We start from the raw sequence: 50,735 nt of genomic DNA on the forward strand, positions 1-50,735 counted from the left end.
GTGGGTGGGGAGGGTGGGGATCTTTTCGATGGTGTTCGATAGTGTGAGCGGAACGGTAGACTCTTCGGAGACAATGGGCTTGTTCGGCAAGGCTTCTCATTCTCGCCCAATCAAAGGGGCGAGAAACGGGTAGATGAGAATCGTGAGAAGCGACTATTTGTTGCTCCATAGAATCCTATTTTTTAGGCAAACTTTTAGAAACGGACCTTTGCGGGTCAACTTGCCGAACGCAATTTTTGAGATATTTTTGCTTTTAAGCATTCTCCACACCTAAAAACCAGGAGAATCCCATAAATAGATGGTTACCGAACAGGCCTGAAGTTTCTTTTGTGGCTTTTTGCCCTTTTCTTGTGGCTTGATTTTTTTTCTCTCTTCTTCTTTTTTCTTCTTCTGTTTCGCCGTTTCCTTTTTTTTCGTTATCCCGATTTTGTTCAAGCCTTCCACAAACCGTCGATATCCTTCCATCATTTCCAAAACGAGTGCTTTGATCTTATGAAGATCTCCACGCATCAAATCCAAAATCTCTGAAGAAGTAGCCATGGCATAGGATCAAACTGCTCTGATATCAATTATTACGAACCCAAATCGATTTATAACATGATTGATCTTCTTAGAGGGAAGATCAGCCTCTTGATCCACTTCGAGGGAAGGATCAATCCTCTATTGTGCACAAAGACACTTTCAGAAACAATTTTCTTCATTCATGCGTACAAGCTATTTAAAGAAGCTCTCTGATCTGGATAATCCTTATCTCTAATTAAGACTCATGCACTTCCCAAACAACTACAAAGCAAATCCTACAATTAATAAAATCTAAACTAATTTATTCCATCATAGTCCATCTAGGCACGTAACACAAGCAGTGAACCATTCTCACAGAAACTGTTGAGGGAGGGGGGATTTTATCGGTTCCGGGGTGGGGGGAGTAGGGGATGGGGTGGGATATCATTTCCCTTAATATATCTATAATCAGTCATGATAAATGCTTCACTACATTGAGGTGACTCCCTATATGGCGTAGTGGGTCCCACCATTGATAGATATCGCCTATGCATTTAAGGAGTCTTACTTTTAGATATCTTTTCGCAAGAAGTTCATGCTAATTGCCGGATCTCACATCCGATAATTTGTTAAATTTTTTATTATTTTTTTGAGAGCCTATAATATGTAATTTTTTCCTCACACTGAATAGTACGTAATTGTTTCTCGTGGAACCAACGGTTCACGCTCAACATAAAAAAAAAACATTATTGGGCCATAGGATTGCCCAAATGGCATTATTTTCGGGCTTATAGGAGATCCAAATTGCAAGGCCTATCAAATGAACGGGTCAGATCAATCAAAGGGGGCACCTGTACTATTTATAGGAACACCCCCCCATGTATGTAATCTGTATAGAAAGGCACTCGTACCATTTATAGGAACACCACTGGTGCAATTTTTAATTGAAAAATGGTATCCCCACTATTGAAGTTTGGAATGTCACCATATCTGCTTGTACACTGTGTATAAAAAATAGAATCAAATCACATAAAAAATAATAATATGTGTGTGTGAAAATCATGTCCTAAGATCTATCCAATCAGAGAACACTCAAATTTACGTGATTCGGCACAATTAACACAAGATTGTGTTAATTCTTTCACTATTGAGAACAGATAACAAGATCACAAAAGTGGGATTAACACAATCCCGTAAACTCATAATCCTCTTTGCTATTCTATGGACATCCTTCTATCTCAAGCCCCATTCTTTGTACAAGAAAACCGCTTTTATCTCTACAAAAGGAAATCACAGAGAGAAAAACAATCTCACATTCTTCTCTTCCTACACCCAAGGAAAGAACACCAAGAGAAAATACTCTCACCCTTTTTCTCGTATCTCCTCTTCTCTACACTAGAGAAAATCCGAAAACACTAGTGTTCTTCTCCACCCTCTCTTTCACTTCTTTTTCTCATTTTTTAAGAAAACCCATGTTGCAAGAGAATAAGTGTGCACCTCTTTCAAATCTTAAATACAAACTCCACTTGTTTTTACCCATGCCTGTACATATCACAACAATATGGTTGGTGCCTGTTTTTTTCTCTCAACTACCAATTTGCAACCACCTCAAAACTTCTGATCTGACGGTTAGAATTACCAGATCAGTATGGCCCATGGCCCATCCATGATTGGGCTCACTGAATTATTGCCGTCTATACTTAACAAGGGAAACAAAAGGCAACCAGATGACTCCCATGTTAAGACATTTCCTTATCTCCTCTGTCGTTCTCCTTACCCAGCCTTAAATTAAATTGAACAACGTCTCCATAAAGGACCGTTACGTTAAAAAATTACAATAATGGGAACCTCTGTAGAACCTTATAAATAAGAAGGCTGGGCCTTCTGGACTATGTGACAGAAGTAATAACATGAAACCAAATTGGGTAGTTGATTATCTATACAAAAAAATGTCACTCTCCCTATCCAAATCAGATCACTTGCCCAGGCACGTAGCATGTCAATCTCACCACCACAATAACAATAAACTACACTAAGAGCAATGAATCCCTTCCAATCTAATCTCTCCCTCTATATAAACTCAGACCACCTTACATTATCACATCATATCATCTACAATCTCAGTACTCCATGGCTTCAACTCACCAATGCTACTTGGTGGCCTTCTTTGTTCTAGGAATTTGGGCTTCTCAAGCCATGTCCCGCACGCTCCCTGAGGCGTCCATGTCCGAGAAGCATGAGCAATGGATGGCACATTACGGTCGCTCGTACAAAGACGCAACAGAGAAGGAGCAACGTTTCAAGATATTCAAGAGCAATGTCGAATTCATAGAATCTTTCAACAATGAAGGGGACAAATCCTACAAGCTAAGTGTTAACGAATTTGCAGACCAAAGTAATGAAGAGTTCAAAGCCTCTCGTAATGGATTTAAGACATCCTCAACTAGGGCAGTGGAAAGGACTTTCAGTTTCAAGTATGAGAATGTTAGTGCAGTGCCATCTAGCATGGACTGGAGAAAGAAAGGCGCTGTAACACCCATCAAAGACCAAGGACAATGCGGTGAGCTTTATTATATATAGTTAGCTACCTACTATTAAGTGTCATAGCTTCTATCTAGTGTTTTTTTTTTTTTGAAAGAAAAAGAAAGATAAAATTTATTAAATAAAAGATGATCACAAGTGCACTTCAGGGGGAGAGATGGCCCCATATACAAGTTAGCTCTAGAAGCTCCCAATTTGGCAAGGCAATCGGCCAAATCGTTGGTTCTTCTAGATACGAGAAAAATTGAGAAAGCATCATGCATACAATGATCTCTAGTCCCATCCAATAGATTGGATCTCCACGGACTGACTTTAATCCCTTTAACCCACAACACGATATTTCTATCTAGTACTTCTTAGCTACAAAAATGGTACCTCACTTTGTTATCTAGTGGTTTTTAACTTCTAATGAAATGTGGAAAATATATAGGAAGTTGTTGGGCATTCTCAGCGGTTGCAGCAATGGAAGGAATTACCCAACTCAGGATGGGTAAATTGATATCTCTATCCGAACAGGAAGTAGTCGACTGTGATACTGGCGGTGTGGATCAAGGATGTGAAGGTGGTCTCATGGACGATGCCTTCAAATTCATTCAACACAACAAAGGCCTTACAACTGAAACAAGTTATCCTTACAAGGGAGTTGATGGGACTTGCAACACCAAGAAGGCAGCTACCCACGCGGCAAAGATCAATGGCTATGAAGATGTGCCGGCCAATAGCGAGAAGGCTCTATTGAAGGCTGTGGCAAACCAACCCATTTCTGTTGCAATTGATGCTGGTGGATCTGCCTTTCAATTCTACTCAAGTGGTGTCTTCACTGGGGATTGTGGAACCCAACTCGACCATGGTGTTACCGCTGTGGGTTATGGAAAAAGTAGTGATGGGACCAAGTACTGGCTAGTAAAGAATTCGTGGGGCAGTGCGTGGGGTGAAAATGGATACATAAGGATGCAAAGGGATGTTGCCGCTAAGGAAGGCCTCTGTGGTATTGCCATGGAATCCTCTTATCCAACTGCGTAGTAGATGATACTTCTTTGTAGTAGATGATACTTCTTTCAGTTCCTTATATCCCTTCTACTTATGTCGTTTCCATGTGACAGCCTTGTTATATATTTTATGTAAAAATTGCCCAGCGGGAAGGCCTTAAAAGTAGTTTTCTCTTGTAATTCTAATAATATATGGTTGTTTATGTCTATCTAATGATGCAATCCAAAATTTAGCACCAAATTTTGAGGATGGTTCTTTTAGGAAGATTCACAAATGGAAGTTTCATAAGTGGAAAATACGAAAGTTTCCGTGAATAAGGAACTATTTTTGGAAGACAAGAAGTTGAGATTGTTTTTCTTTCTTGCGGTTTCGTTTTTTAGAGATAAAAGGGGCTTTCTTTCTTGTACAAAGAAAGGGGTTTGTACAAGAAAGAAAGCCCCTTTCTTTGTACAAGAAAGAAAGCCCGTTTTATCTCTAAAAACGGAGCACCTTTTATCTCTAAAAAAGGAAACCGCAAGAAAAAAAAACAATCTCAACTTCTTGTCTTCCTACACATGAGGAAATAACACCAAGACAAAAAATTCTCATGCTTTTTCCCTTCTCAACTTCTCTGCACAAGAGAAAATCCGAACCACACGTGTGTTCTTCTCCACCCGATCTCTTCCAAGACATAAGCCTTCACTTCTTTTTCACATATTTTAAGAAAACCCATGTTGCAAGAGAATCCCCGAGCACCTTGGTATATAGTATAACCCTATATATGTTCTAATATAATCCGAATAAGATAATGAACGGGTGTAATGTGCCTACATGGGCTAGAATCATTTAACCAGTCAATAACCCTAGTGTATCTCTATATATAGGGGTTGGAGGCAGCAGTCTAGGTGTTCCAAGAAGGCAGCTACCCATGCGGCAAAGATCAATGGCTATGAAGATTTGCCGGCCAATAGGGAGAAGGCTCTATTGAAGGCTGTCGCAAACCAACCCATTTCTGTTGCAATTGATGCTGGTGGATCTGCCTTTCAATTCTAGTGTCTTCACTGGGGATTGTGGTACCCAACTTGACCATGGTGTTACCGCTGTGGGTTATGGAAAAAGTAGTGATGGGACCAAGTACTGGCTAGTAAAGAATTCGTGGGGCAGTGGGGTGAAAATGGATACATAAGGATGAAAAGGGATGTTGCCGCTAAGGAAGGCCTCTGTGGTATTGCCATGGAATCCTCTTATCCAACTTTGTAGTAGATGATACTTCTTTCCGTTCCTTATATCCCTTCTACTTATGTCGTTTCCATGTGAGAGCCTTGTTATATATTTTATGTAAAAATTGCCCAGCGGGAAGGCCTTAAAAGTAGTTTTCTCTTGTAATTCTAATAATAGATGGTTGTTTATGTTTATCCAATCCATCACCTTTTTTGACAGAAAGTGTCGAAAAACTGGCAATAACTGCTAGCAACACGGGAATTCCGTTTGGAGAAAAGCACGATGCCATCTATTGTGACGCGTGTGCAAGAATACAAAAAGGAGAGCATACCTGGGTCCTTTCGAAATGAAAATACTAGTCTGATTCTGATAACGAACTCTTTTCTTTACCCGAAGAAGAAGTTTCGAATAGGGGTCGAATGGCGCCTTACTAATAGGGGAATTGGGCTAGTAGAAACTCAAATCTTTCATCTCCGGGTCGAGACTGCTATTATTGCTTGCGCACAAAAAATGCAAACAAGAAAATAGAGTGAAAACAACCAAATCGTCATCATTTTCGCTCCTGCCTTTGTTTTCAGCATGGGGCCCATTTGAGAAGTGTTTTCTAAAATGCTTTGTAGTCAACCATAACCTGACCCAATTTTGTGGTAAAAGCTCTAGCCAAATTCTGAAAAATCTACCCGAGTTGCACCCCTAAGTAGATTGCCCTCTCTTATTCTAACTTATGATTGTACATTGCCGGTAAATATATATAATGCAGATTCAGAAGGATTATAGGATGATTGCCGAAGAAAATTTTCCTGTAACAGTTACTTACAATATAAAGGACATATGTATACCGGTTTATAAATTTCCTTTTGCCAAGGTTTTTTGGAGTTCGCGAAGAACTTGAGACATTTAGAATGGGAGGCGAAGCAAACCCTTTGCATTTGAAAGATATCCGAACTGATAACAATCCGGATGAATCCAGTTGAAGAGATCCCCTACCTGTAATTCGCTTCAGATTTTTTCTCTGAAAATATGGAATTGGAATTAGACATTGGGATTTTATCGGTGGAATTGAGCGAGTGTGCGTGATAGTTTTTGTGCCAGAGTTAGTTCGGATGCTTTGTTTAAAAGGGTTTCGATCGACGGTTTCCTGGGAGCTATAAATTAGTTTCGGACTGCAGGGAGATAATGTAAAGATGGCAAGGAAGTGTAAATGACTCTTTTTGGGTAATAGTTTGTAGGGATTGGACTTCTTGGGGATTTTTAGTTTTGGTTTCTTTGGTAAAAGAAGTGAATGTTGGGAAGACCTGGATGGTGGTTGAACACTGTATAGACATCCGGATGTACTTGTGTTGTTTATCTCTTCTGCTCTGGTGCTGGCATGTCGGTCCAGTCCACCTTAATATTTTGTATTGCAGGATGAGAGTACTGCCCCAACTGCTATCATAATATTAATGAAATATGTCAATTTTAAAATTAAAAAAAAAATATATATATATATATATATATATATATATATATATATATAATGCAGATTCACTCATGAAACCAACTTGATAGAGGAAGAAGATGAGATTTGATAGAAGGAAATTGTTCTCTTGATGTTGAACACACATAGAATGAAGCCCAAGTTGGTACACTAGTTAAAGTTTAGAGATTTTAAATTTCACTTTAATTCCTTTAAAAGAAGATACAATGCCCAAAACCTAGGCTACAATTCAAATCGAAGAATAACATTTCTTAACTATACTTAGCTTTCCTAAGGTACTACTAACACACTAGCAAATGTAATTATAAATAAAGTAAATGACTTGTACAATTCCAAAACAAAAGAAGAAACTTAAGTCCCAAGAACATTCACTCCTAAAAGAGCAGATTTCAAACATATCAAAGTCAATGTAGTAAGTTCCAATGTAACCAAGTAATATAGCAAGATCCCAATGTAGTTGAGTCAATGTAGCAAAGTTCTCATGTTGGAACATTAAATGGAGAAGGTGCAAGGCATGCTCAATGTATGTAGCAAGTTCCAAGATAGTCAAGTGGTCAAGCTAAGGTTTAAAACATATCACACATTAATTCTTTCTCTATCACCCTTGTTCAGAGTTCTTTAAAAATTCCAAGATTGATATCATCTTTGCTTTCTCCGGTCCGATTGGTTAGCTGATTCAACTGAAGCATGATTGGTGCTCTTCATTTGGGCTTGAGCGTCTATATCCATCATGCTAAGGACATTAGTGATGTCACATGGAGACCGGCTAACTTCTTGTATAAGATGAGAGCTTTGTAGAGGAGGAGAAATTTTCCTCTACTTTTAACCCAACCCGCCCCCCCCCCCCCCCCCCAACCGGCAAGCGTAGCTTCTCAACTTGTCAAATCTGGCTCTTCCATGGATTCATTGTATACTGGGCACATTTGAAATCCTGTTTTCTCTTATTATATCCTATCTTTCTTTAAAAAAAACATTAAAGAATAACAATTGATCAAAATGAGAAATAAATATTTTTCTCTTGTATTCAATAAAAGGATCTCCCTATAATTTGCCTAACTTAAATGCTGCCTTGGGGAAAGAGGAATGTTTAAATGTGTCGGTATCTTGGTCATGAGGAATGCTTCACTACATTGAGGTGACTCCCTATATTGCGTAGTGAGTCCTACCATATGGCCCATCCATTTGATGAGTCTTGCTTTTAGATATCTTGTGGCAAGAAGATCATGCCAATTGCCGGAATCTCACATCCAATAATATGTTTTCTTTTTCTCATTGAACCAATAGTTCAACCTCAACATAAAATATACACATTGTTGGGCCATAGGATTGCACAAATGGCATTATGTTTGGGCTAATAGGAGATCCAAAGCAAGGCCCCTCGAATGAATAGGTCATATCTATCAAAGGTAGGCACTTGTACTATTTATAGGGACACCCTGTCCCATTTCTAGGAACACCACTAGTACAATTTTTAATTGAAAAATGGTATCCCCGCTATTAAACTTAGGAATGTCACCATGTCTGTTTGTCTTCTGTATGTGAAGAGTAGAAGCAAATCACATAAAACAAACGTATGTGTGAGGAAACATCTTGATTGACGAAACATCCGACCAAAGAACACACTCAAGGCAAAATGGAAATAACCACAAGAATCACAAAAAAGCACCAATACAGAAAGCACCCATGAATTTATGTGATTCGGCACAGTGGCCTAAATCCACAGGTGAGATCAAATCATCTACTATTAGAGAAAAGATAACAAGATTACAAAATCGGGATAAACACAATCCCATAAACCGTAACCCTATTTGCTCTTCCATGGAAATACTTCTCTCTCAAAGACTCAACCCCCTTTCTTTGTACAAGAAAGAAAGCCCCTTTTATCTCTAAAAAAGGAAACCGCAAGAAAGAAAAACAATCTCAACTTCTTGTCTTCCTATTTTTTGAAAGGTAATATTATAAATAAAGGAAAAAAAAAAAAAAACAGGAGACCGAAATGGAAGTCCCATAGTTACAATAGAAAACGAGAAGACAAAAGAGTCGAAATATACAATCAACGGCACACCACTCTTCAAGGAGGAAGGTGGTCAAACCACCTAATAGGACCACCAGATACTCCACACTTGGCAAGCACATCCGCCTTATCATTTGCCGATCTTCTGACATGTTGATATCCATAGAAGACCCCGAAGTTATATCACCAATCTCATCAAACATGGAAAGAAATCTCCACGGAGGAGCCGTCCCACCTTTCAGCCAACGAATCACATTTAGCGAATCCCCTTCAATAATGGTCTGATCCAACAGACTTCTATCAATATGCAAAATGCCAAAATGCGCAGCCTTCACTTCAGCTTCAGAGGTATCACAAACACCTATAGAGCCATAGTATGCCCACACTACTCCCCCCTCTTCGTTATGACACACTCCTCCCACCCCAGCCGGACCCGGATTGCCGAAGCTCGCTCCATCAAAATTAACCTTAAGCATATTTTGAGTAGGCGACTCCCACCTTTGCGAGACAAGAGCTCTACGATCAACACTAAAACAAACCTCCCTCCAACCTTCCCAAAGATCATAAGCCGATACAAACCGGAAAGAAGGAAGGCATCTCACGCAAGATATAACCAAGGTGATAATCTTCAAGTAGATTCAATGAGGGTTCTTTGCTTTCACCTCAAATATCCTAGCATTCCTCTCCTTCCAAATAGACCACCACGTAGCAAGTAAACAAAAGTTCCACAAATTTTTTCCTTTTTCCTTCTAAGGAACCCCTCCCCACTGATGCAATAACGACGGAATAGACCTTGGGAAAACCCAACAAATACCAAATCTCATGAAAATGAACCGCCAAATGAGCCGAGTAAAAGAACAATGCATAAACAAATGATCCACAGATTCCCCATCTTGCAGGCATAGGGGTCAATGATCGATAAGCCACATACCACGGTTTCTTAGAAAATTGATAGTTTGTATTTTGTCACGACAAACAGCCCAACCAAAGATACAAACTCTAGGTGGGCAATGAAATTTCCATACCTTTGCCGAATATGAAGGGTTAGAAATGGGCAATAAACTCTTATAGAAAGATTTGATCGAGAAAGACCCAGAAGGTTCCTCAGTCCAAAGCCTTTTATCCTCTCCATTCCTCTTAATATAACATCCCTCAAGAAGGACCCGCAAGCTAGAGGCCAATTCGACCTCCCACTCAAAAAAAGATCTTCTAAACCCCGGATTCCACACAAAGACACCATCATTCAGGTCGAAGCAATCGCAAACAAAGGCCTCCCTATTAGAAGCCATGCTAAATAATCTCGGGAATCTACATTTAAAGGACATGTCCCCGCACCACACATCATGCCAGAACAAAATTTTATCACCCCTGTAGACTCTAAATCTAACTTTAGACTTGAAAAGAGATGTCATTTTTAAGATATCTCTCCATACCGACAGCCCTTTTTTCGCAAACGAGTCCATGGATTCCCATCTCCCCCTATCGCGCCCATACTTGCTACTAATGACCTTAACCCACGACCTATCAAGCTCCTCCCCAAATCTCCATAACCATTTGCCCAAAAGCGCATGGTTGAATTCCTTAACTCTCCTGATGCCCAACCTGCCCATCTTGATGGGGACACAAACATCTTCCCATTTGACCAAAGCAATCCATTTCTTTTCCTTATTCCCGCCCCACAAGAATCTTCGCTGGATCTGTTCAATTCGCAGAGAGACACTCACAGGGCATTTAAATAAAGACATGAAGCAAATAGGTATGTTGGACAATACAGCCTTCACCAACACAAGCCTACCACCACGAGATACTAGATTCCTTTTCCGTGAGCCCAATCTTCTCTCAATCCTCTCAATTATAGGATTTCACAAGTATTTATTCGGTCTGCTCACCCCCAACGGAAGACCCAAATACGGGAAGGGAGCGAATCCGACTGACACCCCAGGATCAAAGCTATCTCCTGAGCCCTCTCCCCAGAAATATTCAAGGCAAATATTTTAGACTTGTGGAAATTAGATTTTTGACCTGAAATGAGCTCATAACATCTCAGAATGGCTTTTAAGTTTCGCACTTGACCAAACTCCGGCTCACAAAACAATAAAGTATCATCAGCAAATTGCAAATGGGAGACCTCCACCTCATCCAGACCGATCCTAAAACCTCTAAAAAGATCAAGACCACTCTCCATCACCAATAACCTACTAAGGATTCCTGCAACTATGACAAATAAGAAAGGGGATAATGGATCTCCCTGTCTAAGTCCTCGAGAGGACTTAAAGAATCACTTAAGAGATCCATTGATGAGGATAGAAAACCAAGCAGAGGAAACACAACTCTTCATCCACGAACGCCATTGACATCCAAAACCCATTCTCCCTAAAGAGAAATCCAGGCATCCCCAATCCACTCTATCATAAGCTTTCTCCATGTCCAATTTACAAAGAATGCCTTTCTTTCGAAGTTTTCTATATGAGTCAATGGCCTCATTCGCAATCAAGGAACAATCTAAAATTTGTCTCTTCTCAACGAATGCGCATTGATAATCCGATATGATTGATGAAAGTACCCTCTTTAAACGCTCAGTTAAAACTTTAGCCAAAACCTTATAGTGGCACCCCACAAGACAAATAGAATCAAATCACATAAAAATAATAATATGTGTGTGTGAAAATCATGTCCCAAGATCTATCCAATCAGAGAACACACAAATTTACGTGATTCGGCACAATTAATGGCCTACCTCCACGGGTGAGATCAATTCTTTCACTATTAGAGAACAGATAACAAGATTACAAAAGTGGGATTAACACAATCCCGTAAACTCATAATCCTCTTTGCTATTCTATGGACATCCTTCTATCTCAAGCCCCATTCTTTGTACAAGAAAACCCCTTTTATCTCTACAAAAGGAAATCACAGAGAGAAAAACAATCTCACATTCTTCTCTTCCTACACCCAAGGAAAGAACACCAAGAGAAAATACTCTCACCCTTTTTCTCGTATCTCCTCTTCTCTACACTAGAGAAAATCTGAACAACACTAGTGTTCTTCTCCACCCTCTCTTTCACTTCTTTTTCTCATTTTTTAAGAAAACCCATGTTGCAAGAGAATAAGTGTGCACCTCTTTCAAATCTTAAATACAAACTCCATTTGTTTTTACGCATGGATGTACATATCACAACAATATGGTTGGTGCCTTTTTTTTTTCTCTCAACTACCAATTTGCAACCACCTCAAAATCTTCTGATCTGACGGCCGGTTAGAATTACCAGATCAGTATGGCCCATGGCCCATCCATGATTGGGCTCACTGAATTATTTCCGTCTATACTTAACAAGGGAAACAAAAGGTAACCACATGACTCCCATGTTAAGACATTTCCTTATCTCCTCTGTCGTTCTCCTTACGCAGCCTTAAATTAAATTGAACAACGTCTCCATAAAGGACCGTTACGTTAAAAAATTACAATAATGGGAACCTCTGTAGAACCTCATAAATAAGAAGGCTGGGCCTTCTGGACTATGTGACAGAAGTAATAACATGAAACCAAATTGGGTGGTTGATTATCTATACAAAAAGTTGTCACTCCCCCTATCCAAATCAGATCACTTGCCCAGGCACGTAGCATGTCAATCTCACCACCACAATAACAATAAACTATACTAAGAGCAATGAATCCCTTCCAATCTAATCTCTCCCTCTATATAAACTCAGACCACCTTACATTATCACATCATATCATCTACAATTTCAGTACCCCATGGCTTCAGCTCACCAATGCTACTTGGTGGCCTTCTTTGTTCTAGGAATTTGGGCTTCTCAAGCCATGTCCCGCACGCTCCCTGAGGCGTCCATGTCCGAGAAGCATGAGCAATGGATGGCACATTACGGTCGCTCGTACAAGGACGCAACAGAGAAGGAGCAACGTTTCAAGATATTCAAGAGCAATGTCGAATTCGTAGAATCTTTCAACAATGAAGGGGACAAATCCTACAAGCTAAGTGTTAACGAATTTGCAGACCAAAGTAATGAAGAGTTCAAAGCCTCTCGTAATGGATTTAAGACATCCTCAACTAGGGCAGTGTAAAAGGCTTTCAGTTTCAAGTATGAGAATGTTAGTGCAGTGCCATCTAGCATGGACTGGAGAAAGAAAGGCGCTGTAACACCCATCAAAGACCAAGGACAATGCGGTGAGCTTTATTATATATAGTTTCTATCTAGTGTTTTCTTTTTCAAAAAAAAAAAAGAAAGATAAAATTGGGGAGTGATAAATCGACTCCCAAATATCTTAAATCGACTCCCCATGTGTCTTTCTCTCTCCTCTGGGTTAGAGAGAGAAAGACACATGGGGAGTCGATTTAAAATATTAGGGAGTCGATTTATGAATCCCCATAAACTTTATTAAATAAAAGATGATCACAAGTGCACTTCAGGGGGAGAGATGGCCCCATATATATAAGTTAGCTCTAGAAGCTCCCAATTTGGCAAGGCAATCGGCCAAATCGTTGGTACTTCTAGGTACGAGAAAAAAATGAGAAAGCATCATGCATACAATGATCTCTAGTCCCATCCAATAGATTGGCTCTCCACGGACTGACTTTAATCCCTTTGACCCACAACATGATATTTCTATCTAGTACTTCTTAGCTACAAAAATGGTACCTCACTTTGTTATCCAGTGGTTTCTAACTTCTAATGAAATGTGGAAAATATATAGGAAGTTGTTGGGCATTCTCAGCGGTTGCGGCCATGGAAGGAATTACCCAACTCAGGATGGGTAAATTGATATCTCTATCCGAACAGGAAGTAGTCGACTGTGATACTGGCGGTGTGGATCAAGGATGTGAAGGTGGTCTCATGGACGATGCCTTCAAATTCATTCAACACAACAAAGGCCTTACAACTGAAACAAGTTATCCTTACAAGGGAGTTGATGGGACTTGCAACACCAAGAAGGCAGCTACCCACGCGGCAAAGATCAATGGCTATGAAGATGTGCCGGCCAATAGCGAGAAGGCTCTATTGAAGGCTGTCGCAAACCAACCCATTTCAGTTGCAATTGATGCTGGTGGATCTGCCTTTCAATTCTACTCAAGTGGTGTCTTCACTGGGGATTGTGGAACCCAACTCGACCATGGTGTTACCGCTGTAGGTTATGGAAAAAGTAGTGATGGGACCAAGTACTGGCTAGTAAAGAATTCGTGGGGCAGTGCGTGGGGTGAAAATGGATACATAAGGATGCAAAGGGATGTTGCCGCTAAGGAAGGCCTCTGTGGTATTGCCATGGAATCCTCTTATCCAACTGCGTAGTAGATGATACTTCTTTGTAGTAGATGATACTTCTTTCAGTTCCTTATATCCCTTCTACTTATGTCGTTTCCATGTGACAGCCTTGTTATATATTTTATGTAAAAATTGCCCAGCGGGAAGGCCTTAAAAGTAGTTTTCTCTTGTATATGTCTATCTAATGATGCAATCCAAAATTTAGCACCAAATTTTGAGGATGGTTCTTTTAGGAAGATTCACAAATGGAAGTTTCATAAGTGGAAAATACGAAAGTTTCCGTGAATAAGGAACTATTTTTGGAAGACAAGAAGTTGAGATTGTTTTTCTTTCTTGCGGTTTCCTTTTTTAGAGATAAAAGGGGCTTTTTTCTTTCTTGTACAAAGAAAGGGGTTTGTACAAGAAAAAAAGCCCCTTTCTTTGTACAAGAAAGAAAGTCCGTTTTATCTCTAAAAAAAGAGCACCTTTTATCTGTAAAAAAGGAAACCGCAAGAAAGAAAAACAATCTCAACTTCTTGTCTTCCTACACATGAGGAAATAACACCAAGAGAAAAAATTCTCATGCTTTTTCCCTTCTCATCTTCTCTGCACAAGAGAAAAATCCGAACCACACGTGTGTTCTTCTCCACCCGATTTCTTCCAAGACATAAGCCTTCACTCCTTTTTCTCATATTTTAAGAAAACCCAGGTTGCAAGAGAATCCCCGAGCACCTTGGTATATACTATAACCCTATATATGTTTTAATATAAGCCCAATAAGATAATGGACCGGTGTAGTGGGCCTACATGGGCTAGAGTCCTTTAACCAGTCAATAACCCTAGTGTATCTCTATATATAGGGGTTGGAGGCAGCAGTCTAGGTGTTCCAAACTAGATACCTAGGGTGTAATGCTTCAAGCAACCTTCGCTTGATTCTACATCTTTCAAATTTGAAATACCTGTACTTGTTTTCATGCATGCAGGTAATACGGATTCAAAACCATTCCCCAAAACATCACAAATTGTTTCTCAACTACCAATTTGCACACACATCAAAATTCTTCAGATCCGACGCTTAGTGTGTATATCACATCCATGATGGGACTCACTGGATGATTGGTCTATATCACATACACACGTGCCATCTATACGTAAGGCAAAGTGTGTATAACCGGGTAACTTAATTACCTGGTAAGACGTTTCCTTATCCCCTCTGTCGTTCTCCTTAAAGCAGCCTTAATTTAAATTGCACAACGTCTCCATAAAGGAACCTGTATTACTGTATAACATTATAAATAATAAGGCTGGGCCTTCTAGACTATGTGACAGAAGTAGTAACATGAAACCAAACTCGGTGGTTGATTATCTATACAAAAAATTGTCACTCTCCCTATCCAAATCAGATCACTTGCCCAGGCACGTAGCAAGTCAATCTCACCACCACAATAACAGTAAACTACTAGAGTAATGAATTCCTTCCAATCTAATCTCTCCCTCTATATAAACTCAGACCACCTTACATTCTCACATCATCTACAATCTCAGTACTCCATGGCTTCAACTTACCAATGCTACTTGGTGGCCTTCGTTGTTTTGGGAGTATGGGCTTCTCAAGCCACATCCTGCACGCTCCCTGAGGTGTCCATGTCGGAGAAGCATGAGCAATGGATGGCACAGTAGGCGCGCTCGTACAACGACGCAACAAAAAAGGAGCTACATTTCAAGATATTCAAGAGCAATGTTGAATTCATAGAATCTTTCAACAATGAAGGGGACAAACCCTACAAGCTGAGTGTTAACGAATTTGCAGACCAAAGTAATGAAGAGTTCAAAGCCTCACGTAATGGATTTAGGACCTCCCCGACAAGTGCATCGGAAAGGACGTCCACCTTCAAGTATGAAAACGTCAGTGCAGTGCCATCTAGTATGGACTGGAGAAAGAGAGGTGCTGTAACACCCATCAAGGACCAAGGCCAATGCGGTAAAGTTTTATTATGTACTTTGCTACCTATTAAGTGTGTCATAGTTTCTATCTGGTTGTTTCTTAGCTATGAAAGAACAAAAAGGGCACCTGACTTTATTATCTAATGGTTTCTTTCTTCTAAGGAAATGTGGAAAATAGGATGTTGTTGAGCTTTCTCAGCAGTTGCAGCCACAGAATGAATTGCCCAACTTAAGACAGGTAAGTTGATATCTCTATCTGAACAGGAGGTAGTTGATTGTGACACTGGTGGTGTGGATCAAGGATGTGAAGGTGGTCTCATGGACGACGCCTTCAAATTCATTCAACACAACAAAGGCCTTACAACTGAAACCAGTTATCCTTATAAGGGAGTTGATGGGACTTGCAACACCAAGAAGGCAGCTACCCATGTGGCAAAGATCAATGGCTATGAAGATGTGCCGGCCAACAGCGAGAAGGCTCTATTGAAGGCTGTGGCAAACCAACCCATTTCTGTTGCAATTGATGCTCTTGGATCTGCCTTTCAATTCTACTCAAGTGGTGTCTTCACAGGGGCTTGTGGTACCGAACTCGACCATGGCGTTACTGCTGTGGGTTGTGGAACAAGTAGCGACGGGAACAAGTACTGGCTAGTGAAGAATTCGTGGGGCAGTGGGTGGGGTGAAAATGGATACATAAGGATGCAAAGGGATGTCGCCGCTAAGGAAGGCCTCTGTGGTATTGCCATGGAATCCTCTTTCCCAACAACGTGATAGATGACACTTCTTCTTTTCCTTCTTTATATCGTATCACCTCTGTGACAACCCTGTTATATATCTCTGTAAAAAGTTGCCTACACAGAAGCCCTTATAAGTAATTTTGTCTTGTAATTACAATAATATATGGTTGTTTATGTTTATCTATCGCAAGAACTCGTTTGAGAGAAAATGTCGAAAAAACTAGCAAGAACTCTGGGCAACCAAGTTTAGTTGGCCCAATAAATGTGTTGTTTTAGCTAAAAGTACTCAAATTGCTTCTCCATTATAGTTGGTATTCTTTAAGTTTTAAAGGTAAAGAAAAATGTTATAGGGGGTGAATTTATCCTCAAGTTGTTACGAACCCGAATCGGTTCATAACATGATTGATCTTCTTAGAGGGAAGATCAGCCTCTTGATCCACTTCAAGGGAAGGATCAATCCTCCATTGTGCACAAAGACACTTTTTGAAACAATTTTCTTCATTCCTCTAGGAAGGCTGAGTACAAGTTATTTAAAGAAAAGCCCTAATCTAGATAATCCTCATCTCTAAGACTCCTACACATCCCAAACAACTACAAAGCAAATCTTACAATTAATAAAATCTAAACTAATTTATTCCATCACAAGTGGGTCCCATCTAGGCACGTAGCATTCCACCTGCCTTGAAATCAACCTTATCCCCAAGGTTGGAGAATAAGCGCAGATCAATTGGTGAAAAATAAGATCTTGCGCAGTTTCCGAAAGTATTTTTTTCTGTCTCTCTACTTTCTTCTTCTCTTTGTCTAGCGCTTGGTCATCATTTCGCATATCGTCGCCAAGGGTTGCGATAACTCCATCTTCAAACGATTCTCACATTGTTGCTCATCAAAGCTCATTCGTTGTGTCATTTTGGAAGGATTGGAACGTTGACAAACGGACGGTTGTGGGTGGGGAGGGTGGGGATCTTTTCGATAATGTGAGCGGAACGGTAGACTCTTCGCAGACAATGGGCTTGTTCGGCAAGGCTTCTCATTCTCGCCCAATCAAAGGGGCGAGAAACGGGTAGATGAGAATCGTGAGAAGCGACTATTTGTTGCTCCATAGAATCCTATTTTTTAGGCAAAATTTTAGAAATGGACTTTTGCGGGTCAACTTGCCGAACGCAATTTTTGAGATATTTTTGCTTTAGGCATTCTCCGCACCTAAAAACCAGGAGAATCCCATAAATAGATGGTTACCGAACAGGCCTGAAGTTTCTTTTGTGGCTTTTTGCCCTTTTCTTGTGGCTTGATTTTTTTCTCTCTTCTTCTTTTCTCTTTTTCTGTTTCGCCGTTTCCTTTTTTATCGTTATCTCGATTTTGTTCAAACCTTCCGCAAACCGTCGATGTCCTTCCATCATTTCCAAAACGAGTGCTTTGATCTTATGAAGATCTCCACGCATCAAATCCAAAATCTCTGAAGAAGTAGCCATGGCATAGGATCAAACTGCTCTGATATCAATTATTACGAACCCAAATCGGTTTATAACATGATTGATCTTCTTAGAGGGAAGATCAGCCTCTTGATCCACTTCGAGGGAAGGATCAATCCTCTATTGTGCACAAAGACACTTTCAGAAACAATTTTCTTCATTCATGCATACAAGCTATTTAAAGAAACTCCCTGATCTGGATAATCCTTATTTCTAATTAAGACTCATGCACATCCCAAACAACTACAAAGCAAATCCTACAATTAATAAAATCTAAACTAATTTATTCCATCATACGTGAACCATTCTCACAGAAACTGTTGAGGGAGGGGGGATTTTATCGGTTCCGGGGTGGGGGGAGTGGGGGGTGGGGGGAGTGGGGGATGGGGTGGGATATCATTTCCCTTAATATATCTATAATCAGTCATGATAAATGCTTCACTACATTGAGGTGACTCCCTATACGGCGTAGTGGGTCCCACCATTGATAGATATGGCCTATGCATTTAATGAGTCTTACTTTTAGATATCTTTTGGCAAGAAGATCATGCTAATTGCCGGATCTCACATCCGATAATTTGTTAAATTATTTTATTTTTTTTTAGAGCGTATAACATGTAATTTTTTCCTCACACTGAATAGTACGTAATTGTTTCTCGTGGAACATAAAAAAAATACACATTATTGGACCATAGGATTGCACAAATGGCATTATTTTCGGGCTTATAGGAGATCCAAATTGCAAGGCACCTGTACTATTTATAGGAACACCCCCCCCCCCCCCCCCCCCCCCCCCCCCCCCCCCCATGTATGTAATCTGTATAGAAAGGCACTCGTACCATTTCTAGGAACACCACTGGTGCAATTTTTAATTTAAAAATGGTATCCCCACTATTGAAGTTTGGAATGTCACCATATCTGCTTGTACACTGTGTATAAAAAATAGAATCAAATCACATAAAAAATAATAATATGTGTGTGTGAAAATCATGTCCTAAGATCTATCCAATCAGAGAACACACAAATTTACGTGATTCGGCACAATTAATGGCCTACCTCCATGGGTGAGATCAATTCTTTCACTATTAGAGAACAGATAACAAGATTACAAAAGTGGGATTAACACAATCCCGTAAACTCATAATCCTCTTTGCTATTCTATGGACATCCTTCTATCTCAAGCCCCATTCTTTGTACAAGAAAACCCCTTTTATCTCTACAAAAGGAAATCACAGAGAGAAAAACAATCTCACATTCTTCTCTTCCTACACCCAAGGAAAGAACACCAAGAGAAACTACTCTCACCCTTTTTCTCGTATCTCCTCTTCTCTACACTAGAGAAAATCCGAACAACACTAGTGTTCTTCTCCACCCTCTCTTTCACTTCTTTTTCTCATTTTTTAAGAAAACCCATGTTGCAAGAGAATAAGTGTGCACCTCTTTCAAATCATAAATACAAACTCCACTTGTTTTTACGCATGCCTGTACATATCACAACAAAATGGTTGGTGCCTTTTTTTTCTCTCAACTACCAATTTGCAACCACCTCAAAATCTTCTGATCTGACGGCCGGTTAGAATTACCAGATCAGTATGGCCCATGGCCCATCCATGATTGGGCTCACTGAATTATTGCCGTCTATACTTAACAAGGGAAACAAAAGGCAACCAGATGACTCCCATGTTAAGACATTTCCTTATCTCCTCTGTCGTTCTCCTTACCCAGCCTTAAATTAAATTGAACAACGTCTCCATAAAGGACCGTTACGTTAAAAAATTACAATAATGGGAACCTCTGTAGAACCTCATTAATAAAAAGGCTGGGCCTTCTGGACTATGTGACAGAAGTAATAACATGAAACCAAATTGGGTGGTTGATTATCTATACAAAAAGTTGTCACTCTCCCTATCCAAGTCAGATCACTTGCCCAGGCACGTAGCAGGTCAATCTCACCACCACAATAACAATAAACTATACTAAGAGCAATGAATCCCTTCCAATCTAGTCTCTCCCTCTATATAAACTCAGACCACCTTACATTATCACATCATATCATCTACAATTTCAGTACCCCATGGCTTCAGCTCACCAATGCTACTTGGTGGCCTTCTTTGTTCTAGGAATTTGGGCTTCTCAAGCCATGTCCCGCACGCTCCCTGAGGCGTCCATGTCCGAGAAGCATGAGCAATGGATGGCACATTACGGTCGCTCGTACAAGGACGCAACAGAGAAGGAGCAACGTTTCAAGATATTCAAGAGCAATGTCGAATTCGTAGAATCTTTCAACAATGAAGGGGACAAATCCTACAAGCTAAGTGTTAACGAATTTGCAGACCAAAGTAATGAAGAGTTCAAAGCCTCTCGTAATGGATTTAAGACATCCTCAACTAGGGCAGTGGAAACGGCTTTCAGTTTCAAGTATGAGAATGTTAGTGCAGTGCCATCTAGCATGGACTGGAGAAAGAAAGGCGCTGTAACACCCATCAAAGACCAAGGACAATGCGGTGAGCTTTATTATATATAGTTTCTATCTAGTGTTTTCTTTTTCAAAAAAAAAAATAAAAGATAAAATTGGGCAGTGATAAATCGACTCCCAAATATCTTAAATCGACTCCCCATGTGTCTTTCTCTCTCCTCTGGGTTAGAGAGAGAAAGTGGAGAGAGAAAGACACATGGGGAGTCGATTTATCAATCCCCATAAAATTTATTAAATAAAAGATGATCACAAGTGCACTTCAGGGGGAGAGATGGCCCCATATATAAGTTAGCTCTAGAAGCTCCCAATTTGGCAAGGCAATCGGCCAAATCGTTGGTACTTCTAGGTACGAGAAAAAAATGAGAAAGCATCATGCATACAATGATCTCTAAGTCCCATCCAATAGATTGGATCTCCACGGACTTACTTTAATCCCTTTGACCCACAACACGATATTTCTATCTAGTACTTCTTAGCTACAAAAATGGTACCTCACTTTGTTATCTGGTGGTTTCTAACTTCTAATGAAATGTGGAAAATATATAGGAAGTTGTTGGGCATTCTCAGCGGTTGCAGCCATGGAAGGAATTACCCAACTCAGGATGGGTAAATTGATATCGCTATCCGAACAGGAAGTAGTCGACTGTGATACTGGCGGTGTGGATCAAGGATGTGAAGGCGGTCTCATGGACGATGCCTTCAAATTCATTCAACACAACAAAGGCCTTACAACTGAAACAAGTTATCCTTACAAGGGAGTTGATGGGACTTGCAACACCAAGAAGGCAGCTACCCACGCGGCAAAGATCAATGGCTATGAAGATGTGCCGGCCAATAGCGAGAAGGCTCTATTGAAGGCTGTGGCAAACCAACCCATTTCTGTTGCAATTGATGCTGGTGGATCTGCCTTTCAATTCTACTCGAGTGGTGTCTTCACTGGGGATTGTGGAACCCAACTCGACCATGGTGTCACCGCTGTGGGTTATGGAAAAAGTAGTGATGGGACCAAGTACTGGCTAGTAAAGAATTCGTGGGGCAGTGCGTGGGGTGAAAATGGATACATAAGGATGCAAAGGGATGTTGCCGCTAAGGAAGGCCTCTGTGGTATTGCCATGGAATCCTCTTTCCCAACAGTGTGATGGATGACACTTCTTCTTTTCCTTCTTTATATCGCTTCTACTTGTATCGTATCATCTCTGTGACAACCCTGTTATATATCTATGTAAAAAGTTGCCTACGCAGAAGACCTTATAAGTAGTTTTGTCTTGTAATTACAATAATATATGGTTGTTTATGTTTATCTATACACCTCTTTTGAGAAAAAAATGTCCAAAAAACTTGCAAGAAGTCTGGGCAACAAAGTTTAGTTGGCCCAATAAATGTGTTGTTTTAGCTAAAAGTACTCAAATTGCTTCTCCAATCTTTCTACCCGCAGAACCCTTCTCAACTTAACCTATGTGATGGAACGATAGGGGGCCACTTGTATTTGGGCTTTTTTCTTTTGACAATTAACAATGAATTTTATTAAATTTAAATATGGGACAAGATGTCCCAGTACATAAGCATAAGGAGCAAGTCTGCAATAGAATGCCTACTAAGAGCCCAGAGAATCTATACAAATTACATTTGTTCCCGTTACAAAGACCCCTTCATTTCCCAGCACGTCCGCCAAGGAATTGGCAGATCTCCTCCGATGTACAAGTTGAGGAAGGAGACTCCTAACTAAATCCCGAATTTCATCGAGGATGTAATGTAATCTCCATGGCCCGCCACCATGATTGCTGGCCCATTTCAGTTGAAGGCTCTATTGAAGGCTGTCGCAAACCAACCCATTTCAGTTGCAATTGATGCTGGTGGATCTGCCTTTCAATTCTACTCAAGTGGTGTCTTCACTGGGGATTGTGGAACCCAACTCGACCATGGTGTTACCGCTGTAGGTTATGGAAAAAGTAGTGATGGGACCAAGTACTGGCTAGTAAAGAATTCGTGGGGCAGTGCGTGGGGTGAAAATGGATACATAAGGATGCAAAGGGATGTTGCCGCTAAGGAAGGCCTCTGTGGTATTGCCATGGAATCCTCTTATCCAACTGCGTAGTAGATGATACTTCTTTGTAGTAGATGATACTTCTTTCAGTTCCTTATATCCCTTCTACTTATGTCGTTTCCATGTGACAGCCTTGTTATATATTTTATGTAAAAATTGCCCAGCGGGAAGGCCTTAAAAGTAGTTTTCTCTTGTAATTCTAATAATATATGGTTGTTTATGTTTATCTAATGATGCAATCCAAAAATTAGCAGCAAATTTTGAGGATGGTTATTTTAGGAAGATTCACAAATGGAAGTTTCATAAGTGGAAAATACGAAAGTTTCCGTGAATAAGGAACTATTTTTGGAAGACAAGAAGTTGAGATTGTTTTTCTTTCTTGCGGTTTCCTTTTTTAGAAATAAAAGGGGCTTTCTTTCTTATACAAAGAAAGGGGTTTGTACAAGAAAGAAAGCCCGTTTTATCTCTAAAAAAGGAGCACCTTTAATCTCTAAAAAAGGAAACCGCAAGAAAGAAAAACAATCTCAACTTCTTGTCTTCCTACACATGAGGAAATAACACCAAGAGAAAAAATTCTCATGCTTTTTCCCTTCTCATCTTCTCTGCGCAAGAGAAAATCCGAACCACACGTGTGTTCTTCTCCACCCGATCTCTTCCAAGACATAAGCCTTCACTTCTTTTTCTCATATTTTAAGAAAACCCATGTTGCAAGAGAATCCCCGAGCACCTTGGTATATAGTATAGCCCTATATATGTTCTAATATAATCCTAATAAGATAATGGACCGGTGTAGTGGGCCTACATGGGCTAGAGTCCTTTAACCAGTCAATAACCCTAGTGTATCTCTATATATAGGGGTTGGAGGAAGCAGTCTAGGTGTTCCAAGAAGGCAGCTACCCATGCGGCAAAGATCAATGGCTATGAAGATGTGCCGGCCAATAGGGAGAAGGCTCTATTGAAGGCTGTCGCAAACCAACCCATTTCTGTTGCAATTGATGCTGGTGGATCTGCCTTTCAATTCTACTCAAGTGGTGTCTTCACTGGGGATTGTGGTACCCAACTCGACCATGGTGTTACCGCTGTGGGTTATGGAAAAAGTAGTGATGGGACCAAGTACTGGCTAGTAAAGAATTCGTGGGGCAGTGGGGTGAAAATGGATACATAAGGATGAAAAGGGATGTTGCCGCTAAGGAAGGCCTCTGTGGTATTGCCATGGAATCCTCTTATCCAACTGCGTAGTAGATGATACTTCTTTGTAGTAGATGATACTTCTTTCCGTTCCTTATATCCCTTCTACTTATGTCGTTTCCATGTGACAGCCTTGTTATATATTTTATGTAAAAATTGCCCAGCGGGAAGGCCTTAAAAGTAGTTTTCTCTTGTAATTCTAATAATATATGGTTGTTTATGTTTATCCAATCCATCACCTATTTTGACAGAAAGTGTCGAAAAACTGGCAATAACTGCTAGCAACACGGGAATTCCGTTTGGAGAAAAGCACGATGGCATCTATTGTGACGCGTGTGCAAGAATACAAAAAGGAGAGCATACCCGGGTCCTTTCGAAATGAAAATACTACTCTGATTCTGATAACGGACTCTTTTCTTTACCCGAAGAAGAAGTTTCGAATAGGGGTCAAATGACGCCTTACTAATAGGGGAATTGGGCTAGTAGAAACTCAAATCTTTCATCTCTGGGTCGAGACTGCTATTATTGCTTGCGCACAAAAAATGCAAACAAGAAAATAGAGTGAAAACAACCAAATCGTCATCATTTTCGCTCCTGCCTTTATTTTCAGCATGGGGCCCATTTGAGAAGTGTTTTCTAAAATGCTTTGTAGTCAACCATAACCTGACCCAATTTTGTGGTAAAAGCTCAAGCCAAATTCTGAAAAATCTACCCGAGTTGCACCCCTAAGTAGATTGCCCTCTCTTATTCTAACTTATGATTGTACATTGCCGGTAAATATATATAATGCAGATTCAGAAGGATTATAGGATGATTGCCGAAGAAAATTTTCCTGTAACAGTTACTTACAATATAAAGGTGTGGACCTCGATCCGAGATAGGCGAGTGAGGGAACTCGTCCCTACACCATCCTCTGGATCATCCACGTGTGAAGGAGAGCTCTACCAAGGAACTCTCGAACGGATGCCACCCTCATAGCATAGCACGAGTGGCGATATAAAAAGAAAGAGATATGTCTTGATCCGGAACCGAGGTTCGAAACCGAGACATACCTAAAATAAACTCAGAGTCGCCATCCATGGATATGCCATGGAACCCTAAAATCAAATCCTCTGTGCAATGGATAAACAGAAATATATATGGGTTCGTGCCTGGTTACGAATGGGGAAGGTCTGAGAGCACCCCCGATTCGTCCGAGTGCAAGCACTTGGTCTCTTATGCCATTTATTATTAACTCCAAAGAAGTTTGGGTAAAAATCATGTGAAATGAGAACAATCCTCAGGAATCGTCTACCTAAGCATGCATTTCCTGAGGATAAAAATAATAAACACATATAAAATAAAATGAAAGATGTGTCACCTAAGCATAGCTAGGTTATGAGTGACATGCCTAATGGGTGTCTAAGTTCTGATATGCAAACACATGCAAGCTATAGCTAAAAGTATAGGATCAGTACGAGAAAGTAAGGAAACACATCAAAATATGTAATAACAATACTATAAATCCTAAGACTCTAAAACATTAGCCCGAGTCCTCAGATGGTCTGGTATTCATCCAAAGAAGCCTACGTATCCCCGCCTCCACGAGAATCAAGGCAACGTAGTTCTTCGCGCCTATTCTAAGCTATGATGCCTAAGACACCTAGCCCTCTATCCTAGACTCGATCTAAAAGACCGGACTAGTTATTAAAGTTTCTTGTACGATTATTTAAATTCCAGTGAATTTTGGATTTTAGGACACCCTATATGCCCTAACTAAATGCAGATTAGCCCTAAGCTAATGCAGGTGGTTCCTACAACCTATGTGTAACTAGGCTGTGTTTCCTAAAGAAAACAAAGGGTGGACTAACGCATCCTACTCTAGTCATCAGTCAGCGATGTGAATCGCCAACTGACCGGACGAAGGCGCTCCTATAACTCTAGGACAGACCCCTAACTCTAAAACAAGCACACAACAAACAATCAATCAAACGACCTATCAAAAGAAAAATCCTAACTCTAAAACTCTCTATTTAGGAGAAACTCCTAACTCTAGAGGAAGATCTTTTGAAAACAGGGTTTTAAAGGTTTTCGAAGAAGGTTTAAAATATTATTTACAAAAAAAGTTTGGCTGGACTTGGGATATGGATCCCAAGCTGCACTACGTACCTCGTGAAAGAGGATCAAGCCAACGTAGTTCGAAACGAACTCTCCTAATTACTACTCCTAAAACACTCACCACTTTAAAAGATTTGAGGCTTTTGATATATTTTTTTTAATGTTTTTGATGTTTTAAATTTCTAATGTTTTTGAGTTTTAAAATATTCAATGTTTTTGGATTTTAAAACTTTTTCCAATGTTTTTGAAGTTTAAAGAGTTTTCACCCTTTTGGTCAAAGACCTAAGGGAATATACAAAGCAAAACCCTAGGGCCAAACCCTAGGGCTAACAGGGGAAACCCCTAAACAAGGTAAACTAATGATCCAGGACGAGGGAATGATCTAAGATCACAAACAAGAAAAAACTCTAATGAAACTGTGCCAGTCTCTAACAAAGAAGAACGACGACAACACTAAGGAGAAACTCCCAAATAAATACACTATCGAAAGATAAGGTAAATGAGTCAAAGACTCTCTAATAATACCACTAAAAGGATAAATGAGTCAAAGACTCTAATAACACCTAAAGACAACTGAGTCAAAGACTCTCTAACAACACTACCCGAAGGACGAAGGAGTCAACGACTCTCTAATAAAAACTACTAACGAAAATAAATGAGCCAAAGGCTCTCTAATACTACAACTTAAAGGGGGAATGAGTCAAAGACTCTCTAAAAGGAGCTGCTCTAATATAAGGCTGGGTAAGCCTTCTAAAAATGGAAACCCTCTAAATGAGACAAGGCTTGTCTCCAAATAGGGGCTCTATAAATGAGGCAAGGCATGCCTCCTATGGGTATACTCCCTACCAAACTAAAGCGACCTCCCTAAAGGGGAGGTCCAAAATGAGGCTTGTCTCCAAAAGAGAACTGCCTCAATGAAACAGAGTGTGTCTCCTAGCACGAAACTCGCTAATAAGACCACAATGGTCTCCTAAATGAGGAAGAGAAACTACCACTTAAAGGTTTCTAAAAGACTAGAGAAGTCTCTAAATCAAAGAAGGGAAGCTCTACTAAGACTGAGCAAGTCCCTTAAAATAATGGGCTTGGGCTAAAATATAATTCTATTCATATTTTAAACCATAATAATGACAAGGCAAAAGCAAAGAAGGCAATAATAGGTGCTCTGTTATCTAACAACAATACCAATTCCAAAACCATTTTGCTTGACCCTAACACCCGGCTTCTTTTACGAAATGACCTTCAATTTCAGTTTGATCAGAGAAATATGCACACTCCGAGCTTAATCATGAACATAGCAATTTATCCTAAAATATTGAAGAAGAAGAAAACCAGTTGATCTTCTACCATGACAACGAGTTGTAATCTCATGAATTAAAACCTCTTGTCATTGGAAATCCCATAGCCTCCATTAAGAATTAATTCAGAGCAAAGATTTAAGAATGTTACTATTCTGATAATCCAAAAGAGAGGGTGCACAATTACCTGCAAAAATGAAAATGATATGCTCAATATGCTTCTTGATTCAATTCTTCTCAGGCATATCAAGATCTTCACCCTCTCTCTCTGAAACCGGATTCCGGCAGATTTGCTTAGAAGACTCAAGTGCACAAAATTCGCTTTTAACTCCTTTACCTCAAGCTCTTCTCCCAGTCCACACCATACAGCTTGCTAAGAATATGACCTGTCTTGACGAAAAATTGAGGCATCTCCTTGAAAAATTCAACCACACTCAACCTCGTGACCCTCAAAATCTAACATAAAGTAAATCCATTATCTTCGTTCTCCTGCTTCACTTCCCCTGAAGCATTCAATTTCTTCACAGTATACAGAACAAACATGAACAAAGCCCGTTCGATTTCTTCGGAAGTTCCGCATCTAATCCCCGAATTGTTTGCCAAAATAAGATTTTTGCTTTCTTCGAGCAATGTCATCGCTTCTCTCAACATGTTTTCATTGAGCGATAATTCAGACTTGCAGAGATCGGAGAACCGAGATTCTAATACACTGACATCGAGATGTGAATTGATCGAGGAAATCACAGGCTTTACATCCTCCATATCCATATTAACTGGACTCATGTATTCAAACCAGCTTGTTTTCTCCAAAACCCTAACCAATCTATCAACATTACTCGAGAAAGGAAAAGACGAATTCAGATCTATAACGTTCAGAAAAGACAACAAAAGTTCGGGATTTCAATCGAGAGAAAGAAAATGCAACGGGATCGGCCACAAATCTCCCCCTCCTTTCCGATCTGAGGCCAGAAAACGGCCAATAAATATCGGAAAATCTTAACTTCAAGGTGAATTCGGCGCCGAAAAACAGCACTAAGGGTAGAATCAAACGAGCAGAGTAGCTAGGGTTTTGAAGAAACCCTCTTCTGTTCTTCTATCTTCGCTCTCTCTCTCTCAGATCTCTCTCTATGAATTTTCCCTAAACAACAATGGAAGAGAAGATGGAGGTGAGAGGTTTTTGATGTTTTAATTGAAGGGGTCGAGCGGCAATGGAGATAGCCAGCGGATGAGGGGAGAAGAAGATGAAAACTGATGAGGGTTTTGGATCTCTCTCTCTCAAACCCCCTTCGGATGATCTTTAGATGAAGAAAGATGAGATGGGTTTGGGCAATGGAGGGATAGGCAATGGAAGGATAGAGGTGGAGGTGATGGCCATCGGTGATGGAGATGTGGATGGGTTGGATTCCGGTGGCTTGTGGTGGCCGGCGGCGATGGGGTTAAACTCAGAGGGTGGTGAATGGGTTTGGGTGAAAATGGGGAGGGATTTACAGAGACTAGGGGTGGAGATCTGAGATGGGTTTGGGTTCAAGAAAAGGGGTGATTGAGGTGGAGAGGAAGAAGATGGTGGTGGCTAGAGGTGGGCTTGGAGGCTAGCAAAGTCTTGCCGGAATCCATGGAAGCTTACCGGGAAAATGGGTTTTGGCCGCGGATTTGATGGAGGTGGTGGCTGCTAGGGGTGGAGATCTCGATGGTGGTGATGATCGGCGGTAAGGGAGAGACCGAGGAAGATGATAGGTTGAAGGAGACCATGGCCACGGCTCCCTTTTCTCCCTCTTCTCTGCAAATCCCTCTCTCGCTCTCTGCATCTGGGTTTCTCCCTCTCTCCCCCGTTTTTCTCTTCTCCTCCCTCATCCTTTTTCTGAAAAATCAAGAAAAACCATCTCTAGTTTTCAAAAATCTCATATGCAGATCTGAGATTTTCTCTCTGATTTTTGAAACGAAAATGGATTTTCTTCTTCTCCAAATCTTCGTCCGATGGCTTTATGCTAAATTTTGACTCATCTATTCTATTCCGGGACAGCCCCCTTGTAGATGATTCACTCCCCTTTTGGATTCGTACTACGCACACTGCCCTGGCTCGTTCACTGAGCAAACGCACTCGGATCTCGACGAAATTTTACAGAGACTTATGGGAGACCTTAAGCTACTCTAGGGTTCAATTTGGGATCCCAACTCATTGATTTGATGAGGCTTCGCACAAGTGCCGCGAACTCGGGTCCGGTCAAAATAGGATGTCTACAGATGCCCCTCTTTGGCAGAGCGTGCTTGTCACGCGAATGGCAAAGCTGAACAGACGACCCATTTTGATTGACCCGAAAACACAACAAAGCAAATTTTTTTTGGTTTTTTATTTATTTTTAAGAATGGTATTCACAGGGGAAAGACTCTACCAACTAAAGGGAGATAGCCTCTCACCGACTCTTAACTCAGCAACTAAGACATCTCAAAGAGATAGCCTCTCTCTAACGCTCATGACTCGACTATCTAAACTAGTTAACAAAGATGAACGAACGATTATAAAACACAAACACATATTTTTTTTTTCAGGCTAAGCCAAAGTAAACATAACAATTGCCCAAAGAGCACCAACCAAACAAACAAACAAATCATTTCAATCACTCAAAGAGCTTTCATTTTTGTAATTTTTTGGAAACCACGTTGCGATTTGTCTAAGACAAGTATAACTCCAAACACTCAAAGAGTTTTCATTTTTTTTTTTTTTAGAAACCACAATGCAATTCGTCTAAGACAAGCATAAATCCAAACACTCAAAAAGTTTTTCCTTTTGAGAAACCTGCAAAAAATAAGCCAAAGACCACTATAGTGAAACTCGTCCAAAACAAGTTCAAAACCAAACACTCAAAGAGTTAAAAAAAAAATTTTATCATGCCGATCAGTCTAAAACTTGATCAATTATTAGGGTATTCGAATATTTGAGCTAAACTCAAACATCTAATACCGAGGCGAAACTAAGTCTCAAGCCTCGCGATAGATATACAGATCATTGCTGAAAATACATCTGTTTAGCTATCCGAGTAACTCTGACTCCTCTCTTTCAAGGTAGCGAATCACTCCGGATCACGCGGTTCTGCTAAACAGTTCCACGTAAATCCAAATTCGTATGTCCTGCTAAACAGTCCCATACAAACCTCTTCGCAGATACGCATGACTCCCAACACGTTAGGAAGCTGCACATTGCGGAACGATGATTAGGTAAGTCACTACTTGACATTACATTACTAATCATCGGGGTACTAAATACCCGGGAGAAGGAAGAAAAGACCAATCCGTGTAACACAGGATCGAAAACTTTTCCCAATTAAAACCTTTCAAAAAGACCAAACCATGTAACACAGGTTCGGTAACTTCCATCTCTGTTAAAAATCTTTCAAAAAGACCAAACCGTGTAACACAGATTCGATAATTTCATTTCTGTTAAAAATCTTTCAAAATGACCAAACCGTGTTACACAAGTTCGGTAATTTCTATTTCTGTTAAAAACCCTTCAAAAAGACCAAACCGTGTAACACAAGTTTGGTAATTTCCAATTTTGTTAAAATCTTTCAAAAGGACCAAACCGTGTTACACAAGTTCGGTAATTTCTATTTCATCGATTGGTCTAAAACTTACTCGACCACTTATTAGGGTATTCGAATATTTGAGCTAAACTCAAACATCTAATACCGAGGCGAAACTAAGTCTCAAGCCTGGCGATAGATATACAGATCATTGCTGAAAATAAATCTGTTTAACTATCCGAGTAACTCTGACTCCTTTCTTTCAAGGTAGCGAATCACTCCGGATCACGCGGTTCTGTTAAACAGTTCCACATAAACCTAGATTCGTATGTCCTGCTAAACAGTCCCATACAAACCTCTTCGCAGATACACATGACTCATAACACGTTAGGAAGCTGCACATTGCGGAACGATGATTAGGTAAGTCACTACTTGACATTACATTACTAATCATCAGGGTACTAAATACCCGGGCAAAGGAAGGAAAGACCAATCTGCGTAACGCTGGATCGGAAATATTTTCCTTATTGCAACCCTCAAAATGATCAAAGAAAATTCCAAACCGTGTAACACAGGTTTGATAATTTTCCCCTTTTAAAACGAACGAAGAAAAGAACGAACCGCGTAACACAGGTTCAGTAATTTTTATTTCTTAAAAACACTCAAAGAGCTTTTGTCATTGAATTAAAATTTTGCCACAGCAAACAAAAACCAAACACTCCAAGAGTACAAATCAGATAAGTACACACTAATCACTCAAAGAGCTCTTTTTTTATAACTGTATTAAAAATTTTGTCAAAACAAGTGCAAACCAAAGGTTTTTTTTTTTTTTAAATGATGGAAGAAAAGATCAAACCGTGTAACATAGAATATAGTAATTTCTTCCTTTATTGAAAACTTTCTAAAACCATGGAAGAAAAACCAAACCGTGGAACACGGAACCATCAATTTCTATCCTTATTAAAAACCTTCAAAAGGAATGAAGAATTTACCATCTTTGATTGATTTCAATAATGGGCCAGTCATCTCTTACCGAGAATAACTACGAGCGCATGATCTTTGCTGAAAGCAAAACTCAAGTAGATTGATGAGATTTTCAGGTGCTGACTCTTTTTAACAGGTGAAAAGCATTCTGATGAGGTTTAAAGGATGCAGGAGTAGATTCTATACTCCGCTGGGAATTGTAGTTTTTGAAACTAACTCCAAAAGAGACAATTTAATCAAAGAATTCAACTCAAAGAGTATGCTCAAGCTCCTCTGGTTTCTATTTGCTAAGAATAGATATCCCAGTTATCATTGTGTAATATCTTTTATGACGCAAGTCATAAAAGATGCCCTAGTATGATGTGCTTCCATGACAAGGTCTTAAGAAAGCAGAACCAAGGTAAGTAGGAAAAATTTGTGTTTGCATGGGTTCTTTCTTTGGTATAGTGGTAAGACCATCTCCACAAAGGCTGAACGTAAGAATTCTTCATTTTGCTCAGTGCTTGAGGCTTTGATGTTTCAGGCAGGTCTGAATAACAAATCTCTTGCCCTTCTTTGATTCTTAAACCAGGATCTACTCTAGATTTTTCTTTACATTTCGGAAGGTGTACACCCATTCTCTCCAGTGCCAAACACTTTTGATTCTAAAAGAAAACAATGATAAACAAGGAACAAACTCCTGAGGACTCTTTCAAAGAAGACACAGATTATTCAAGGGACCTGACTCACTTTCGATTCACCCTTAGATAAAATGTATTATTTTGTTATGGAAAGGTTAGGCACTCTTAGAGTACTCTCAAAAACCAAGTCAAAAGGCTCTAGTTTCCTCCATCAGGATTTTCGTCATGGTTATTACCCCCTTCGGATTGCTCGATTTTAATGCCCCTAGTTTAAAAGGATATCGAAGTAAATCTCACCGACACTACTCGAATTCCAGGATCCTGCCCTGTGTAGAGGTTGCTTCTCCGTCTCCTTGATTTCTTTTTTGGATAGAAGTCAAAACTAATGCTTTCCAAGTTTTTAGTCTAAAAGACCACTTATCTCAACTTTTGCTTTCCAAGCTTTCAGTCTAAAAGACTACATATTTCAACTTTTGCTTTCCAAGCTTTCAGTCTAAAAGACTACCTATCTCAACTTTTGCTTTCCAAGCTTTCAGTCTAAAAGACTACTTATCTCAACTTTTGCTTTCCAAGCTTTCAGTCTAAAAGACTACTTATCTCAACTTTGCCTTTCCAAGCTTTCAGTCTAAAAGACTACCTATCTCAACTTTTGCTTGCACTCAAACTTGGGAATTCTACGTAACTGAGGAACTCCTTCTACTTCTATTCAACTCAACTTTTCATGGGAAGTCTTTGCCTCTGACTAGATTGCATCTTCAAGTTTTCAATCCAGCAGACCGCTACCCTTACTTTACATAAGCCAATCTCTTTGGTTATTGACTTAGCAAGAAAATGTCTTTATCTAGGCCGCCCTTTCGGGTTTTCAACCTAGTGGGTCTTCAGATTCTCGTTCTTTTTTTTCTGTTTTTCTTTTCATTCGCCTCGAACCTTTGCTTGTTTCACCAGAAGGACTTTCTAGGTAGGCTTGGGTTCAAAAGGGTTGAATACCTAAGGTTCTAAGGATTTGGACCGAATCTGGTCTAGCCAGACTACCTACGTACCCCAAAAATGGAGGATCAGGTCCGCGTAGTTCACTATGGGGTTTTTCGAAGAATGGTTTAGCACTTAGCTTCAAAATTTTGAAAAGGGATTTTATTCCAAGGTTTGACCGAACCTGAATTAATCAGGTTGCCTACGTACCCCTGAAGAAATGGGGATCAGGTCCGACGTAGTTCGGGTGCATAATGCCCCGGGTTTATAATGTGTTTGAAAAGAAACATTGGCTTTAAATTATTGGCCCAAAGGGTTCTAAAAAGGATTTTAAAACGTTAGGATTTTGGCTATTAAGGCTCAAACGTCCAATGATGGCCTCCTGATGTATTTGATATACAAGCTCTTTTGTTTAAGGTTCAAAACCTTTGAAAATTTTTTCGAGGAGTCTGACGGCATACCAGACAAAACTTCAACCACTGTGCTCCACTCCCATCTCGAAGATCTTGAATTTATGCTCAAGATACTATAACTTTGTCTGAAAATCTTCTCTCAATATTTCATCAGCTCCACAGGATGTCTGATGGTCAACTCTTTGGAATTTTACTCTTCAACTGGATGTCTAAAGCAGATGAAGTCTTGCTTTGATCAACGACAGGACATTCCCCTGGTTTATCCTTATAGGATCAAGCAAGACTACCTCAAACCCCTCTAAACAGGTTTATCAATTCTTTGCGCTCCTTAGGAGATAAAGTTTTTCCAATCCATCTTTCCCGAGTTTCGGATTTCGATACCACTATCAATGGCTTCGATTTCTTCTTTAAGTGGCTATGCTCGACGCTCTTCCTCTCGTTCGACCATCTTTCAGATCTCGAGGTGAATTTCGTCTGCATTCTCATCCGAGAAAGGGGTCTTTAGTTGTTTAAACATTAGATCTAAGAGTGAATCATAGAGTATCAAAGATACGAAATCAACCATTTTATTGAATTGAAGACCGTAAGTACATTGATGATTTTTGACACACCTCAATGGGCTCTTCATCAGTTCTGATAGAAAACAGAACACTGACTCTATATAAGAAAGACTGACAGATATGACACTTCTCTCTTCTTCTTCTTCTTTTTTACATCTACATAACTGAACTTTTTCAACTTAGAGAGAAGAAAGTTGATGTACACTCAATGAAAGACAAATCTAAAAACACAGGACACTTCTTCAAAGGTAGTGAACTGACACTAAAAGTTTATAGATGATACACCTTTCCTCATGATAATGATAACTATAAAGTTTAATCCCAGAGTAAGAATCCCAGAAAAGGCAACTCCACAAGGTCTAGGTTAAATGGGGCAACAAAAGGCTTATGTTGACAATGTGGGTAAAGCAATAGACTGCTGTATCGAATGAGTTCAGAAATTGTCAGTCTTTTGAAAGAATGGTCTTTCGCTAAACACAGACTGTTGACTTGGAAGCACATACACTAGATCAATAGTCATGAGATAAAAATTCTGAATAAATAGAGAAATTAGTAATCTTGAAATACACCAAAGGGTATTTTATTCTGAAAATCAAAGAAATACTGTCTATGAAAGTTAAAGAAAAATAGACAGTGATAATATGACCTACATCAACAGGGTCTCAATGAATTCTCAATCCACACCTTTAAGTCTTTTTTAGTATAATTGCTCTTCTTTTTGGGAATGAAAGAGTCAGGGACGATAAACATCCCTAATCAAAATAAGTTTCGATCTCAGCAATGATCATGCACTCAAAGAATACAGGTAAGATCAAACTTTTGCATCAATGATTTCGATATGATCCAAGGGTAAAAGATATATGATAGGCAAACATGGATCAATGAAAAATCAATGGCTCAGATAATAGACCATGGCCATAAGAATGACAAAAGTAGGGTCAAGGACCAGATCTAAAATCTGAATGATGGATATCAACAACTGTACGATCAATATGATCAGAAATGATAGAACATGGTCATAAGGACAGCAAACGAGCTATCGGCCAGATCTCAAGATAAAACAGGTAAGGATCTAATCCTACTAAGCAATGTATATATGGGAATCAAGAAAAAGTAGACTGACTCCAAAGGATGGCAATCATGCTTAACATGTTTTTGGATAAAATCCAGCAGCATAACGGCTATACGAGGAGGTGAAAGTCCATACTAAGTAAATTGACTCTAAAGAGTAGCAGTTATGCTCAAAATGTATTGCAAAAAATTCGACAGCATAACAGCTAAACAAGAAAGCCCATGGTAAGGTAAACTCATGGTTTTCCTAATTCTAAGAAATAGCGGTTATGCTCAAAAATGCTCTGGATAAAATCCGGTAGCACAACAACACTAGACAAGAAAGTCAAAGAAAGGTAAACTCATGATTTTCCTAACTTTAAGAAATAACGGTCATGCTCAAGAAATATTCTGGATAAAATCTGGCAGCATAACAGCTATACAAGGGATATCCATAGCTCAATCGAAGGTATATGAATAATGGTTACCAGAGAAAGGTAATCAATTGATGAACTAACCAAAGGTGAGAATATACAACAACGGGTCAAACCCTATAATCAACAGATCAAGGACTAAACCTGGCCAAGGTAAAGGCGGTCAAAATCCACTGACTAGATCTAGATCTAAATAAAGAATTGATATAACCAATTGAAATGAATAAGGAACTCTAACTAAGAGGAGAACCCTAATATATATAATCAGTATATATAGGTATATACACATACACACAAATCCTAACCAGGGGCACCGGCCCTAATTCTAATCTAGCTGAGTCAAGAAAATCTCGACTCAAGACAGACTGATAAGTATACTAGGACCGTGCTGTAGCCATGTAAAATGAGCTACCCTAGTCTATAAATGGGGCAAAGCTCCTAACTCTAAGCTCAACATGTGTAAGCAACACACATTCGACCCTTATATGAATGCAATATACTTATATAAACACGGGTACTTCCTAGTTGGATTTCACTAGGTCAGTAAGTATATACATAATATATAAAACAAAGTAGGGCTCCGGACTCAATCTACCGGGTACTATGCATATGAAATATACTTAATATGTATAACTCAAGTGCACCGAGTGTTATACATAGTATGCTTCATTGCTCATTGGCTGCTGTAAACACAAGTGCACCGAGTGTTTACGGGTGCAGCGCCGGCGCATAGCTTGGAAATAGATTCAACAGTACCATCAGGGTAAAGACATCCCAGTCGGGCATGCATTGAATCTATCCCGTGCAGCCAAGAATAAAAAAACAAGGAAAAACAATGAAAGAAATAACATATATGATAATGCATGATGTGCAGTGTGTGAATCCCTTGTTTTAATTACGCACCTATCTGGTGCCCCTGGATTCTAAGCGAAAAGGTTCCCATTTAAAATGATTTTAACCCAAATTCCTCCAAAGTTAGTAAAAAATGACATTTTTATAGAGTTAGGCAATGTTTCAAGAACTCCCCAGCAGAGTCGCCAGCCTGTGGACCCCGATCCGAGATAGGCGAGTGAGGGAACTCGTCCCTACACCATCCTCTGGATCATCCACGTGTGAAGGAGAGCTCTACCAAGGAACTCTCGAAACGGATGCCACCCTCATAGCATAGCACGAGTGGCGATATAAAAAGAAAGAGATATGTCATGATCCGGAACCGAGGATCGAAACCGAGACATACCTAAAATAAACTCAGAGTCGCCATCCATGGATATGCCATGGAACCCTAAAATCAAATCCTCTGTGCAATGGATAACCAGAAATATATCTGGGTTCGTGCCTAGTTACGAATGGGGAAGGTCTGAGAGCACCCCCGATTCGTCCGAGTGCAAGCACTTGGTCTCTTATGCCATTTATTATTAACTCCAAAGAAGTTTGGGTAAAAATCATGTGAAATGGGAACAATCCTCAGGAGTCGTCTACCTAAGCATGCATTTCCTGAGGATAAAAATAATAAACACATATAAAATAAAATGAAAGATGTGTCACCTAAGCATAGCTAGGTTATGAGTGACATGCCTAATGGGTGTCTAAGTTCTGATATGCAAACACATGCAAGCTATAGCTAAAAGTATAGGATCAGTACGAGAAAGTAAGAAAACACATCAAAATATGTAATAACAATACTATAAATCCTAAGACTCTAAAACATTAGCCCGAGTCCTCAGATGGTCTGGTATTCATCCAAAGAAGCCTACGTATCCCCGCCTCCACGAGAATCAAGGCAACGTAGTTCTTCGCGCCTATTCTAAGCTATGATGCCTAAGACACCTAGCCCTCTATCCTAGACTCGATCTAAAAGACCGGACTAGTTATTAAAGTTTCTTGTACGATTATTTAAATTCCAGTGAATTTTGGATTTTAGGACACCCTATATGCCCTAACTAAATGCAGATTAGCCCTAAGCTAATGCAGGTGGTTCCTACAACCTATGTGTAACTAGGCTGTGTTTCCTAAAGAAAACAAAGGGTGGACTAACGCATCCTACTCTAGTCATCAGTCAGCGATGTGAATCGCCAACTGACCGGACGGAGGCGCTCCTATAACTCTAGGACAGACCCCTAACTCTAAAACAAGCACACAACAAACAATCAATCAAACGACCTATCAAAAGAAAAATCCTAACTCTAAAACTCTCTATTTAGGAGAAACTCCTAACTCTAGAGGAAGATCTTTTGAAAACAGGGTTTTAAAGGTTTTCGAAGAAGGTTTAAAATATTATTTACAAAAAAAGTTTGGCTGGACTTGGGATATGGATCCCAAGCTGCACTACGTACCTCGTGAAAGAGGATCAAGCCAACGTAGTTTGAAACGAACTCTCCTAATTACTACTCCTAAAACACTCACCACTTTAAAAGATTTGAGGCTTTTGATATATTTTTTTTTAATGTTTTTGATGTTTTAAATTTCTAATGTTTTTGAGTTTTAAAATATTCAATGTTTTTGGATTTTAAAACTTTTTCCAATGTTTTTGAAGTTTAAAGAGTTTTCACCCTTTTGGTCAAAGACCTAAGGGAATATACAAAGCAAAACCCTAGGGCCAAACCCTAGGGCTAACAGGGGAAACCCCTAAACAAGGTAAACTAATGATCCAGGACGAGGGAATGATCTAAGATCACAAACAAGAAAAAACTCTAATGAAACTGTGCCAGTCTCTAACAAAGAAGAACGACGACAACACTAAGGAGAAACTCCCAAATAAATACACTATCGAAAGATAAGGTAAATGAGTCAAAGACTCTCTAATAATACCACTAAAAGGATAAATGAGTCAAAGACTCTAATAACACCTAAAGACAACTGAGTCAAAGACTCTCTAACAACACTACCCGAAGGACGAAGGAGTCAACGACTCTCTAATAAAAACTACTAACGAAAATAAATGAGCCAAAGGCTCTCTAATACTACAACTTAAAGGGGGAATGAGTCAAAGACTCTCTAAAAGGAGCTGCTCTAATATAAGGCTGGGTAAGCCTTCTAAAAATGGAAACCCTCTAAATGAGACAAGGCTTGTCTCCAAATAGGGGCTCTATAAATGAGGCAAGGCATGCCTCCTATGGGTATACTCCCTACCAAACTAAAGCGACCTCCCTAAAGGGGAGGTCCAAAATGAGGCTTGTCTCCAAAAGAGAACTGCCTCAATGAAACAGAGTGTGTCTCCTAGCACGAAACTCGCTAATAAGACCACAATGGTCTCCTAAATGAGGAAGAGAAACTACCACTTAAAGGTTTCTAAAAGACTAGAGAAGTCTCTAAATCAAAGAAGGGAAGCTCTACTAAGACTGAGCAAGTCCCTTAAAATAATGGGCTTGGGCTAAAATATAATTCTATTCATATTTTAAACCATAATAATGACAAGGCAAAAGCAAAGAAGGCAATAATAGGTGCTCTGTTATCTAACAACAATACCAATTCCAAAACCATTTTGCTTGACCCTAATACCCGGCTTCTTTTACGAAATGACCTTCAATTTCAGTTTGATCAGAGAAATATGCACACTCCGAGCTTAATCATGAACATAGCAATTTATCCTAAAATATTGAAGAAGAAGAAAACCAGTTGATCTTCTACCATGACAACGAGTTGTAATCTCATGAATTAAAACCTCTTGTCATTGGAAATCCCATAGCCTCCATTAAGAATTAATTCAGAGCAAAGATTTAAGAATGTTACTATTCTGATAATCCAAAAGAGAGGGTGCACAATTACCTGCAAAAATGAAAATGATATGCTCAATATGCTTCTTGATTCAATTCTTCTCAGGCATATCAAGATCTTCACCCTCTCTCTCTGAAACCGGATTCCGGCAGATTTGCTTAGAAGACTCAAGTGCACAAAATTCGCTTTTAACTCCTTTACCTCAAGCTCTTCTCCCAGTCCACACCATACAGCTTGCTAAGAATATGACCTGTCTTGACGAAAAATTGAGGCATCTCCTTGAAAAATTCAACCACACTCAACCTCGTGACCCTCAAAATCTAACATAAAGTAAATCCATTATCTTCGTTCTCCTGCTTCACTTCCCCTGAAGCATTCAATTTCTTCACAGTATACAGAACAAACATGAACAAAGCCCGTTCGATTTCTTCGGAAGTTCCGCATCCAATCCCCGAATTGTTTGCCAAAATAAGATTTTTGCTTTCTTCGAGCAATGTCATCGCTTCTCTCAACATGTTTTCATTGAGCGATAATTCAGACTTGCAGAGATCGGAGAACCGAGATTCTAATACACTGACATCCAGATGTGAATTGATCGAGGAAATCACAGGCTTTACATCCTCCATATCCATATTAACTGGACTCATGTATTCAAACCAGCTCGTTTTCTCCAAAACCCTAACCAATCTATCAACATTACTCGAGAAAGGAAAAGACGAATTCAGATCTATAACGTTCAGAAAAGACAACAAAAGTTCGGGATTTCAATCGAGAGAAAGAAAATGCAACGGGATCGGCCACAAATCTCCCCCTCCTTTCCGATCTGAGGCCAGAAAACGGCCAATAAATATCTGAAAATCTTAACTTCAAGGTGAAATCGGCGCCGGAAAACAGCACTACGGGTAGAATCAAACGAGCAGAGTAGCTAGGGTTTTGAAGAAACCCTCTTCTGTTCTTCTATCTTCCCTCTCTCTCTCTCAGATCTCTCTCTATGAATTTTCCCTAAACAACAATGGAAGAGAAGATGGAGGTGAGAGGTTTTTGATGTTTTAAATTGAAGGGGTCGAGCGGCAATGGAGATAGCCAGCGGATGAGGGGAGAAGAAGATGAAAATTGATGAGGGTTTTGGATCTCTCTCTCTCAAACCCCCTTCGGATGAGCTTTAGATGAAGAAAGATGAGATGGGTTTGGGCAATGGAGGGATAGGCAATGGAAGGATAGAGGTGGAAGTGATGGCCATCGGTGATGGAGATGTGGATGGGTTGGATTCCGGTGGCTTGTGGTGGCCGGCGGCGATGGGGTTAAACTCAGAGGGTGGTGAATGGGTTTGGGTGAAAATGGGGAGGGATTTACAGAGACTAGGGGTGGAGATCTGAGATGGGTTTGGGTTCAAGAAAAGGGGTGATTGAGGTGGAGAGGAAGAAGATGGTGGTGGCTAGAGGTGGGCTTGGAGGCTAGCAAAGTCTTGCCGGAATCCATGGAAGCTTACCGGGAAAATGGGTTTTGGCCGCGGATTTGATGGAGGTGGTGGCTGCTAGGGGTGGAGATCTCGATGGTGGTGATGATCGGCGGTAAGGGAGAGACCGAGGAAGATGATAGGTTGAAGGAGACCATGGCCACGGCTCCCTTTTCTCCCTCTTCTCTGCAAATCCCTCTCTCGCTCTCTGCATCTGGGTTTCTCCCTCTCTCCCCCGTTTTTCTCTTCTCCTCCCTCCTCCTTTTTCTGAAAAATCAAGAAAAACCATCTCTAGTTTTCAAAAATCTCAGATCCAGATCTGAGATTTTCTCTCAAAATCTCAGATCTAGATCTGAGATTTTCTCTCTGATTTTTGAAACGAAAATGGATTTTCTTCTTCTCCAAATCTTCGTCCGATGGCTTTATGCTAAATTTTGACTCATCTATTCTATTCCAGGACAGCCCCCTTGTAGATGATTCACTCCCCTTTTGGATTCGTACTACGCACACTGCCCTGCCTCGTTCACTGAGCAAACGCACTCGGATCTCGACGAAATTTTACGGAGACTTATGGGAGACCTTAAGCTACTCTAGGGTTCAATTTGGGATCCCAACTCATTGATTTGACGAGGCTTCGCACAAGTGACGCGAACTCGGGTCCGGTCAAAATGGGGTGTCTACAAAAGGACATATGTATACCGGTTTACAAATTTCCTTTTTTCCAAGGTTTTTTGGAGTTTGCGAACAACTTGAGACGTTTAGAATGGGAGGCGAAGCAAACCCTTTGCATTTGAAAGATATCCGAACTGACAACAATCCGGATGAATCCGGTTGAAGAGGTCCCCTACCTGCAGTTCGCTTCAGATTTTTTCTCTGAAATATGGAATTGGAATTAGACATTGGGATTTTTTCGGTGGAATTGAGCGAGTGTGCGTGATAATTTTTGTGCCAAAGTTAGTTCGGATGCTTTGTTTAAAAGGGTTTCGATCGACGGTTTTCTGGGAGCTATAAATTAGTTTCGGACTGCAGGGAGATAATGTAAAGATGGCAAGGAAGTGTAAATGACTCTTTTTGGGTAATAGTTTGTAGGGATGGGACTTCTTGGGGATTTTTAGTTTTGGTTTCTTTGGTAAAAGAAGTGAATGTTGGGAAGACCTGGATGGTGGTTGAACACTGTATAGACATCCGGATGTACTTGTTTTGTTTATCTCTTTTGGTCTGGTGCTGGCATGTCGGTCCAGTCCACCTTAATATTTTGTATTGCAGGATGAGAGTACTGCCCCAACTGCTATCATGATATTAATGAAATATGTCAATTTAAAAAAAATATATATAATGCAGATTCACTCATGAAACCAACTTGATAGAGGAAGAAGATGAGATTTGATAGAAGGAAATTGTTCTCTTGATGTTGAACACACATAGAATGAAGCCCAAGTTGGTACACTAGTTAAAGTTTAGAGATTTTAAATTTCACTTTAATTCCTTTAAAAGAAGATACAATGCCCAAAACCTAGGCTACTTGAAGAATAAAATTTCTTAACTATACTTAGCTTTCCTAAGGTACTACTAACACACTAACAAATGTAATTATAAATATAGTAAATGACTTGTACAATTCCAAAACAAAAGAAGAAACTTAAGTCCCAAGAACATTCACTCCTAAAAGAGTAGATTGCAAACATATCAAAGTCAATGTAGTAAGTTCCAATGTAACCAAGTAATATAGCAAGATCCCAATGTAGTTGAGTCAATGTAGCAAAGTTCTCATGTTGGAACATTAAATGGAGAAGGTGCAAGGCATGCTCAATGTATGTAGTAAGTTCCAAGATAGTCAAGTGGTCAAGCTAAGGTTTAAAACATATCACACATTAATTCTTTCTCTATCACCCTTGTTCAGAGTTCTTTAAAAATTTCCAAGATGGATATCATCTTTGCTTTCTCCGGTCCGATTGGTTAGCTGATTCAACTGAAGCATGATTGGTGCTCTTCATTTGGGCTTGAGCATCTATATCCATCATGCTAAGGACATTAGTGATGTCACATGGAGACCGGCCAACTTCTTGTATAAGATGAGAGCTTTGTAGAGGAGGAGAAATTTTCCTCTACTTTTAACCTAACCACAGCCGCCCCCCCCCCCGGCAAGCGCAGCTTCTCAACTTGTCAAATCTGGCTCTTCCATGGATTCATTGTATACTGGGCACATTTGAAATCCTGTTTTCTCTTATTATATCCTATCTTTCTTTAAAAAAAACATTAAAGAATAACAATTGATCAAAATGAGAAATAAATATTTTTCTTTTGTATTCAATAAAAGGATCTCCCTATAATTTGCCTAACTTAAATTCTGCCTTGGGGAAAGAGGAATGTTTAAATGTGTCGATATCTTGGTCATGAGGAATGCTTCACTACATTGAGGTGACTCCCTATATTGCGTAGTGGGTCCTACCATATGGCCCATCCATTTGATGAGTCTTGCTTTTAGATATCTTGTGGCAAGAAGATCATGCCAATTGCCGGATTCTCACATCCAATAATATATTTTCTTTTTCTCATTGAACCAATTGTTCAACCTCAACATAAAATATACACATTGTTGGGCCATAGGATTGCACAAATGGCATTATGTTTGGGCTAATAGGAGATCCAAAGCAAGGCCCATCGAATGAATAGGTCATATCTATCAAAGGTGGGCACTTGTACTATTTATAGGGACACCCTGTCCCATTTCTAGGAACACCACTAGTACAATTTTTAATTGAAAAATGGTATCCCCGCTATTAAACTTAGGAATGTCACCATGTCTGTTTGTCTTCTGTATGTGAAGAGTAGAAGCAAATCACATAAAACAAACGTATGTGTGAGGAAACATCTTGATTGACGAAACATCCGACCAAAGAACACACTCAAGGCAAAATGGAAATAACCACAAGAATCACAAAAAAACACCAATACAGAAAGCACGCATGAATTTATGTGATTCGGCACAGTGGCCTAAATCCTCAGGTGAGATCAAATCATCTACTATTAGAGAAAAGATAACAAGATTACAAAATCGGGATAAACACAATCCCATAAACCGTAACCCTATTTGCTCTTCCATGGAAATACTTCTCTCTCAAAGACTCAACCCCCTTTCTTTGTACAAGAAAGAAAGCCCCTTTTATCTCTAAAAAAGGAAACCGCAAGAAAGAAAAACAATCTCAACTTCTTGTCTTCCTTTTTTTTGAAAGGTAATATTATAAATAAAGGAAAAAAAAACAGTAGACCGAAATGGAAGTCCCATAATTACAATAGATAACGAGAAGACAAAAGAGTCGAAATATACAATCAACGGCACACCACTCCTCAAGGAGGAAGGTGGTCAAACCACCTAATAGGACCACCAGATACTCCACACTTGGCAAGCACATCCGCCTTATCATTTGCCGATCTTCTGACATGTTGATATCCATAGAAGACCCCGAAGTTATATCACCAATCTCATCAAACACGGAAAGAAATCTCCACGGAGGAGCCATCCCACCTTTCAGCCAACGAATCACATTTAGCGAATCCCCTTCAAAAATGGTCTGATCCAGCAGACTTCTATCAATATGCAAAATGCCAAAATGCGCAGCCTTCACTTCAGCTTCAAAGGTATCACAAACACCTATAGAGCCATAGTATGCCCACACTACTCCCCCCTCTTCGTTATGACACACTCCTCCCACCCCAGCCGGACCCGGATTGCCGAAGCTCGCTCCATCAAAATTAACCTTAAGCATATTTTGAGGAGGCGACTCCCACCTTTGCGAGACAAGAGCTCTACAATCAACACTAAAACAAACCTCCCTCCAACCTTCCCAAAGATCATAAGTCGATACAAACCGGAAAGAAGGAAGGCATCTCACGCAAGATATAACCAAGGTGATAATCTTCAAGTAGATCCAATGAGGGTTCTTTGCTTTCACCTCAAATATCCTAGCATTACTCTCCTTCCAAATAGACCACCACGTAGCAAGTAAACAAAAATTCCACAAAGTTTTCCCTTTTTCCTTCTAAGGAACCCCTCCCCACTGATACAATAACGACGGAATAGACCTTGGGAAAACCCAACAAATACCAAATCTCATGAAAATGAACCGCCAAATGAGCCGAGTAAAATAACAATGCATAAACAAATGATCCACAGATTCCCCATCTTGCAGGCATAGGGGGCAATGATCGATAAGCCACATACCACGGTTTCTCAGAAAATTGATAGTTTGTATTTTGTCACGACAAACAGCCCAACCAAAGATACAAACTCTAGGTGGGCAATGAAATTTCCATACCTTTGCCGAATATGAAGGGTTAGAAATGGGCAATAAACTCTTATAGAAAGATTTGACCGAGAAAGACCCAGAAGGTTCCTCAGTCCAAAGCCTTTTATCCTCTCCATTCCTCTTAATATAACATCCCTCAAGAAGGACCCGCAGGCTAGAGGCCAATTCGACCTCCCACTCAAAAAAAGATCTTCTAAACCCCGGATTCCACACAAAGACACCATCATTCAGGTCGAAGCAATCGCTACTAATGACCTTAACCCAGGACCTATCAAGCTACTAATGACCTTAACCCAGGACCTATCAAGCTCCTCCCCAAATCTCCATAACCATTTGCCCAAAAGCGCATGGTTGAATTCCTTAACTCTCCTGATGCCCAACCTGCCCATCTTGATGGGGACACAAACATCTTCCCATTTGACCAAAGCAATCCATTTATTTTCCTTATTCCCGCCCCACAAGAATCTTCGCTGGATCTGTTCAATTCGCAGAGAGACACTCACAGGGCATTTAAATAAAAACATGAAGTAAATAGGTATGTTGGACAATACAGCCTTCACCAACACAAGCCTACCACCACGAGATACTAGATTCCTTTTCCGTGAGCCCAATCTTCTCTCAATCCTCTCAATTATAGGATCCCACAAGTCTTTATTCGGTCTGCTCACCCCCAACGGAAGACCCAAATACGGGAAGGGAGCGAATCCGACTGACACCCCAGGATCAAAGCTATCTCCTGAGCCCTCTCCTCAGAAATATTCAAGGCAAATATTTTAGACTTGTGGAAATTAGATTTTTGACCTGAAATGAGCTCATAACATCTCAGAATGGCTTTTAAGTTTCGCACTTGACCAAACTCCGGTTCACAAAACAATAAAGTATCATCAACAAATTGCAAATGGGAGACCTCCACCTCATCCAGACCGATCCTAAAACATCTAAAAAGATCAAGACCACTCCCCACCACCAATAACCTACTAAGGATTTCTGCAACTATGACAAATAATAAAGGGGATAATGGATCTCCCTGTCTAAGTCCTCGAGAGGACTTAAAGAATCCCTTAGGAGATCCGTTGATGAGGATAGAAAACCAAGCAGAGGAAACACAACTCTTCATCCACGAACGCCATAGACATCCAAAACCCATTCTCCCTAAAGAGAAATCCAGGCATCCCCAATACACTCTATCATAAGCTTTCTCCATGTCCAATTTACAAAGAATGCCTTTCTTTCGAAGTTTTCTATATGAGTCAATGGCCTCATTCGCAATCAAGGAACAGTCTAAAATTTGTCTCTTCTCAACGAATGCGCATTGATAATCCGATATGATTGATGGAAGTACCCTCTTTAAACGCTCAGTTAAAACTTTAGCCAAAACCTTATAGAGGCACCCCACAAGACAAATAGGCAATTTTTAGGAACACCACTGGTGCAATTTTTAATTGAAAAATGGTATCCCCACTATTGAAGTTCGGAATGTCACTATATCTGTTTGTACACTGTGTATAAAAAATAGAATCAAATCACATAAAAATAATAATATGTGTGTGTGAAAATCATGTCCTAAGATCTATCCAATCAGAGAACACACAAATTTACGTGATTCGGCACAATTAGTGGCCTACCTCCACGGGTGATATCAATTCTTTCACTATTAGAGAACAGATAACAAGATTACAAAAGTGGGATTAACAGAATCCCGTAAACTCATAATCCTCTTTGCTATTCTATGGACATCCTTCTATCTCAAGCCCCATTCTTTGTACAAGAAAACCCCTTTTATCTCTACAAAAGGAAATCACAGAGAGAAAAACAATCTCACATTCTTCTCTTCCTACACCCAAGGAAAGAACACCAAGAGAAAATACTCTCACCCTTTTTCTCGTATCTCCTCTTCTCTACACTAGAGAAAATCCGAACAACACTAGTGTTCTTCTCCACCCTCTCTTTCACTTCTTTTTCTCATTTTTTTAAGAAAACCCATGTTGCAAGAGAATAAGTGTGCACCTCTTTCAAATCTTAAATACAAACTCCACTTGTTTTTACGCTTGGATGTACATATCACAACAATATGGTTGGTGCCTTTTTTTTCTCTCAAATACCAATTTGCAACCACCTCAAAATCTTCTGATCTGACGGCCGGTTAGAATTACCAGATCAGTATGGCCCATGGCCCATCCATGATTGGGCTCACTGAATTATTGCCGTCTATACTTCACAAGGGAAACAAAAAGCAACCACATGACTCCCATGTTAAGACATTTCCTTATCTCCTCTGTCGTTCTCCTTACCCAGCCTAAATTAAATTGAACAACGTCTCCATAAAGGACCGTTACGTTAAAAAATTACAATAATGGGAACCTCTGTAGAACCTCATAAATAAGAAGGCTGGGCCTTCTGGACTATGTGACACAAGTAATAACATGAAACCAAATTGGGTGTTTGATTATCTATACAAAAAGTTGTCACTCTCCCTATCCAAATCAGATCACTTGCCCAGGCACGTAGCATGTCAATCTCACCACCACAATAACAATAAACTATACTAAGAGCAATGAATCCCTTCCAATCTAATCTCTCCCTCTATATAAACTCAGACCACCTTACCTTATCACATCATATCATCTACAATTTCAGTACTCCATGGCTTCAGCTCACCAATGCTACTTGGTGGCCTTCTTTGTTCTAGGAATTTGGGCTTCTCAAGCCATGTCCCGCACGCTCCCTGAGGCATCCATGTCCGAGAAGCATGAGCAATGGATGGCACATTACGGTCGCTCGTACAAGGACGCAACAGAGAAGGAGCAACGTTTCAAGATATTCAAGAGCAATGTCGAATTCGTAGAATCTTTCAACAATGAAGAGGACAAATCCTACAAGCTAAGTGTTAACGAATTTGCAGACCAAAGTAATGAAGAGTTCAAAGCCTCTCGTAATGGATTTAAGACATCCTCAACTAGGGCAGTGGAAAAGGCTTTCAGTTTCAAGTATGAGAATGTTAGTGCAGTGCCATCTAGCATGGACTGGAGAAAGAAAGGAGCTGTAACACCCATCAAAGACCAAGGACAATGCGGTGAGCTTTATTATATATAGTTTCTATCTAGTGTTTTCTTTTTCAAAAAAAAAAAAGAAAGATAAAATTGGGCAGTGATAAATCGACTCCCAAATATCTTAAATCGACTCCCCATGTGTCTTTCTCTCTCCTCTGGGTTAGAGAGAGAAAGACACATGGGGAGTCGATTTAAAATATTAGGGAGTCGATTTATCAATCCCCATAAACTTTATTAAATAAAAGATGATCACAAGTGCACTTCAGGGGGAGAGATGGCCCCATATATATAAGTTAGCTCTAGAAGCTCCCAATTTGGCAAGGCAATCGGCCAAATCGTTGGTACTTCTAGGTACGAGAAAAAAATGAGAAAGCATCATGCATACAATGATCTCTAGTCCCATCCAATAGATTGGATCTCCACGGACTGACTTTAATCCCTTTGACCCACAACATGATATTTCTATCTAGTACTTCTTAGCTACAAAAATGGTATCTCACTTTGTTATCCAGTGGTTTCTAACTTCTAATGAAATGTGGAAAATATATAGGAAGTTGTTGGGCATTCTCAGCGGTTGCAGCCATGGAAGGAATTACCCAACTCAGGATGGGTAAATTGATATCTCTATCCGAACAGGAAGTAGTCGACTGTGATACGGGCGGTGTGGATCAAGGATGTGAAGGTGGTCTCATGGACGATGCTTTCAAATTCATTCAACACAACAAAGGCCTTACAACTGAAACAAGTTATCCTTACAAGGGAGTTGATGGGACTTGCAACACCAAGAAGGCAGCTACCCACGCGGCAAAGATCAATGGCTATGAAGATGTGCCAGCCAATAGCGAGAAGGCTCTATTGAAGGCTGTGGCAAACCAACCCATTTCAGTTGCAATTGATGCTGGTGGATCTGCCTTTCAATTCTACTCAAGTGGTGTCTTCACTGGGGATTGTGGAACCCAACTCGACCATGGTGTTACCGCTGTGGGTTATGGAAAAAGTAGTGATGGGACCAAGTACTGGCTAGTAAAGAATTCGTGGGGCAGTGCATGGGGTGAAAATGGATACATAAGGATGCAAAGGGATGTTGCCGCTAAGGAAGGCCTCTGTGGTATTGCCATGGAATCCTCTTATCCAACTGCGTAGTAGATGATACTTCTTTGTAGTAGATGATACTTCTTTCAGTTCCTTATATCCCTTCTACTTATGTCATTTCCATGTGACAGCCTTGTTATATATTTTATGTAAAAATTGCCCAGCGGGAAGGCCTTAAAAGTAGTTTTCTCTTGTAATTCTAATAATATATGGTTGTTTATGTTTATCCAATGATGCAATCCAAAAATTAGCAGCAAATTTTGAGGATGGTTATTTTAGGAAGATTCATGAATGGAAGTTTTATAAGTGGAAAATACGAAAGTTTCCGTGAATAAGGAACTATTTTTGGAAGACAAGAAGTTGAGATTGTTTTTCTTTCTTGCGGTTTCCTTTTTTAGAGATAAAAGGGGCTTTTTTCTTTCTTGTACAAAGAAAGGGGTTTGTACAAGAAAGAAAGCCCCTTTCTTTGTACAAGAAAGAAAGCCCGTTTTATCTCTAAAAAAAGAGCACCTTTTATCTCTAAAAAAGGAAACCGCAAGAAAGAAATACAATCTCAACTTCTTGTCTTCCTACACATGAGGAAATAACACCAACAGAAAAAATTCTCATGCTTTTTCCCTTCTCATCTTCTCTGCACAAGAGAAAATCCGAACCACACGTGTGTTCTTCTCCACCCGATCTCTTCCAAGACATAAGCCGTCACTCCTTTTTCTCATATTTTAAGAAAACCCAGGTTGCAAGAAAATCCCCGAGCACCTTGGTATATAGTATAACCCTATATATGTTTTAATATAAGCCCAATAAGATAATGGACCGGTGTAGTGGGCCTAAATGGGCTAGAGTCCTTTAACTAGTCAATAACCCTAGTGTATCTCTATATATAGGGGTTGGAGGCAGCAGTCTAGGTGTTCCAAACTAGCTACCTAGGGTGTAATGCTTCAAGCAACCTTCGCTTGATTCTACATCTTTCAAATTTGAAATACAAACTCTACTTGTTTTCATGCATGCAGGTAATACGGATTCAAAACCCTTCCCCAAAACATCACAAATTGTTTCTCAACTACCAATTTGCACACACATCAAAATTCTTCAGATCCGACGCTTAGTGTGTATATCACATCCATGATGAGACTCACTGGATGATTGGGCTATATCACATACACACGTGCCATCTATACGTAAGGCAAAGTGTGTATAACCGGGTAACTTAATTACCTGGTAAGACGTTTCCTTATCCCCTCTGTCGTTCTCCTTAAAGCAGCCTTAATTTAAATTGCACAACGTCTCCATAAAGGACCGTTACGTGAAAAATACAATGATAGGAACCTGTATAACA

At 39.9% G+C, this 50,735-nt stretch overlaps 4 protein-coding genes and 1 pseudogene across 4 annotated transcripts; all 5 read left to right on the forward strand.

Moving 5' to 3' along the window:
* Window positions 1-2,625: 2,625 nt before the first annotated feature.
* On the forward strand, window positions 2,626-4,232 carry LOC143889285 (senescence-specific cysteine protease SAG39-like). The gene is made up of 2 exons (XM_077393463.1): window positions 2,626-3,061; window positions 3,473-4,232. The coding sequence occupies exons 1-2, from the start codon at window positions 2,632-2,634 to the stop codon at window positions 4,063-4,065; spliced, it is 1,023 nt and encodes a 340-aa protein (XP_077249578.1). The 5' UTR covers window positions 2,626-2,631; the 3' UTR covers window positions 4,066-4,232.
* Window positions 4,233-12,473: 8,241 nt separating this feature from the next.
* On the forward strand, window positions 12,474-14,224 carry LOC143889286 (senescence-specific cysteine protease SAG39-like). Its single transcript, XM_077393464.1, has 2 exons — window positions 12,474-12,910; window positions 13,438-14,224. The coding sequence occupies exons 1-2, from the start codon at window positions 12,856-12,858 to the stop codon at window positions 14,028-14,030; spliced, it is 648 nt and encodes a 215-aa protein (XP_077249579.1). The 5' UTR covers window positions 12,474-12,855; the 3' UTR covers window positions 14,031-14,224.
* Window positions 14,225-15,533: 1,309 nt separating this feature from the next.
* Window positions 15,534-16,697, forward strand: LOC143889287 (senescence-specific cysteine protease SAG39-like; annotated as a pseudogene).
* A 3,501-nt stretch (window positions 16,698-20,198) lies between these two features.
* Window positions 20,199-21,912, forward strand: LOC143889288 (senescence-specific cysteine protease SAG39-like). Its single transcript, XM_077393465.1, has 2 exons — window positions 20,199-20,636; window positions 21,155-21,912. The coding sequence occupies exons 1-2, from the start codon at window positions 20,207-20,209 to the stop codon at window positions 21,745-21,747; spliced, it is 1,023 nt and encodes a 340-aa protein (XP_077249580.1). The 5' UTR covers window positions 20,199-20,206; the 3' UTR covers window positions 21,748-21,912.
* Window positions 21,913-46,906: 24,994 nt separating this feature from the next.
* On the forward strand, window positions 46,907-49,567 carry LOC143889289 (senescence-specific cysteine protease SAG39-like). The gene is made up of 2 exons (XM_077393466.1): window positions 46,907-48,330; window positions 48,858-49,567. The coding sequence occupies exons 1-2, from the start codon at window positions 47,901-47,903 to the stop codon at window positions 49,448-49,450; spliced, it is 1,023 nt and encodes a 340-aa protein (XP_077249581.1). The 5' UTR covers window positions 46,907-47,900; the 3' UTR covers window positions 49,451-49,567.
* Window positions 49,568-50,735: the final 1,168 nt, after the last annotated feature.

Source organism: Tasmannia lanceolata, unplaced genomic scaffold, assembly GCF_043159265.1.
Source record: "Tasmannia lanceolata isolate RefF3 unplaced genomic scaffold, GAP_Taslan_0.1 ptg000013l, whole genome shotgun sequence".
NCBI classification, from domain to species: domain Eukaryota; kingdom Viridiplantae; phylum Streptophyta; class Magnoliopsida; order Canellales; family Winteraceae; genus Tasmannia; species Tasmannia lanceolata.

Excerpts from the sequence above, each read along its gene's own strand:
- LOC143889285 (XM_077393463.1), top strand. The coding sequence starts at position 2,632 with ATGGCTTCAACTCACCAATGCTACTTGGTGGCCTTCTTTGTTCTAGGA. Across the intron at positions 3,062-3,472 it reads CAAAGACCAAGGACAATGCG|GAAGTTGTTGGGCATTCTCA; the intron begins GTGAGCTTTATT and ends GAAAATATATAG.
- LOC143889286 (XM_077393464.1), top strand. The coding sequence starts at position 12,856 with ATGGACTGGAGAAAGAAAGGCGCTGTAACACCCATCAAAGACCAAGGA. Across the intron at positions 12,911-13,437 it reads CAAAGACCAAGGACAATGCG|GAAGTTGTTGGGCATTCTCA; the intron begins GTGAGCTTTATT and ends GAAAATATATAG.
- LOC143889288 (XM_077393465.1), top strand. The coding sequence starts at position 20,207 with ATGGCTTCAGCTCACCAATGCTACTTGGTGGCCTTCTTTGTTCTAGGA. Across the intron at positions 20,637-21,154 it reads CAAAGACCAAGGACAATGCG|GAAGTTGTTGGGCATTCTCA; the intron begins GTGAGCTTTATT and ends GAAAATATATAG.
- LOC143889289 (XM_077393466.1), top strand. The coding sequence starts at position 47,901 with ATGGCTTCAGCTCACCAATGCTACTTGGTGGCCTTCTTTGTTCTAGGA. Across the intron at positions 48,331-48,857 it reads CAAAGACCAAGGACAATGCG|GAAGTTGTTGGGCATTCTCA; the intron begins GTGAGCTTTATT and ends GAAAATATATAG.